This window comes from Schistocerca gregaria, chromosome X (genome assembly GCF_023897955.1).
Source record: "Schistocerca gregaria isolate iqSchGreg1 chromosome X, iqSchGreg1.2, whole genome shotgun sequence".
NCBI lineage: Eukaryota > Metazoa > Arthropoda > Insecta > Orthoptera > Acrididae > Schistocerca > Schistocerca gregaria.
This window is the reverse complement of record NC_064931.1, coordinates 127848386-127920145: the sequence shown is the minus strand read 5'-3', so window position 1 is coordinate 127920145 and position 71760 is coordinate 127848386. Positions and strand designations below refer to the sequence as shown.

Here is a 71760-nt window from a genome sequence, read left to right as displayed (position 1 = left end):
CTGTATAACACTTGAATGATGTAGATAAATAGAGGAGCCTCAAGATCCAACATCGAGTGTGGCATTCCCATACACATCTACATTATGTGATCAAAAGTATCCGGACACCCTAAAAACAAACTTTTTTTCATATAAGGTTCATTGCGCTGCCAAATACTGCCGGGTACTCCATATCAGCGACCTCAATAATCATTAGACATCGTGAGAGAGCAGAACGGGACGCTCCGGAGTACTCACGACTTCGAACGTGATTAGGTGATTGGATGTAACTTGTGTCATACGTCTGTACGCGAGATTTCCACACTCCTAAGCATCCCTAGGTCCACTGTTTCCAATGTGACAGTGAAGTGGAAACATGAAGGGACACGTACAGCAAAAAAGTGTACAGGCCGAACTCGTCTGTTGACTGACAGAGAACGCCGACAGTTGAAGAGGGTCGTAATGTGTGATAGGCTGACATCTATCCAGACTATCATACAGGAATTCCAAACTGGATCAGCATCCCCTACAAGTACTCTGACAGTCACGTGGAAGGTGAGAAAGCTTGGATTTCATGGTCGAGCGGCTGCTCATAAGCCACACATCACGCCGGTAAATGCCAAACAATGCCTCGCTTGGTGTAAGAAGCGTAAGCATTGGACGATTGAACAGTGGAAGAACGTTGTGTGTAGTGACGAATCACGGTACATAATGTCGCGATCAGATGGCAGGGTGTGAGTATGGCGAATTCCTTGTGAACGTCATCAACCAGCGTGTGTAGTGCCAACAGTAAAATTCGGAGGCGATGGTGTTATGGTATGGTCGTGGTTTTCATGGAGGGGGCTTGCACCCCTTGATTCAGGTCAGGACTCTGTGCAGGTCAGTCCATTACAGGGATGTTATAGTCATGTAACCACTCCGCCACAGGCCGTGCATTGTCAACAGGTCATCTACTGTGATGAAAGATGCAATCGCCATTCCCGAATTGCTCTTCAACAGTGGGAAGGCATAAGTGTATGCCTGTGCTGTTATACTAACGCGCAAAACAACAAGAGGTGCAAGTCCCCTCCATGAAAAACACGACCACACCATAATACCACCGCCTGTGAATTTTACTGTTGGCGCTACACACTCTGGTAGATGACGTTCGCCGAGCATTTGCCATACCCACATCCTGCCATCGGAATTCGACATTGTGTACCGTGATTCGTCACTACAGACAGCGTTTTCCCACTGCCCAATCGTCAATGTTTACGCTTCTTACACCAAGCGAGGCATCGTTTGACATTTACCGGCGTGATGTGTGGCTCATGGGCAGCAGGCCGAAATGAAATCCAAGTTTTCTCACCTCCCGCCTAACTGTCATAGTACTTGCAGTGGAGCCTGATGCAGTTTGAAATTCCTGTGTGATCGTCTGGACACCCTCATGACCCTCTTCAACTGTTGGCGGTCTCTGTCGGTCAACAGACGAGGTCGGCCTGTACGCTTTTGTGCTGTACGTGTCCCTTCCCGTTTCCACCTCACTATTATATCGGAAACAGTGGACCTAGGGATATTTAGGAGTGTGGAAGTCTCGCGTACAGGCGTATGACACAAGTGACACCCAATCAACTGACCACGTTCGAAGTCCGTGAGTTCCTCGGAGCGCCGCACTATGCTCTCTCACGATGAGGTCGCTGATAGGGAGTACCTGGCAGTAGGTATCAGCACAATGCACCTAATATGAAAAACGTATGTTTTGGGGGGTGTACGGATACTTTTGATCACATAGTGGAGCTATTGCATCAGCATACTCTGAAAGGATCCTAATTAGTGTACAGTCTGTACCAGAAGACGTGCTTTTATTAAGTGATTTAAGCTGGTTCACTACTCCGAGGACATCTACTTCTAAGCTACTCATGACGGCAGCTGTTCTCGATTCGAATTCTCCGTCTTCTTAGAAGAAGGAATTTCGGAAGACTGTCTTTTAACAACTCTGGTTTGTCAGCACTGTCATCGATAGTATTTCCATTGCTACCAAGAAAGAAGGTAATACCAACAGAATCTCCATGGATTTGTTGTGAGGTTTTGAGACAAAGTTTCGTTGTGGAAACTATTATAAGCAGCTCGTATTGAATTCCGCTTTACATTTCGAGCTCTTGTAAGAGATCGCCAATCTTGGAGATTATACGTTCGTTTAAATTTGTATTCTTTTTTTCATTGTTGCGCAAGAGCCTTCTGACCTATTTTGGTTACCAAGTGCAATCAGCTCCGTCGTTAATTAACTTATTTGGTATAAATCTCTCAACTGCTGCCGATATTATTCCTTTGAATTCAAGCCACATCTAGTCTGCACTTACTGGTACATTGCTAATAAGGAAAGAGTGGAGATTTTCTCTCAGTAAGGCGTCAAGTGAATTTTTAATCTGCTTTTTTAAATAAGTACATTTTTCGTTTCTCGGATCGTAGAGACTCTTTGAATAGCGATGATCGCTTTGCTATACTGAAGCACTGCCTATTCTTCCTGTTCCTATATGCTGATTAATCGAATATCGAATAACCCAGTAAAACAATTTTATCTCGTTGCTGGAAACAAACCAACGCTTTCCATCGCATTGCAGACGGGATGAGCAGTATAACGCTGTGCTGACTGCAGCTGCAAACTGCAGATATGTTCTGAAGCACCTGGCAGAGCTGTGGCCGTGGTGGAGGGAAGCAACACGACTGCCTGCATTAAGCCACAGCGCTGCGGCGGATGCTGACAAGGACACGTGTTGCGGCCGCTATTCCGCTCGTGTGGCATCGGACACACACGTTGGCGCGGAAGCGTGTTCTGCGGTCTGACCTCCGTAAGTCGCTACCTTGCTCAGTCCTACACCTGACGACAGAGGCTAACAGACTATGTGTTCGGTTATGAAACTGTTTTTGAACTGCGATAGTAATATGTAGAATAACTGTCGTAACAACACCCTACATCCTAAGTGTGAATGAAATTGTACCGAAAAAAGCTCATTAAACAATTTAATATGTGTTTGTTTAATGTAATACTGATGGCATACAGAGTGAAAAGTATTTAAACAGAGAAACTCTGGGAGGTTGTAGGGGACATCAAAACAAAATTTTTTCCCTAATGTCATTTTTTCCTATGAGGATTATTTAAAGCGGTAGAGGAAGATTTCTCTGGTGGCAAATTAATTAAACCAACAAGCACTTTTCCATTTTTTATGACCAAGAGACAACACATTAACACAACCCAATTTCAATTACATAGATTGTCAAAAATGCCTAGACTGACACGTAAACAAAGGTTACAACGTCGGATCATGTTCTGTCTGACACGGGCAAAAACCCCAGAAGTGTCCTGAATTGCTCCTGCTGCTGCTACCAACTGGGCAACCACACCTTCTTCTGATGCAACAAGGGTTGCGTAAACTAGGTTGTGTATCTCTCACCACACAAAAAAGTCCAGAGGGGACATATCTGGGGATCGAGCAGGACATGATACAGGACCACTCTCCCAATCCACGTTTCTGGGAACCGTCGGTCCAGGAATCGACCCATACGACGACTGAAATGTGCCGGCGCCCTGTCATGTTGGAACCACATGCGTTGTCTTGTAAGGAACGGGACGTCTTCCAGCAATTCTGGTAATGCTCTGGCGAGAAAATTGTAATAGTGCTTGCCATTTAATGGCCTAGGTAGCAGATACTGCCCAATTAAACAGACACCAACAACACCGACCCACACATTAACGAAACACCGCACTTGATGAGCGCTAGTAACTGTGGCTTGTGGGTTATCCTCACTCCAAACACGCGAATTGTGCATGTTGAAGACTCCATCACGCGCGAACGTTGCTTCATCGGTAAACAATACAGAGGATGGAAATGTAGGATGCATTTCACACTCTTCCAGGTAACACTGCGAAAACTGTGCTCTGGGAGGATAATCTACTGGTTCCAGGTTGTGGACACGCTGTAAGTGAAATTGACGTAACAATTGCTCTCGAAGGACTGTTCTTACATTCATCTGATTGTCCCCATGTTACTTGCAATTTCACGAGTGCTGACTGAAGGATCCCGCTCCACATGCTGCAAGACAGCTTCCTCAAATTGCAGCGTTCTTACCGTGCGACGGCGTCCCTGCCCAAGTAATCTGCTAAATGACCCGGTCTCACGCAGACGTTCGTGTACAGTAGCAAAGGTCGTATGATGCGGGATACGGCGATTAGGATATCGTTGTTGATAAATCCGCCGTGCAGCTCGTCCGTTGTGGGGCGCTACGTAGTACGCACCAACCATATCAGTGGACTCACTCCAGGTGTATCGCTCCATTAGTAAACAGAGATAATGCACTACTACACTGGTGGACAGCATCTGCCTACAACTGAAGAGCGTAATACGCCCTCTAACAACTGAAGATCGTAATACGGCCTCTGACAACTGAAAAGCGTAATACGGCCTCCACCGGTTTAAATAATCTTCATAGGAAAAAATGACATTAGGGAAAAACATTTGTTTTGATGTCCCCTATAATCTCCCAGAGTTTGTCGGTTTAAATACTTTTCACCCTGTATTTTCTCTACATATGATAGCGCTACTATACATATCAAAGAAAGGTTTGCATCACCTCGGTTCCGAGAGTTCCGGAACCTGTGCACCATATTGGAATAGAGATCAATATAAACATCATTCTCGCCCTTTTACCAATCAGCGAGAACCTCAGAGATCCAGATTGCTGCACACACCGGTACCTATAACACCCACTAGCACGTTCTGTTGCACTGATGCATGCCCATATTCGTCGTGGCATACTATCCACAAGTTCATCAAGGGACTGTTGGTCCAGATAGTCCCACTCCTCAACGGTGATTCGGCGTGGATCCCTCAGAGTGGTTGGTGGGCCACGTCGTCCATAAACAGCCGTTTTCACTCAATCGCAGACATGTTCGATAGGGTTTACGTCTGGAAACATGCTGGCCACTCTAGTCGAGCGGTATCGTTATCCTGAAGGAAGTCATTCACAAGATGTACACGATCGGGGCGGGCATTGACGTCCTTCAGGACAAATGCCTCGCCAATGTGCTACCGATATGGTTGTGCTATCGGTCGGTCGGTCAAACATAATGCCAAACCCGAAACAGCAGCGAACCTCCACCTTGCTGCACTCGCTGGACAGTGTTTAAGGCGTTTAGCCTGACCAGGTTGCCTCCAAACACGTCTCCGACGGTTGTCTTGTTGAAAGCTTATGTAACACTCATGGGTGAATATTACGTGATGCCAATACTGAGCGGTCTATTCTGCATGTTGTTGGGCCCATATGTACCGCGATGCATGGTGTCGTGACTGCAAAGATGGACCTCGCCATGGACGTCGGGAGTGAAGTTGCGCATCATTCAGCCTATTGCACACAGTTTTAGTCGTAACACGACATCCTGTGCCTGCACGAAAAGCATTATTCAACATGGTGGCATTGCTATCAGGTTTCTTCCAAGCCATAATCCTTAGGTAGCGGTCGGTCATCCACTGCAGTAGTACCCCTTGGGCGGCCTGAGCGAGGCATGTCATCGACAATTCCTGTCTCTCTGTACCTCCTCCACATCGCTTTGGTTCACTCCGAAACGGCTGGACATTTCCCTTGTTGAGAGCCCTTCCTGGCACTAAGTAACAATGCGAACGCGATCGAAGCGCGGTATTGACCGTCTAGGCACGGTTGAACTATAGACAACACGAGGCGTGCACCTCCTTCCTGGTTGAATGACTAGAACTGATCGGCTGTCGGACCCCCTCCGTCTAATAGGCGCTGCTCATGCATGGTTTTTTACATCTTTGGGCGGGTTTAGTGACATCTCTAAACAGTCAAAGGGAATGTACAGAACATGAGTGCTATTGCCTGTCAGTCTGTGTTAATTTTTTGTAATCATTATAACTGGATTATTGTTTTCGAAATTTCATGCAGACAAGATTACGTCATTGTGATAAAGGATAATAATTCCCCAATGGTGTGCAGAGCCCATATGTAAACCTGGGATAAGATACCAACTGTCAACTATCTGTTTTCCTCAGCCATCTTGTGACGTCATTATCCGCCAAAGTCTACCATTAGTCTGTCACAGTCTCCCCTCGGTCCGACATCTTTTCCTCACCGTAATTTTTCTCGACACCCACAAGTATCAGCCATCTCTCTTTTAAATTGAGGCAGGTGAAATTGCATTATAATTAGGTTACAGTAGAGCGTCGATTATCGGAACGTCGGTCAACAGGTCGACCGCTTAATCGAAATGTTAATTGCTGCACACACCGCCTTCTAACCGCTACAGTCACCCCCTGCCCCTCTCCTCCCCAGACCCCCACACTGGCCAACTCCACCGCAGCATTGCTGAGTTGCTAAAAATAGTTGCCACTTGCACTCTGTTCCGATCACTTGTGTCAACTTTGCCGTGTAAACTTGCGACCTAAAATGATTAAATGTAAAAATGTTGTCCTTTCTACGACAGATAAACACGAAACTAATGAAAGGTTAGAGAAAGTTGAATGTGCAACCAAGTTATCTAATGAGTACGAGTGCAAGGTTGGTAAGTGGACGTCGTAAAACTATGAAGCTTGTCACGAACATGGATCTAGTTGAGGCTTTTTACAAGTTGTTTACACAGAACAGATCACAAGGATAACTTCTGTCTGTTCTATGTAAAAAGGCAGTTCAAGTTTATCTAAATCTTGGAGGGTTGTCGAATTGTAAAACGAGAATCGGCTGGTTGAAACGCTTTAAGTGTATACATAGAATTCTTCAACTACAAATACAAGCAGAAAAACTGTCTATTGATTCTTGAGCAGCTGATTCTCTCAAAATCAAGCTATGGAACGAAGTTGAGGAAAGAAGATTATACTCTCGAAAACAATTACGATGATGATGAAACTGAGCTCAGTCGGGAAGCTTGCCAAGGAAAAGTTCTTCATTTAGGTCGTGAATTACCAGCATCTGGTCTTAAAATAAGTAAGGATGGTATGATATCTTCAGCTTGTGCCAACATACTTGTAGCCACCGACTGCTTATGCTTGTATTTGGTAAGTAAGTACTGCGTTGTTTTATACACGTTAATACGTCTGCGATACGTGTTTTTTAACACCTCATAAAGAGCACCTGGATGGATACTACTATTTCCACGGTATGGTTTAGCGAAGGTTTTATACCCTGTACAAAAGCTCAACGCTTAAAGATTGGCAAAATGATGAAAACATCATTGCTCTTTGCAACGCACCAACTCATCCCTCATGCGATATTTTAAACGAAAAGGACTATTTCATAAAGGTGGCGCTTCTTTCACCTAACGTAACTTCCTTGTTACAGTCCTTTAGTCAAAGCCTTACCGAGATTTTCAAACGGTATTACAGAAAACAGTTGTTACATATCAGGAAGCTGTTGTTAAGAAGAGAAGAGTCGGAGAAGAAAGTCTGTTAAGGAATCATAAAAATAGTGATTTGAAAGATGCGTCGTATTTGATCAGAGAAGCATGGAATGTAAAGGAACAGAATTTAATAAAAACTCGGAATAAAATTTTGGATATGGCAGAAAGAACAGAATGATATGTTCTAAATGCTCAATGTGCTAAAAGAACTCAGTTGCCATGAATATGATGAAGAAGACGTTGAAGACTGGATGAGTGTCGACGCTGCAGATCCAGGGAACCAAATAATGGCAGGATAGGGAAACGGTAAACCTCGTCACTGATAAAACAGCACCTCACAAACTGGTGGTCCGTAAAACGTAGAGAAAATATACCAGCTGCTTCTGAAGCATTTACATGTGTCGATACTGTTTTTCGGTGGTTCGAAGCTCAAGATGAAAGCGATCATTAACAGATAACTGTCCTAAAATGAGTGCGTGACTTAGCTGCTGATAAGTGGGTAGGATTGTAAGACAGGCCAAACATAAGGAATTTTGAAAGCGTTAATTCTAGACATACGTACTGTACATGCAGAATGAATATTTATTAAATACTTTTTGTATATTGGGCTGTACTGCATCCATTGCTAGTGTAGTTGCCTTTGAAATAATAAAAGAGATTCATGTTATCGTAAACATGTAGTTTTTATTGGTAAATTGAAAATTGAAAGTATACAATTCGATTATATAGATAGGCAGATTTGCCAAACACCCATGTCCCCCAGATAATTCGGATGATAAATTTTCTATTGCACTTTGAATTTCTTGCTTCGTAAATGCTCAACCACGAGTAATTTTGCGATAGCTAGGCCTTAAATTGACGTTTAGACATTCTCAAAATCAGAACTCATATTTTGGGAACACACATGATCTGAAACAATTCTGTAAAACTCATTAAATGCTGAACCTGCTTAGAAATATTCTTATTTTTCAGTAATTGGGTTAATAGCCAGCATGACAATGTACACACTAACTTTTTACTTCTAGAACGCATGTAGCGCCTTATTTAGTGATTTTAGCACTGGTGTCTGAGAAGGGGGCTGGGGACATGGTGAGAGAGGTTGGGAAGGGGGTGAAGGTTTGAGGGGGATGTGAAATGGACCTTGGCAGTTTGTTTGTATAAATATGCAAAAATGAAAGTGTTTCAGGACGCCCATAGCTCTACTACTGTTGGGATTGTTTAAAATTTCACGTTTGGTTCTAGTCAGTTAGTTTTGAATTTCGCTTTGTACTTTGGTCCATGTGATCCACGAATGTAAGGTGATTCGATTGATTGGTCTACTGTTGAGTTACGTTGTTATTCCTGTGAGGATGTATATGTAGATCTATTACGATTAAATTATTCAACTGAAGGAAATGTACGATCTATGTACACTACTGGCAATTAAAATTGCTACACCACGAAGATGACGTGATACAGACGCGAAATTTAGCCGACAGGAGGAAGATGCTGTGATATGCAAACGATTAGCTTTTCTGCGCATTCACACAAGGTTGGCGCTGGTGGCTACACCTACAACGTGCTGACATGAGGCAAGTTCCCAACCGATTTCTCATATACAAACAGCAGTTTACCGACGTTGCCTGGTGAAATGCTGTTGTGATGCCTCGTGGAAGGAGGAGAATGCGTACCATCACGTTTCGGACTTTGATTAAGGGGGATTGTAGCCTATCGCGATTGCGGTTTATCGTATCGTGGAATTGCTGCTCGCGTTGGTCGAGATCCAATGACTGTTAGCAGAATATGGAATCAGTGGGTTCAGGAAGGTAATACGGAACGAAGTGATGGATCCCAACCAGCCTCGTATCACTAGCAATCGAGATGACAGGCATCTTATCCGGATGGCCGTAACGGATCGTGCAGCCACGTCTCGATCGCTGAGTCTACAGGTGGGGACGTTTGCAAGACAACAACCATCTCCACGAACAGTTCGACGACGTTTGCAGCAGCATGGACTGTCAGCTCGGAGACAATGGCTGCGGTTACCCTTGACGCTGCATCACAGACAGGAACGCGTGCAATGGTGTACTCATCGACGAACCTGGGTGCACGAATGGCAAAACGTCATTTTTTCGGATGAATCCAGGTTCTGTTAACAGCATCATGATGGTCGCATCGCGGTGAACGCACATTGGAAGCGTGTATTCGTCATCGCCATGCTGGTGTATCACCTGGCGTGATGGTATGGGGTGCCATTGGTTACACGTCTCGGTCACCTCTTGTTCGCATTGACGGCACTTTAAACAGTGGACGTTGCATTTCAGATGTGTTACGACCCGTGGCTCTACCCTTCATTCGATCCCTGCGAAACCCTACATTTCAGCAGGATAATGCACGACCGCATGTAGCGGGTCCTGTACGGTCGTTTCTGAATAGAGAAAATATGCGACTGCTGCCTGGCCAGTACATTCTCCAGATCTCTCACCAATTGAAAACTTTTGGTCAATTGTGGCCGAGCAACTTGCTCTTCACAATACGCCAGTCACTACTCTTGATGAAATGTGGTATCGTATTGAAGCTGCATGGGCAGCTGTACGTGCACACGCCATCCAAGCTCTGTTTGACTCAACGCCCAGGCGTATCAATGCCGTTATTACGGCCAGAGGTGGTTGTTCTGTGTACTGATTTCTCAGGATCTATTCACCCAAATTGCGTGAAAATATAATCACACATTAGTTCAGTGTAATATATTTTTCCAATGACTACCCCTTTTTCATCTGCATTTCTTTTTGGTGTAGCAATTTTAATGGCCAGTAGTGTATATTATGGGTATGGAAACCCCAGGCCTGCAACCGTTGACAGCCTCACGTCCTTCCTTCTGTTATTTCACTGTTCTGTCTCTGTGTGAGTATGGCTTTCTACTGTCTGCATGCTTGTTGACAGATAAGACTAATTGGTTGTAAATTGCGTTGTAGTGAATGAGCGCTAGAGACAGTGGAAGAGTATCCGTGAACACTACAGTAGACAGAGAAAAGAACGAATAGGTATCACAGAATCCGCTGTAAAAAAGAACATACCCCGTTATTGATCAGCCTGAGATTTCTAAAATGTGTGTGAAATGAAAGCAGCGCTTCTCAGATTTTATACCACACTGAAGATATTGACTTGTTACCTATTGTCATTTTGTCATTTGGAGATAGTGAGTGGAGCTGTGGGAGCTAGAAAATGGAATGCCAAGTGTAGAAATCGGAACATTTTCGACATATTCTACTGATTGAGTTCAGTGGAGGGGTGGCAGCAACGGAGGCACCCAGATACATTTGAGCCATGTATGGGGATAATGCCATTGGACAGAGCATGGAAAGAAAATTGTTTTCTTCTTTTAAGGAGGATTATTTGACATTAGTGACTCTGCACGCTCAGAAAAACCTTCAGGGTTTGGTGAATACCGTGTAAACGTATTAATCCACAATGATCAACGTCATGTACCCGAGAACTGACAAATGTGATGGCTTGTTATCATTCCACCATCGTGTGACATCTGCATGCATTGAGGCAGGTTAAAAAAAAAAGGTTCAAATGGGACTGAGCACTATGGGACTTAACATCTGTGGTCATCAGTCCCCTGTAACTAGAACTACTTAAACCTAACTAACCTAAGGACATCACACATATCCATGCCCGAGGCAGGATTCGAACCTGCGACCGTAGCAGTCGCGCGGTTCCGGACTGAGCGCCTAGAACCGCTCGGCCATCGCGGCCGGCGCAGGTTAAAAAATCTGGTATATGCGTACCACATGCTCTAAGCCAAGATCACAAACATCAGCAGCATCTCTGCTTGCTCGTCATCAACTGGCTATTGAACAACACCGACCATTCCTACCCTGTATCGTTACTGCTGACTAGAAATAGTGTCTTTATGCTAACACAAAGAAAGTAAAGGAATGGTTGAGTGCAAACAAAACAGCAACTTCCCGTACAAAGACCTGCATGTATCCACTAAAGATAATGTTATGTATCTGGTGGAACTGTGACAGTGTGGTGTACTACAAATTGCTTCTCCAAGATCTAACCATCACTGCTCACATTTGTTGTCAACAACTGAGATGTGTTGCAGACTCAATCCTAGAACAACGACCAAGAAGAGTGCCTGAAGTGATGCTACTCCAAGATTAAGCCCGTCCACATTCTGTCAGACTCACAGAAAACATTGTACAGGAGTTAGGGCGGGAAGTCATTCCGGACCCACCTTTTTCACCTCGTCTTGTGTCCTCAAATTTTCAACTTTTCTGCTCTCTGTCAAACAACCTTGAAGGATGAAAATGCTCTCCGAACGTGGCTCGGCGAGCTCTTCGTCTCAAAACCACATTACTTCTACAGTCACGGAATCGAAAAGTTACCCCACTGTTGGCGAATTGTTGTAAATAGTGAAGGAGAATATATCATTGCTAGCTAAAGTCTCTGTTACGTATATCTCCTCTGTGTTTATTATACTTATGGAAAAACGCTACAAACTTGTGCACCAACCTAATAGAAGTACCAGTTCCAATGGAAATGTGGAGTCTGGGGTAGCAGCTATAAGTGTGGGCTTTACGAGAGCGACTAAGTGTGGGGATAGCAACATGGGTGATTTACGTGCAGTAGTATCTGCCACATAGGGTGATGAATGTGGTGTTCAGGAAAGAGAACCTGGGCCAGATACACAGGGAAGTGCATGTGCTGGTAATTTTTGCGTGGTGCGGAGTGAAACTGCAGACGATGTTGTTTTTAGGTACTACAGGGAATGGATAAGAAGTTGTTGATAATTTTGTTGGAGACTTTGTGCCAGAAACGGTACAGACACACATATTTCTTCAGAAGCAGAGTTAGTGGAGGAAGATAGAGAGGAGACGAGTTCGTAGAGTGGATGATTAAGTAGATAGGGCTGCATCTGTACAAAAGTGTACGCCAGAGGCTAATAATGTGGTGAGAGTGAGTGCAAGTACTCGGTAACAGCCTTGCAGGGCAAGTAGCTTGAAACGTCCCCTTAGAAAAATTTATACACGACTGTGCTTAAACTGACACACAATATTTTTAGCGCAACGCAATCTGAATTTCAATAATCCCTACAAACGAATGGCCCAGACTAACATTAATCTATACCTTTCACAAATCACTTACCTCAGAAAAATCTTCGTTACTCGCACTACTGCGATACTGCGAGCGCCACTACTGCCAGCTAACTAAAAGAATCAAACTACAGAAGGCACCAACTACTGATAGGTATAGTTAGCAAATGAAAGATTTTAATACAGAACAAACAGTGTATTTACCTTAATAGTCAAAATATATATGGTAGTTCATGACATCCAGTCTTACAAATTACAAAACTCCGCCATTTCTCTCCTCACATCCACCACTGCTGGCGGCTCGCCTCCAACTGCGCAACGCTACGCGCTGTTAGCATCCAGCTGCCGCTGCCCAACACTACAATGGCAGACAACAATGCAAACCAGCCACAGACTGCACACGGCACAGCCAGTGATTTTTATACAGAGCGCTACGTGGCGGCGGCGTTACCAATAAAAAAACCTAAACAGCCTACTTACAAGCTGATGTGCGAAACAAACTGTTTATAGGAGAGCCGAGCTCCGGTATACATGGTGAGTATGAAATGGTTGAAGGCTGCAACGCAAGCCGGAAAATATATGTTCTGACCGAACTTCATGGCAAAGTAAAACTTCGACGATAGAAGGCTGTTCTCAGTGTAGAGCTGTCACGAGGTGCGTCTAGTATACGAGACAAACCACTTAAACCGTGTACCAATCATTAAGGAGTAACTCGCATGGTACCTCGCTACCAGGCATCAGGAATTTGTTTCCAGAGAGCAAGAGCACAGGAAAAGCAAGCAATTCGAGAAGAATTTAATTTGTAAGGAGCGCTGTAGTGGGAGAAATAAATGGGATTAGCTGTTGAATTGTAGTGAATGGCGGTGCTGTACGTCGCTTTTTTGTGAGAATAGTTTTGGTAGTATTTTGTCTTCGGAAACATAAGGAGAACTTTTGTCGCAATTACAAAGTTCCGAAAGTTATTCCAAAGAAAAGGATTAAGAAAAGACTGGATAGACAGATGAGATGTCCCATACTCCACACCTATAAATCCCTCATCCGCCCTATCCTTTGTTACGCCCATCCGGCCTGGATCTCTGCCCCCGCTACCTTTTACAAATCCCTCCAAATCCTTGAACGCCATGCTCTCCACCTCGCCTATCGCATCTGTCTCCCCTCCCCCACGCGGATCCTGTATGATCTCATTCCATTCCCCCACCTCCCCCTTTTCCTTGAGAGGCTACGGATCCAGTACACCTCACGCAAACTCGATCCTCCTCACCCGCTTGTCTCGCACATCCTCTCCCGCCCCCGGCCGCTGCCGCGCCTGTATTCCCACGTCCCACCCGGTCTCCATCTCTCTACCCTTCTTACCCTCTCGCAAGGTGGCTTCCGCCAGCTCCCCCTCCCTGATGATGTCCTCCTTCCCTCTATGTACCCCTCCTACCAACTTTGATCCTCCTTCCCTCTTCCTGTCTCTGTTCCTTTGGGCATCCTCCCTCCCTCATCCCTTTCTCCCCCCTCCTCCCCCGGGCTTCCCCTCCCCTGTCCCTCTACTCCTCCTCCCATGTCCTCAGCCATTGGCGTCTTTGTTCTCCCATCTCCACCCCCCGCCCTTCTTCCCCTCTTGGCAGGTCCCCGGACTCGCACACGCTACATGGACTTTCGCACGCCGGAGATCATCGCCATCAGTGTCTCGTGTGTGCCGTCGTGTTTAGTGTTCAGTGTTCACCGTCGCACTCCTTCATTCACCTGTGCCATCGCCGTCTTCAGTGTTTGTGCGTCGTGTCACCAGTTTTAAGTGTGGACTATCGTCAAGTGTGAACGGCTCCGTGTTTGCCTTTCTGTGTCAACTGTTTTCTTGCCCACCGTTCTATAACCTATGTGTAATCTTTCTGTTTTTTCTCATCTTGTATCCTCTGGCTGAAGAGCAGCATAGAACGCTGCTGACAGCCTGCCTGTTGTACAGGTTTTAAAATTACAATAAAGAAAAAAAAGAAAAGATGAGATGTCAAGCGTAAGAGTTTAATGAAGTCAGGCCTTGTTATGTTGAAATTGATATGTTTAGGATAATTTATTTAGAAAGAAGAGAGAAGTTTTCTGGTTAACGATGGAAAGAGGCCTAGCAATGGAATATGTTTCGTTGTATTTGAATAAATGATCGGGGAAAGGTACCCTTGAGATATGTTGTGTGCTTAAGCACAATGGGTGAGGGATGAAAGACAGGTTTATGGAGTCAGAAATTTATATAGTAATTCGTGTAGTAGCTGAGAGGACCGACTTAGTAAGACGTCCGAGCCAGCTGCTGCCAATGCTGAGTTCCCAATGAGACTTGGCACCACCGCAGTCCGATTCCTGCCAGATGGCAACAGGTCATTTCCCGTGCACAGCTGTCTTTGCGAATCGCCGCAGTGACGAGAGGAGAGTGTGGAGCTGTGTGGCCTACAAAATGCTGAAGAAAGTAGCGTGCTCCGGACGTCGACAGGCATGGCCTCTAAAGCCCCTATTACACAATGCACATAAACTTCATCTACGCAGAAGCGCCCCAAGCGTGTATATCTGTAACTACAGGCTGATTCACGCAGACCTATTACACCATCCATGCGGGATATACCTGGCGCACGTGCGCAGTAGACAATACCAACGCGCGAACAACAGAACTATCTAATCTCTTGTAAAGGCGTTCGTTCTACTGTGCGAAACACAATTGGGGCCATGTGACGTATTGGAACGTCATTTGTTCAAATTACTTATGTGACTCAAGGTTCCTACTTAATAAGGAATTATTTTATCTTTATTTATTAAGTAATTGTTATTCTCTTAGGTAGGTTACCACTGTACTGAATTACATGCTCAATGGTAAATTTTATATTACGACACTTGCTTACACAAGTATATGTATTTATACAGCATTTTACACATACAAGACCCATTTGTTTTTGCAGCTATTGCACTAGCAGTGACAGTTTAAAAAAAATGGTTCAAATGGCTCTGAGCACTATAGGACTCAACTGCTGTGGTCATAAGTCCCCTAGAACTTAGAACTACTTAAACCTAACTAACCTAAGGACATCACACACATCCATGCCCGAGGCAGGATTCGAACCTGCGCCCGTAGCAGTCGCACAGCTCCGAACTGCGCGCCTTGAACCGCGAGACCACCGCGGCCGGCTGCAGTGGCACTTCATCTGCGGAATAGGTCAGAACGACGACGAAAACAAAAAGCCAGACGTTCTTGAGTTCGACCCTGACGTAAAACAAGGGACAAAGGCAGGGGATTATATTCACTATTTAAGAAAGAACTGAGAGTCGAAGGTCCACATGAATTTTGGAGCTTCGAGAAGCTGCTGTCTATGGTAGAAGATGGAGTTAGCAAGTGTGACGCAGTCATGACAGAGGCTGTGTCACATTCTCGAAAGTAAGAATTCAATCATATGTTTATACGTTTTGTGATCACACCAGCCTACATCACGAATAAAATACAACCAAATCCCCTGTTCCGTTCCAGGCTGGTTGTAACATTACATTTCCTGGATCCTGGGGAATCTTTTAAAAGTCTGGCTGTTAGCCACAGAATAGCACAGTCCACCATTTAAAAAGTTGTTGTGGATACATGCACCGCAATTTGCAACACTTTAAAGGACCAATACTTAAAGGTGCAACTTGTGTTATTTTTCCAAGTTTGGACTATAGACTAGGGTTGGAACTTTAATATTGGCACCTTTTTATTTACAGCTCGTACAAAATAGATCCTTGTTTAAAAGTTTTACTGGCCTTCAAAGTAGTCACCAGCATCGTATATAACCCGTTGCCAGCGATGTGGAAGTCGTAGGTTACTCTTAGCAGTGCCAATTGTGTTATCAGTTCGAGGGGCGCGGTCTATTGGCCGACTAATTTGTAGCAGTTCTGAAGCGAATGCTGTGAAGTGTTTCCTTCAGTTTAGAAATCTAGTTGAACTTTACCATACAAATCGAAAGTCACCAATTAACGTTATATGCATATTCTTCAGAAAGAAACACTTGCCAATCTACCTTATTATGACAGCAGGTCTACGTACACCTTTTCTCGCTGTATGCCTGATTTAAGATGCTTAATGCCAATTTGCTCTATTTCATTTCTAGAATATGAAGCAATCAATAGAAAAAAACGCTTTTTCAAACAACTAATATAAAAGTCTGCAACAAAAAAAGTTTATTTCTGTATTTATGAAACCTACTTATTGAAAAAAATGTGGAAAATCCCCTATACGAGAATCTGAAATTAGCCACTAGCCGCCTAACAATAAGCAAACAACAAGCAGAAAGCATTGTGGTACACCTTTCTGCGCATGCACGAGTTATTGCTGCCAACTATGCATGTGTGGATTGACGGCAGTTTAGAACTGCTCTCTATTTTGGTGCACGGATAATGTGTCTGCTGATTTTAGTAGTGTCACCCATTCTAGCGCTAGATGGCTGTCACACTACACCAGTACCATTCGTGTGTTATTATCGTGTAAAGCCCCTATTACATGATGCACGTAACCCGTACACCTATGCACCACCGCCACAAGCGTGCATATCTGTAACTACAGGCTCGTTCACATAGACCTGTTACACGATCCATGCAGGATATATCTGGCACGCTCGCGCACTAGATGGTGATAACGCACGAAACTCAAATTTAACTGTCTGATCTCTTGCATAGTCATTCGTTTTACCGCGCGAAACGCAAGCGGTACCATGTGACATATTGCAACGTCATTTGTTCAAATTATTTATGTGAGCTCAAGGTTCCTATTTAATATTTTTTTTTCATTATTTGTTAAGTAATTGTTATTCTCTTATGTAGGTTACTACTGTTCTGAATTACAGACTCAACAGTTAGTTATATTACTCCACTTGGTTATACAGGTATATGTGTTTATACAGCATTTTGCCTTTGGAGTACAAACTTGTTTTTGTCGCTGTTACCCTGGCAGTGACAGTAAATCTTCGGAATAGGGCAGAACGACGACGAAAACAAAAAGCCAGACGTTGTTGAGTTCGAGCCAGACTGAAAAGAAGGGACAAATGCAGGGGATTATATTTACTGTTTATGAAAGAACTGAGACTTGAACGTCCACATGAATTTCGGAGCTTCGTGAGGATGGACATGGCCACTCTCGAGAAGCCGCTGTCTATGGCGGAGGCTGTCTCACATTCTCGAAAGTAAGAATTACATCACATCTTTATATGTTTTGTGGTCATACCAGCCTATATCACGAATAACATACCGCTAAATGCCCTGTTACGTTCCAGGCAGGTTGTGACATTACATTTCCTGGATACTGGGGAATCTTTTAAGAGTCTGGCTTTTAGCCACAGAATAGCACAGCCCACCATTTCAAAAGTTGTTGTGGATATATGCACCACAATTTGCAACACTTTAAAGGACCAATACTTAAAGGTACAACTAGTGTTATTTTTCCAAGTTTGGACTATATCTGCTACTCAGAGTTTTGGGGTCCTCGTCTGTCGGTCTGGGCCATACTGCATGGACTCTCTACCCTATCGCTGCCAGTTTCTCTTTTCTGGCATGCTGAAATAAAGCAAGAAATTCGGTCAAACCAAACATGAACTTTCTTAAACTAAGGCATTACCATGCAATTCGAAACTGACCGTATAACGTAATATGCATATTCTTCAGAAATAAACCATTTCCGACGTACCTTACAAGGGAACCTCCCAATCGCACCCCCCTCATATTTAGTTATAAGTTGGCACAGTGGATAGGCCTTGAAAAACTGAACACACATAAATAGAGAAAACAGGAAGAAGTTGTGTGGAACTATGAAAAAATGAGGAAAATATATAAACTGAGTAGTCCACGTGAAAGAGAAGCAACATAAAGGAATGTGTGGGCTCAGGAGCGCCGTGGTCCCGTGGTTAGCGTTAGAAGCTGCGCAATGAGAGATCCTTGTTTCAAGTCTTCCCTCGAGTGAAAAGTTTAATTTTTTATTTTCAGTTTATGTGACAAACTATTATGTTTTCAACAGTTTTTTGGGAGTGATTATCACATCCACAACAAAACCTAAATCGGACAAGGTAGAAGAATCTTTTTACCCAAGTGTACAAGTTAGCTGGGTCGACAACAAATTCCTGTCATGTGACGCACATACCATCACCAGTGTCGTATAGAATATATCAGACGTGGTTTTCTGTGGAGGAATCGGTTGACCTATGATCTTGCGATCAAATGTTTTCGGTTCCCATTGGAGAGGCACGTCCTTTCTTCTACTAATCGCACGGTTTTGCGGTGCGGTCGCGAAACACAGACACTAAACTTATTAAGTAAACAGTGACGTCTATGAACGAAAGGACAGATCATTACTATGTGAAAATAAAAAAAAAAATCATTCGAGAGAAGTGCTGAACCACGCACCTCTCGCTCCATAGCAGCTCACGCTAACCACGGGACCACGGTGCCACTGTGCTTGCGCTCTCCGTGATGTTGCCTATGATGGACATGCACTGCTCAGTTTGTATATTTTGCTTATTTTTTCATAATTCCACACAACTTCTTCCTGTTTTCTCGATTGATCTTTGTTCAGTTTTTCAAGGCCTATCCCCTGTGCCAACTTATAACTAAATCTAAGGGGGGGGGGGGGGGGGGTGCGATGAGGATTTTCCCTTGTTAGCATGACCTTTCCTCGCTGTATGCCTGATTTAAGATGCTTAACCCCTGTTTACTCTATTTCATTGCTAGAATACAAAGCAATCAATGGAAAAAACGCTTTCACAAACAGATTGTATAAAAGAGAGTCTACTGGCAAAAAAAAAATTGTTTCTGTATTTATGAAACCTACTAACTGAAACAAAATGAGGAAAATCCGCAACAGAAAGTCCGAAGTTAGCTACTAGCTACCTAACAATAAGCAAATGACAAGCAGAAAGCACTGTGGTATACCGTTCTGCGCATGCGCGAGTTATCGCTGGCTACTGTGCATGCGCGTATTGACGGCAGTTTAGGACTTTTCTCTATTCTGGAGCGCGGATAATGTGTCTGTTAATTTTCGTAGTTTTACCCGTTCTACCGCTGGACAGCCGTCGCTCTAGACCAGTACCGTTCGCAGCGGATTGTCGTGTAATGCCCGCTTAAAACCCACAGGACTATTGGCCTACCAAGGGCCTGCCGTTAGTAACTCAGCGCACCGGTTCAACAGCAAGGACGGAACCTGCCGCCCATACGTCAACTCTGGCCAGGGACTACAGAGAGGCGGGCTTGCCTTCCTACATCATATACTGAAGTCAATAAAAGTCGTTCTTAACTGTCAACAGTATTTCCACTGGGTCCACCAGCCCACCATTCACCACCACCACACCCCTCAATAGTTAGGGTTGTTTATCTATAGCCGGTTATAATTTCTCGTCTCAATGGTCGCTGAAAAATTTGACTTAGTCGCAAGTATGTACAATATTAACATAGCTTCCCTGCTATAACGGAATACACTATTTTTTCTGGATCTTATAATTAAATGTTTCCCTGAGACATTGATGTCTCTTCGTTATCTACGATAATGATCGAAACAGGTCTTCTTGCTTGCTAGGCTGCCTAGCAAGCAAGAAGACCCGGGTTCGACTCCCGGCAGCTGCACAAATTATAATTCATTTCTTCTACTTCGGTCTCTATTTATTCAGGTTGAATGATTAGATAATGGGTTCTGGTACCCGAAACCAGTCATCAATTCAATGAAAAGATCTGAATTTCGTAATTTTGGTTGTTTTCTACATCAAACTGCCTTTGAAACTTATCCTAATTACACTTTAGCTGGCGTTGGTGTGCTACTTACATAGTGTAGGCAATGGTGTGGTTTGTAGTCCCACTGCTGACTTCTCTTTTCACTTACATTTTGGGATGCGCTGACATTCTGTGCATATATTTGGTAAGTATTAGTAGCATTGTGTTTCAGGTGTTTTCGTTTCTCAGTTAATGATACTAGCGCAGTGGTTTCATTGTTCCAGTTACATGTCATTTGTATGCTCCCTCCCAATGACTGTGGTGCAAAAGCATTTGATTAGTGGGTTCTTTCGTAAGCGCAGATAAAGTTTTTAGCCTGCTATTTTCAGCTTTCTGCCTCCCACAAAGTGTCTAATCCTTTTGGTTTTCGGTTTATTTACACTCCGTCATTTCTCTCCGACAATTTTGGGGTAAGCACTCCTTCATCAGGCCACATGTGGCCCACCGGGACCATCCGACCGCCGTATCATCCTCAGATGAGGATGCGGATAGGAGGGGCGTGTGGTCAGCACACCGCTCTCCAGGTCGTTATGATGGTATTCTTGACCGAAGCTGCTACTATTCGGTCGAGTAGCTCCTCAGTTGGCATCACGAGGCTGAGTGCACCCCGAAAAATGGCAACAGCGCATGACGGCCCGGATGGTCACCCATCCAAGTGCCGGCCACGCCCGACGGCGCTTAACTTCGGCGATCTGACGGGAACCGACTATCCCCTGCGGCAAGGCCGTTGCCCAATTTTAGGGTAAGGGTGACTCATTCAGTTACAGTTGCAAGATTCCTGTTGTGCGCGCACATATGGGTATTCAGTCTGATGAATCAAATATGATAGATGTGCTTGCTTGTTAGTTAGCTTTCACATGGACACATTGACCTACAATGTATTGGAATGTTCAGTGGAGATGATATATGTTACTAGAATCACATTTTTGCTTGTGACTTAACCATTCATCACTTCCTTAGGACCACGTATCCCTATAAATCACCACGTGGACTCATACCTGAAGGATTAGAATTTCAAATTCACTTAAAGCGACCCACTTTATATTTTCATATTACTGTTTCTAGTTTTAACTATAAAAAGAAAATAGTTTAAGCGCCGTTGTGCTTATCGTTACGCCAGCCGTTGTGGCCGAGCGGTTTTAGGCGCTACAGTTTGGAACAGCGCGACCGCTACGGTCGCAGATTCGAATCTTGCCTCGGCATGGATGTGTGTGACGTCCTTAGGTTAGTTAGGTTTAAGTAGTTCTAAGTTCTAGGGGACTGATGACCTCAGAAGTTAAGTCCCGTAGTGCATAGTGCTCAGAGCCATTTGAACCATTTTGAGCTTATCGTTACATTCAAAAATGGTTCAAATGGCTCTGAGCACTATGGGACTTAACATCTGTGGTCATCATGTAAGAACGCTGCGCGAGAAAAGGAAGGCCCCAGTTCTCTCCAGACGCTGATTACCAGATCACCTGTGCCGGGAGTCGAGTCGCGTCGGTATCGTTGATATAAACAGCCTCGGATGCAGTAATAAGTTTCTCGGGATACGCGTAACCATGAAATCGTTTTCGATGGAAGTGTTAATTTTGGGATGACGTTAATGATCTATCTTTAGTTTGCGTATGTCGTATTTTCACGTGTCGCCGCAGGACAGACATTCTACCATTATTAGCGTGGCGTTTGATGAACATTATCATCAAATTATGGCGAGCATTCACTTAAACATTTCATTTGAACAGTTATAGTTGCATCAGCGCATTAGACTCTGAACTGCTCTGGTAGTTGGATTGTGTGGATTCTTTTTGGTCTGTGAGTTTCAGAATGTAGTGAACATTTTAGAGAGAATGGTTTTTGATTATGAATCCCAAACAATCTCCTAATTCCTCAGAGCTATAAGCTGTAGGTATAAATGTATTTCTCAGATGAAGTGGGCACTAGGAATTCTAATTACAGGCTTCACGTTTTGCTAATCACTTTCTGGTTGCCAATATTGTAGTTAGAGAGCCTGTACTGAGAACGGCAAACAACAGCATTAAATAAATAATAGGAACATATACAATTATTCCATCCGCCGCCCCACAATCAGTCCCCTAGAACTTAGAACTACTTAAACCTAACTAACCTAAGGCATCACACACATCCATGCCCGAGACGGGATTCGAACCTGCGACCGTAGCGGTCACACGGTTTGAGACTGAAGCGCCTAGAACCGCTCGGTCACACTGGCCGGCGTTACATTCAGTAGCAGGATTGTGATAAGTGAAGAATCTTTCCCTACCTTGGAGAAAATTGACAGGCTGTGGAACCTCACACAGCCAAACGCACTTGGTGCATCTGTCTGGTTTTTGTCGCTAAGCCTGGCCACGCAACCATCACAAGAAAATTAGCTGCGTGTCGTGTCGTGCGCCTGTCACTGCCATATGGCTTCCACCCTCATACAGCCAATTGGGCCTATACGTATTTCTACACTGAACAAAGCTAAATTCTTGTCACATTCTCCACTACAAAATATTCATTGTATTTATGACCGGTGTTCGTAATGCATTTTCCTAATTTTATCGGGCAGTTTATTGTACCGAACTTTGTAACTGAAGTGCGGAGCTGACTAGATGTCCAGATCCACGATAGAGCAATGCTTTAATCATCATTCGAAATAAGATACTGCCTACCTTTCGCACTATTTCAATGCGTTGTGGTTCCAGTCAGCTTCCGCAATAGCTAATTGCCTCAAAGAGACTCGATGATTACTTGCCATGGGAAATCCCCTGAAAATCGAACTATAGCTACGAAGACTGGTTGAGAGCTCTAATGGAACAAATGTTATTCAATTTTTCTGAACGCAAAGTGAATTCAATTTAGTTGATTTATTTTTCTTAAAAAAAAAGAACTTACTCTTATTGAAATTAGAATACCGGCATTTTTCCAACAGACTGTGTATAACTTTTTTATTTTTTATTCTTCACACTGACGATTTCGGCCATTGCCCATTCTCAAGTGTGTCTCTAGGAACATACGTGGCTAAATCGTCGTTTCAAATTTAAAAATCACGTGCCATGTATAACTGTGCAAACCACAGTCGTCAAACGTCCTTATCTAGCAATATTTTCTACGCAACAGACTGTATAGACTCAATCAACGAACTGCCACATTTATTGAGTCTGTAGGGCCCACGCAGAAAAAAATGATCGATTTTACTGAAATGTTTCGTATTTTATGTTATCCTTCTGCAAACTCAAACACTAGATGGATTATCTTGACTGTAATTTAATTGTCGTACACCAGCTACTAATACAAATTTCTATTGTGCAATGTGACAAAAACAGTTGTTTAAGTTAATAGCTACTTTAGAAAAATCAGTCGTGAAAATTTACTTTAACTATATTAAATTCTCAGCGAACGTAAATAAGAAAAACGACCAATGAATTTACAAATTGTTCATTGTTCATTGTTGCCCTGAGAGACCGTTCAGTGTCGTACTCTTACGAAATTCATGACACGAGTATTTGTCGTAATTGCAAACTTCCAAAAAGATCGTTTATGTATTCAAATTATTATGTGAAATTACTTGAATAGTGGAAATAGGAATTTTTAAGGCAAATAACAGTTTAAAATTAACTTATTCTATTTTTTCAAACCTGCATCACATATTTTGAAATACTGACTGAGCTCTGAGACACTTCTGATATTGCTAATAAACGTAAGACTTCCCTTGCCTTGAATATATAGACAGTGAGTTTCTGCTGCTGAGATGATACGGCAGATGAATAACGTCTACACATCTCATTATGGGCGCCTGTTTATGCAACAAGACTTTGAGGTCGTCGCCGCCATTATGCCCTTGGTAGGCGTACCCAACGTTGCTATCGTTATTAGTTCGGTAACTCTTGCACTGAAACTTCCTGGCAGATTAAAACTGTGTGCCCGACCGAGACTCGAACTCGGGACCTTTGCCTTTCGCGGGCAAGTGCTCTACCAACTGAGCTACCGAAGCACGACTCACGTCCGGTACTCACAGCTTTACTTCTGTCAGTATCCGTCTCCTACCTTCCAAACTTTACAGAAGCTCTTCTGCGAACCTTGCAGAACCAGCACTCCTGAAAGAAAGGATAATTGCGGAGACATGGCTTAGCCACAGCCTGGGGGATGTTTCCAGAATGAGATTTTCACTCTGCAGCGGAGTGTGCGCTGATATGAAACTTCCTGGCAGATTAAAACTGTGTGCCCGACCGAGACTCGAACTCGGGACCTTTGCCTTTCGCGGGCAAGTGCTCTACCAACTGAGCTACCGAAGCACGACTCACGTCCGGTACTCACAGCTTTACTTCTGCCAGTATCCGTCTCCTACCTTCCAAACTTTACAGAAGCTCTTCTGCGAACCTTGCAGAACTAGCACTCCTGAAAGAAAGGATAATTGCGGAGACATGGCTTAGCCACAGCCTGGGGGATGTTTCCAGAATGAGATTTTCACTCTGCAGCGGAGTGTGCGCTGATATGAAACTTCCTGGCAGATTAAAACTGTGTGCCCGACCGAGACTCGAACTCGGGACCTTTGCCTTTCGCGGGCAAGTGCTCTACCAACTGAGCTACCGAAGCACGACTCACGTCCGGTACTCACAGCTTTACTTCTGCCAGTATCCGTCTCCTACCTTCCAAACTTTACAGAAGCTCTTCTGCGAACCTTGCAGAACTAGCACTCCTGAAAGAAAGGATAATTGCGGAGACATGGCTTAGCCACAGCCTGGGGGATGTTTCCAGAATGATATTTTCACTCTGCAGCGGAGTGTGCACTGATATGAAACTTCCTGGCAGATTAAAACTGTGTGCCCGACCGAGACTCGAACTCGGGACCTTTGCCTTTCGCGGGCAAGTGCTCTACCAACTGAGCTACCGAAGCACGACTCACGTCCGGTACTCACAGCTTTACTTCTGCCAGTATCCGTCTCCTACCTTCCAAACTTTACAGAAGCTCTTCTGCGAACCTTGCAGAACTAGCACTCCTGAAAGAAAGGATAATTGCGGAGACATGGCTTAGCCACAGCCTGGGGGATGTTTCCAGAATGAGATTTTCACTCTGCAGCGGAGTGTGCGCTGATATGAAACTTCCTGGCAGATTAAAACTGTGTGCCCGACCGAGACTCGAACTCGGGACCTTTGCCTTTCGCGGGCAAGTGCTCTACCAACTGAGCTACCGAAGCACGACTCACGTCCGGTACTCACAGCTTTACTTCTGCCAGTATCCGTCTCCTACCTTCCAAACTTTACAGAAGCTCTTCTGCGAACCTTGCAGAACCAGCACTCCTGAAAGAAAGGATAATTGCGGAGACATGGCTTAGCCACAGCCTGGGGGATGTTTCCAGAATGAGATTTTCACTCTGCAGCGGAGTGTGCGCTGATATGAAACTTCCTAGCAGATTAAAACTGTGTGCCCGACCGAGACTCGAACTCGGGACCTTTGCCTTTCGCGGGCAAGTGCTCTACCAACTGAGCTACCGAAGCACGACTCACGTCCGGTACTCACAGCTTTACTTCTGCCAGTATCCGTCTCCTACCTTCCAAAGTTTACAGAAGCTCTTCTGCGAACCTTGCAGAACTAGCACTCCTGAAAGAAAGGATAATTGCGGAGACATGGCTTAGCCACAGCCTGGGGGATGTTTCCAGAATGAGATTTTCACTCTGCAGCGGAGTGTGCGCTGATATGAAACTTCCTGGCAGATTAAAACTGTGTGCCCGACCGAGACTCGAACTCGGGACCTTTGCCTTTCGCGGGCAAGTGCTCTACCAACTGAGCTACCGAAGCACGACTCACGTCCGGTACTCACAGCTTTACTTCTGCCAGTATCCGTCTCCTACCTTCCAAACTTTACAGAAGCTCTTCTGCGAACCTTGCAGAACTAGCACTCCTGAAAGAAAGGATAATTGCGGAGACATGGCTTAGCCACAGCCTGGGGGATGTTTCCAGAATGAGATTTTCACTCTGCAGCGGAGTGTGCGCTGATATGAAACTTCCTGGCAGATTAAAACTGTGTGCCCGACCGAGACTCGAACTCGGGACCTTTGCCTTTCGCGGGCAAGTGCTCTACCAACTGAGCTACCGAAGCACGACTCACGTCCGGTACTCACAGCTTTACTTCTGCCAGTATCCGTCTCCTACCTTCCAAACTTTACAGAAGCTCTTCTGCGAACCTTGCAGAACTAGCACTCCTGAAAGAAAGGATAATTGCGGAGACATGGCTTAGCCACAGCCTGGGGGATGTTTCCAGAATGAGATTTTCACTCTGCAGCGGAGTGTGCGCTGATATGAAACTTCCTGGCAGATTAAAACTGTGTGCCCGACCGAGACTCGAACTCGGGACCTTTGCCTTTCGCGGGCAAGTGCTCTACCAAGTTTTTTTTTTGTTTTTTTTTCTTTTTTTCTTTTTTGGGCCTCCCTTCTCCCCACACAGCCCATCCATTCGCTCTCCTTTTATGCCTTCTTCGGCGAGCTTCTATGCTATATCGACTGATTTTTTTTCAAATTTACTGTGACAGTTAGGGAAATGAAATGATGTTTGGCTTCTTCGCCATGTGAGGCTTCTCCTCCGTAGAACTGAAAATTGAAAAATTAAGGCTTCTTGGGAATTAATAAATTGTCACTCTTGCTTCATACTGAAAAAAATTAAACAAAAATAGAAAGATTGTAACTGAGGAACACGTGCAAGAAGCTTCCACTGCATTGTGTGCAACGAAACCACCTTCCGATATTACCGAGATCCTGGAAAATCATCATAGATGAAAGTAGTTGCTGGAGATATGGGGTTCATCCAGCAGTAAGTGTGAAGCCGCAGTGCCGTTTCGGGGTTCTGTCCGAGGCCTTCACGGCTACCGTAGCGGCCCTGGGGCACACGAAGTCCCCACCGTCCCTCAACAGCGATCCCCTACTTTGGCCTGTGACTACATTTTTCGTAGACGAGGGCTATTAAGATGTTTATCCAATCCCTTGTCTCTGAAACAGAATGTGTAACATGTTACCAAAAGTTTTTTTGTGGTCCCTGCGCGTACATATCTGATAATATTTTGCTCGTTCGTATAATTCGTATTCTAAAACACGGTCATTGCCGTGTTCAGATATAACGTAATGTACATAATTGCCAAACAACCACAACACAGCATTGGTTTTCTGGACAGGGAAGAAAACACCATCGGGGAAGAGTAATTTTTCAACATTGATCTCAGTACTAACAGTTCTGGTTATAAAGGCTACCCGCCGTTGGAGTCCCCTCCATATTTCGGCGTATCCGCCACAGAGAAAGCGGTGGATCAATGTGTCAACTGCGTCACATCGGGTGCACACAATCGTGTCACTAAGACCAATGGAGTGCAACTTTTCGTTAGTGGAAACTACGTTATTAACAACTCGGTACCAGGTTGCCTGAATGTCGGAAGACAGTTCACGATTACTAATATTTTTCCAAATTCTTTTCCAGTCTTTGTCGGGATATCTGCACTCCATTTTGTTGACATGTTCTTTCGTTGTTAAGAGTTCCATTAATTTCCTGCAATTCCTTGATTGTGGATTCGTGACAATACTGTCCATGTAGCTAATCTCTAAAAAGAACTGGCGAATATATTTCAATTTATAATTAATTCCGCCTATATTTATGGGTGGACGTAAATTTTCTGGCTGTAGGAGTCGATACAGCCTGGCTGTAATACTATGTGGATGTTTTTCTATAATTTGTAGGGTCCTCTTTATATATAACGCCGTAGTCTTCCGCCATATATCTGTTAAACCTAGGCCACCTTCAGCGGAAGGTAACGTAACTGTACCGACTGCTACTCTAAAAATATTCCCTGTCCATATATATCGGCAAATGATACTCATTATACTTTTGGCAATGGGTTTCGAAACTGGCAATATTTGAACTATATATATAGCTTTTGATAAAATGGACCAATTAATTATTCTGATTCGTTGTTTAATGTTCAGATGTCTGGTCTGATTGAGTATTGTGGCTCCTCTGATTGTATCCAGTACTTTCTTCCAATTGTAGGTCATGGTCTGAAGCGGACATCGGTAAAAGGTGACACCCAGAGCGGTGTGACGATCGACGGAGCGTGCCCATCCCAAACGGACATCTTGAAGACCTTTAAGATTTAAAAACGAACTCTTCACCTCGTTAACCCGAGCGCCTGTAGCTTCACAAAAGATCTGAATATTCGTAGTTAATTTCTCTAAATCTTCGTTACTACGAATAACCACTCCAACGTCATCAGCATATGCATTGGTGACGTTGTTAACGCCAGATATCGTGATGCCCTCAAGATCGACATCGAGTCTCCTTAGTAAAGGCTCCAGTGCAACAACATACAGGAGCATTGACAAAGGACTTCCCTGCGGGACGCCGTTGCGAATTTCAATGGGTGGAGTGAAATGCCCATTTACAGACACTTGTGTTTGGATGCCTTCAACAATGTTAATTAAAACTTGCACAAAATGTTGACTAAAACCCACATAGGTCAACGTTCTGAACAAAAATAAGTGGTTGACCCTGTCAAAAGCCTTTGAGAAGTCGATAAAGGCAAGGCCTCCTGGTGAGGATGACGTTGCAAAAATTGCAGAGACATCCCTATATTCACAAACAGTTTTAAAAATATTCCGCCCCGAGAGACAGGTTTGGTGGTCACCTATGATCTTCTCCATTAGAGGTCTCAGTCTTTCCTTCAGTACACGTGAAATTATTTTATAATCCGAGTTCATCAAACATATTGGTCTCAATTGATTGAGATCTTTAACTGTCGCGTTCCTTCCCTTTGGTATTAGCACAGTTACGCTTTCTTTGAACTCGCGTGGAACAGTAACACCTTGCAACACTTCATTTATCACTTCTGTGAATTGATTACCGATGAGAGGCCAAAATTTACAATAAAACTCTACAGGCAAGCCATCAGGCCCTGGGGACTTACGGGTAGGCGAATATTTAAGTATATCAAACACCTCCTCACATGTGATCGCAGTGGTAAGGGACACATTGTCCTCGTCATTGATAACGTTGTCGATACCTGTAGTTCGTAGCAAATCGTTCGCACAGTCTAGATTATACCGGGTATCAGTATATAACGTACGATAAAATCCATAAACTGCATTTAAAATGTCAGAGTGTTCCGTCAGCACCCGGTTATCGCCCACTCTAAGACAAGCAATAAACGCTCGTCTTCTATTTCTTTCATGTTCGAGTAAGTGGTACAGCGATGCGTTTTCGTCCTCCACCGTTGTCGGGACACGAGATTTAATTTTTAAACCCTCCAGCTGTTGTCGCTTGAGACTTATGAGGTGAGCCTTGATCTTCTTTATTTCAATGAAAACCTCATCAGTCATCTGCTGAGCTGATAGTTCCCTTAAGCATGTATAGTAAAATTCAACGGTATTGCGAGACCACATCGCTCGCTCCCTCCCGTAAGCTATTAGGGATGATCTCAATTTCTTTTTAGCACATGAGGTCCACCACGCAAGGCGAGAGCTGTATTTATGGCGCATACGTAGAGCAGCCTGCCATACCTCCGCTACTGTTCTTGATAGGGCACCCTCGAACAACATATGGGTATTCAGCTTCCATAAGGGGCGACCCCAATACGTTCCTTGCTTCTGAAACCGAATGCTGCATTTCACTGCGAGATGGTCCGAAAAGGTAGTGGGAATTACTTCGATACTACTGATTTTATTTTCCAGGTTTGCTGTGACGTATATTCTGTCTATTCTGCTTTGCGAGCGACTACTGATGTACGTAAATTTGACTAACGTGGGGTATTTGCTTTCCCACACGTCTGTCCACTTCATGTTTGTCACCAAAGCCGCCAGTTCCCTGGAGAAGTTAAAATTTGGTCGCTGATCCTTTTTGTGAAGTACACAATTAAAGTCACCACCGGTTAAAGCTTCCGCCGGATTCCCCTTAAGTAAATAGACCATATCGTTCTTAAAAAAATTAGCCCTATCATCTCTAGCGTTGTTACCAGAGGGGACATATACATTTAAAACAGTAGTAGTAAAAATTTTACAACTGATGCCCCTCCCATTTTCTAACAGACAGATATCCTTCACATCAATACCATCTTTGACAAGGATCGCAGTCCCACATGTGGCTTCCGGTGCAATATTTAAAATCTCTTGAAAACCTGGGACATAAAAGTTGTGGACATTAAATTCCTGTAGGAGGGCTATATCAGTATCCGACTGGTAAAGGAAATCTTTTAAAGAAGCGACTTTCGTTTCACTGCGAATCCGATTTATATTGATCGTGGTCACATTATATGTCAGTTCCGTTGGCATAGGTGCAGGTAAAAGAAATTGGCTAATGAAGTATACCCCATGCAGAGTCACGTCTGTACCATTCCATTCTGTCTGTCAGAAAGAAAAATAGACATTAAAAAAAAAATTAAATGCCACTAGCATGTGTCAGGTCCATCTCCATTCCGTGGTCGGTGCGATCTTCTTGGGCATCGGCCCAATCAAGTCCTTTTCCTGAGACAGTTCGGTCTAAATCCATAGTAGTGCCGGTCTGCAAAACTGCGACGCCAAGCGGCGCGCGAGGTTGTTGTTGAAAATCATCTGCATCGGCACGACTCATCTCCGCTTCAGTACACTCGTTAACTCGTGCTACTGGGCATTGTTCTCGTAGTCGTTCATTATCCCTTAAATGTTTTAACTTTTCCCGCAATGCAGGAGCTAAACTCTCTGCTGCTTTGTGTGCCAATCTCCTCTTCTTGCCTTTCTTCGAAGATCTCTTCGGCGATCTAGCAGGAGATGAAGTTTGCGACCTGTCAGGAGAAGTACCGGATGATACGTCTGACGTCGCCTGTTCCTTTTTTCGGACAAAAGTCCGCGTATCGCATTCCACAACGGCAGAAGGAGGCGCATCTTTTTCCATGGCTCCCACTGGTAGCAACCCAGTCTCCAATTCTACACTATCGCTCGTTGTGGTTTCCTTGACGCAAGTGTCTTCTGTGGGCGCCAACGTGAAACCAATGTCCAGATTGCTATCTTCGTTCATAGTTCCCGCAGAGTGGATGCCTGGAGCGTCCACTCCTCGGAAGCTAGTGGCAATATCCTCACGTTGGTGGGAATCCTGACGACGCAAGGAAACCTCCGTTGCGGGTATTTGGGGATCTTCGGCCGAGTCCGCGGAAGAACGAGCAACCACAGTGGGAGAGTTGGAAAAAGTTGGCGTCGGCATAGATTCGAAGGGCGCGGAGCTGATCGGCAGACCATCCGCAAATCTAGAGCTTGAAGCCGGAGTATCATCGACAACCGCCCGCGAGGCAGCAGGCTCCCCGCGCACAGGCGGCACCGACTCGCCTCGGCTGCGGAAGTCAGCAGCGGCAGCGTATGACAACTTCATACCAACAACAGGGCCGGAACTCGGCATCTCGTCACGCGGTAACTGCGGGACACGCCTCCGTGAACATTCTGCACGAATATGTTCCGTGGAATTGCATAAAGCGCAAGTCCGCGGTTGCCCATCATAGATAATCAAAGCACGATACCCACAAATATTAAGATAAGAGGGGACATGCTTCTGTAATTCAATCTTAATTTGCCTTACGCCGTTCAAGACAGGAAACATATGAGCTTCAGACCACCTTTCTGCCACATTGGAAATAATTCTGCCATAAGGCCGAAGGGCAACATTAAGTTCTTCGGGCGGAATTTCAAAAGGGAGCTCAAACACTCTGATCGTACGAATCCCGTACCCAGCATGACTAACAGCAACGTCACTCACATTCCCATCAGAATGATTAAACTTCACGCTACCTCCGCAACGATCCACAATGGAACTACATAATTCTGGACTTTTCATCTTCAGATACACAGCATTTGTCACAAACGAGAGATAAACTCCGACAACATCATCACCGTTAATCAATACTTTTTCGATAAACCATGCTTTAATTTCAAATGCTTTAGGTCGAACGAAATTTCGATCGAAAGTAAACATGATTGTGTCTTTCCTCAAATAATTCGACCTATTCATTCTAGAACTTCATGAATACAAGTGCAACACGAATAGCGGCTTAGCAGCACCACTAACCTCAAACGCAGCGACTCAGCCTGTGTTTACTACAGCCAGACGTCCAGCTCCGCCACACGTCCGTCCCGCTCGGCGGCTGACTCGCAACACCAACTGAGCTACCGAAGCACGACTCACGTCCGGCACTCACAGCTTTACTTCTGCCAGTATCCGTCTCCTACCTTCCAAACTTTACAGAAGCTCTTCTGCGAACCTTGCAGAACTAGCACTCCTGAAAGAAAGGATAATTGCGGAGACATGGCTTAGCCACAGCCTGGGGGATGTTTCCAGAATGAGATTTTCACTCTGCAGCGGAGTGTGCGCTGATATGAAACTTCCTGGCAGATTAAAACTGTGTGCCCGACCGAGACTCGAACTCGGGACCTTTGCCTTTCGCGGGCAAGTGCTCTACCAACTGAGCTACCGAAGCACGACTCACGTCCGGTACTCACAGCTTTACTTCTGCCAGTATCCGTCTCCTACCTTCCAAACTTTACAGAAGCTCTTCTGCGAACCTTGCAGAACTAGCACTCCTGAAAGAAAGGATAATTGCGGAGACATGGCTTAGCCACAGCCTGGGGGATGTTTCCAGAATGAGATTTTCACTCTGCAGCGGAGTGTGCGCTGATATGAAACTTCCTGGCAGATTAAAACTGTGTGCCCGACCGAGACTCGAACTCGGGACCTTTGCCTTTCGCGGGCAAGTGCTCTACCAACTGAGCTACCGAAGCACGACTCACGTCCGGTACTCACAGCTTTACTTCTGCCAGTATCCGTCTCCTACCTTCCAAACTTTACAGAAGCTCTTCTGCGAACCTTGCAGAACTAGCACTCCTGAAAGAAAGGATAATTGCGGAGACATGGCTTAGCCACAGCCTGGGGGATGTTTCCAGAATGAGATTTTCACTCTGCAGCGGAGTGTGCGCTGATATGAAACTTCCTGGCAGATTAAAACTGTGTGCCCGACCGAGACTCGAACTCGGGACCTTTGCCTTTCGCGGGCAAGTGCTCTACCAACTGAGCTACCGAAGCACGACTCACGTCCGGTACTCACAGCTTTACTTCTGCCAGTATCCGTCTCCTACCTTCCAAACTTTACAGAAGCTCTTCTGCGAACCTTGCAGAACTAGCACTCCTGAAAGAAAGGATAATTGCGGAGACATGGCTTAGCCACAGCCTGGGGGATGTTTCCAGAATGAGATTTTCACTCTGCAGCGGAGTGTGCGCTGATATGAAACTTCCTGGCAGATTAAAACTGTGTGCCCGACCGAGACTCGAACTCGGGACCTTTGCCTTTCGCGGGCAAGTGCTCTACCAACTGAGCTACCGAAGCACGACTCACGTCTGGTACTCACAGCTTTACTTCTGCCAGTATCCGTCTCCTACCTTCCAAACTTTACAGAAGCTCTTCTGCGAACCTTGCAGAACTAGCACTCCTGAAAGAAAGGATAATTGCGGAGACATGGCTTAGCCACAGCCTGGGGGATGTTTCCAGAATGAGATTTTCACTCTGCAGCGGAGTGTGCGCTGATATGAAACTTCCTGGCAGATTAAAACTGTGTGCCCGACCTAGACTCGAACTCGGGACCTTTGCCTTTCGCGGGCAAGTGCTCTACCAACTGAGCTACCGAAGCACGACTCACGTCCGGTACTCACAGCTTTACTTCTGCCAGTATCCGTCTCCTACCTTCCAAACTTTACAGAAGCTCTTCTGCGAACCTTGCAGAACTAGCACTCCTGAAAGAAAGGATAATTGCGGAGACATGGCTTAGCCACAGCCTGGGGGATGTTTCCAGAATGAGATTTTCACTCTGCAGCGGAGTGTGCGCTGATATGAAACTTCCTGGCAGATTAAAACTGTGTGCCCGACCGAGACTCGAACTCGGGACCTTTGCCTTTCGCGGGCAAGTGCTCTACCATCTGAGCTACCGAAGCACGACTCACGTCCGGTACTCACAGCTTTACTTCTGCCAGTATCCGTCTCCTACCTTCCAAACTTTACAGAAGCTCTTCTGCGAACCTTGCAGAACTAGCACTCCTGAAAGAAAGGATAATTGCGGAGACATGGCTTAGCCACAGCCTGGGGGATGTTTCCAGAATGAGATTTTCACTCTGCAGCGGAGTGTGCGCTGATATGAAACTTCCTGGCAGATTAAAACTGTGTGCCCGACCGAGACTCGAACTCGGGATCTTTGCCTTTCGCGGGCAAGTGCTCTACCAACTGAGCTACCGAAGCACGACTCACGTCCGGTACTCACAGCTTTACTTCTGCCAGTATCCGTCTCCTACCTTCCAAACTTTACAGAAGCTCTTCTGCGAACCTTGCAGAACTAGCACTCCTGAAAGAAAGGATAATTGCGGAGACATGGCTTAGCCACAGCCTGGGGGATGTTTCCAGAATGAGATTTTCACTCTGCAGCGGAGTGTGCGCTGATATGAAACTTCCTGGCAGATTAAAACTGTTTGCCCGACCGAGACTCGAACTCGGGACCTTTGCCTTTCGCGGGCAAGTGCTCTACCAACTGAGCTACCGAAGCACGACTCACATCCGGTACTCACAGCTTTACTTCTGCCAGTATCCGTCTCCTACCTTCCAAACTTTACAGAAGCTCTTCTGCGAACCTTGCAGAACCAGCACTCCTGAAAGAAAGGATAATTGCGGAGACATGGCTTAGCCACAGCCTGGGGGATGTTTCCAGAATGAGATTTTCACTCTGCAGCGGAGTGTGCGCTGATATGAAACTTCCTGGCAGATTAAAACTGTGTGCCCGACCGAGACTCGAACTCGGGACCTTTGCCTTTCGCGGGCAAGTGCTCTACCAACTGAGCTACCGAAGCACGACTCACGTCCGGTACTCACAGCTTTACTTCTGCCAGTATCCGTCTCCTACCTTCCAAACTTTACAGAAGCTCTTCTGCGAACCTTGCAGAACTAGCACTCCTGAAAGAAATGATAATTTCGGAGACATGGCTTAGCCACAGCCTGGGGGATGTTTCCAGAATGAGATTTTCACTCTGCAGCGGAGTGTGCGCTGATATGAAACTTCCTGGCAGATTAAAACTGTGTGCCCGACTGAGACTCGAACTCGGGACCTTTGCCTTTCGCGGGCAAGTGCTCTACCAACTGAGCTACCGAAGCACGACTCACGTCCGGTACTCACAGCTTTACTTCTGCCAGTATCCGTCTCCTACCTTCCAAACTTTACAGAAGCTCTTCTGCGAACCTTGCAGAACCAGCACTCCTGAAAGAAAGGATAATTGCGGAGACATGGCTTAGCCACAGCCTGGGGGATGTTTCCAGAATGAGATTTTCACTCTGCACCGGAGTGTGCGCTGATATGAAACTTCCTGGCAGATTAAAACTGTGTGCCCGACCGAGACTCGAACTCGGGACCTTTGCCTTTCGCGGGCAAGTGCTCTACCAACTGAGCTACCGAAGCACGACTCACGTCCGGTACTCACAGCTTTACTTCTGCCAGTATCCGTCTCCTACCTTCCAAACTTTACAGAAGCTCTTCTGCGAACCTTGCAGAACTAGCACTCCTGAAATAAAGGATAATTGCGGAGACATGGCTTAGCCACAGCCTGGGGGATGTTTCCAGAATGAGATTTTCACTCTGCAGCGGAGTGTGCGCTGATATGAAACTTCCTGGCAGATTAAAACTGTGTGCCCGACCGAGACTCGAACTCGGGACCTTTGCCTTTCGCGGGCAAGTGCTCTACCAACTGAGCTACCGAAGCACGACTCATGTCCGGTACTCACAGCTTTACTTCTGCCAGTATCCGTCTCCCAGGCTGTGGCTAAGCCATGTCTCCGCAATTATCCATTCTTTCAGGAGTGCTAGTTCTGCAAGGTTCGCAGAAGTGCTTCTGTAAAGTTTGGAAGGTAGGAGACGGATACTGGCAGAAGTAAAGCTGTGAGTACCGGACGTGAGTCGTGCTTCGGTAGCTCAGTTGGTAGAGCACTTGCCCGCGAAAGGCAAAGGTCCCGAGTTCGAGTCTCGGTCGGGCACACAGTTTTAATCTGCCAGGAAGTTTCATATCAGCGCACACTCCGGTGCAGAGTGAAAATCTCATTCTGGAAACATCCCCCAGGCTGTGGCTAAGCCATGTCTCCGCAATTATCCTTTCTTTCAGGAGTGCTAGTTCTGCAAGGTTCGCAGAAGAGCTTCTGTAAAGTTTGGAAGGTAGGAGACGGATACTGGCAGAAGTAAAGCTGTGAGTACCGGACGTGAGTCGTGCTTCGGTAGCTCAGTTGGTAGAGCACTTGCCCGCGAAAGGCAAAGGTCCCGAGTTTGAGTCTCGGTCGGGCACACAGTTTTAATCTGCCAGGAAGTTTCATATCAGCGCACACTCCGCTGCAGAGTGAAAATCTCATTCTGGAAACATCCCCCAGGCTGTGGCTAAGCCATGTCTCCGCAATTATCCTTTCTTTCAGGAGTGCTAGTTCTGCAAGGTTCGCAGAAGAGCTTCTGTAAAGTTTGGAAGGTAGGAGACGGATACTGGCAGAAGTAAAGCTGTGAGTACCGGACGTGAGTCGTGCTTCGGTAGATCAGTTGGTAGAGCACTTGCCCGCGAAAGGCAAAGGTCCCGAGTTCGAGTCTCGGTCGGGCACACAGTTTTAATCTGCCAGGAAGTTTCATATCAGCGCACACTCCGCTGCAGAGTGAAAATCTCATTCTGGAAACATCCCCCAGGCTGTGGCCAAGCCATGTCTCCGCAATTATCCTTTCTTTCAGGAGTGCTAGTTCTGCAAGGTTCGCAGAAGAGCTTCTGTAAAGTTTGGAAGGTAGGAGACGGATACTGGCAGAAGTAAAGCTGTGAGTACCGGACGTGAGTCGTGCTTCGGTAGCTCAGTTGGTAGAGCACTTGCCCGCGAAAGGCAAAGGTCCCGAGTTCGAGTCTCGGTCGGGCACACAGTTTTAATCTGCCAGGAAGTTTCATATCAGCGCACACTCCGCTGCAGAGTGAAAATCTCATTCTGGAAACATCCCCCAGGCTGTGGCTAAGCCATGTCTCCGCAATTATCCTTTCTTTCAGGAGTGCTAGTTCTGCAAGGTTCGCAGAAGAGCTTCTGTAAAGTTTGGAAGGTAGGAGACGGATACTGGCAGAAGTAAAGCTGTGAGTACCGGACGTGAGTCGTGCTTCGGTAGCTCAGTTGGTAGAGCACTAGCCCGCGAAAGGCAAAGGTCCCGAGTTCGAGTCTCGGTCGGGCACACAGTTTTAATCTGCCAGGAAGTTTCATATCAGCGCACACTCCGCTGCAGAGTGAAAATCTCATTCTGGAAACATCCCCCAGGCTGTGGCTAAGCCATGTCTCCGCAATTATCCTTTCTTTCAGGAGTGCTAGTTCTGCAAGGTTCGCAGAAGAGCTTCTGTAAAGTTTGGAAGGTAGGAGACGGATACTGGCAGAAGTAAAACTGTGAGTACCGGACGTGAGTCGTGCTTCGGTAGCTCAGTTGGTAGAGCACTTGCCCGCGAAAGGCAAAGATCCCGAGTTCGAGTCTCGGTCGGGCACACAGTTTTAATCTGCCAGGAAGTTTCATATCAGCGCACACTCCGCTGCAGAGTGAAAATCTCATTCTGGAAACATCCCCCAGGCTGTGGCTAAGCCATGTCTCCGCAATTATCCTTTCTTTCAGGAGTGCTAGTTCTGCAAGGTTCGCAGAAGAGCTTCTGTAAAGTTTGGAAGGTAGGAGACGGATACTGGCAGAAGTAAAGCTGTGAGTACCGGACGTGAGTCGTGCTTCGGTAGCTCAGTTGGTAGAGCACTTGCCCGCGAAAGGCAAAGATCCCGAGTTCGAGTCTCGGTCGGGCACACAGTTTTAATCTGCCAGGAAGTTTCATATCAGCGCACACTCCGCTGCAGAGTGAAAATCTCATTCTGGAAACATCCCCCAGGCTGTGGCTAAGCCATGTCTCCGCAATTATCCTTTCTTTCAGGAGTGCTAGTTCTGCAAGGTTCGCAGAAGAGCTTCTGTAAAGTTTGGAAGGTAGGAGACGGATACTGGCAGAAGTAAAGCTGTGAGTACCGGACGTGAGTCGTGCTTCGGTAGCTCAGTTGGTAGAGCGCTTGCCCGCGAAAGGCAAAGGTCCCGAGTTCGAGTCTCGGTCGGGCACACAGTTTTAATCTGCCAGGAAGTTTCATATCAGCGCACACTCCGCTGCAGAGTGAAAATCTCATTCTGGAAACATCCCCCAGGCTGTCTCTAAGCCATGTCTCCGCAATTATCCTTTCTTTCAGGAGTGCTAGTTCTGCAAGGTTCGCAGAAGAGCTTCTGTAAAGTTTGGAAGGTAGGAGACGGATACTGGCAGAAGTAAAGCTGTGAGTACCGGACGTGAGTCGTGCTTCGGTAGCTCAGTTGGTAGAGCACTTGCACGCGAAAGGCAAAGGTCCCGAGTTCGATTCTCGGTCGGGCACATAGTTTTAATCTGCCAGGAAGTTTCATATCAGCGCACACTCCGCTGCAGAGTGAAAATCTCATTCTGGAAACATCCCCCAGGCTGTGGCTAAGCCATGTCTCCGCAATTATCCTTTCTTTCAGGAGTGCTAGTTCTGCAAGGTTCGCAGAAGAGCTTCTGTAAAGTTTGGAAGGTAGGAGACGGATACTGGCAGAAGTAAAGCTGTGAGTACCGGACGTGAGTCGTGCTTCGGTAGCTCAGTTGGTAGAGCACTTGCCCGCGAAAGGCAAAGGTCCCGAGTTCGAGTCTCGGTCGGGCACACAGTTTTAATCTGCCAGGAAGTTTCATATCAGCGCACACTCCGCTGCAGAGTGAAAATCTCATTCTGGAAACATCCCCCAGGCGGTGGCTAAGCCATGTCTCCGCAATTATCCTTTCTTTCAGGAGTGCTAGTTCTGCAAGGTTCGCAGAAGAGCTTCTGTAAAGTTTGGAAGGTAGGAGACGGATACTGGCAGAAGTAAAGCTGTGAGTACCGGACGTGAGTCGTGCTTCGGTAGCTCAGATGGTAGAGCACTTGCCCGCGAAAGGCAAAGGTCCCGAGTTCGAGTCTCGGTCGGGCACACAGTTTTAATCTGCCAGGAAGTTTCATATCAGCGCACACTTCGCTGCAGAGTGAAAATCTCATTCTGGAAACATCCCCCAGGCTGTGGCCAAGCCATGTCTCCGCAATTATCCTTTCTTTCAGGAGTGCTAGTTCTGCAAGGTTCGCAGAAAAGCTTCTGTAAAGTTTGGAAGGTAGGAGACGGATACTGGCAGAAGTAAAGCTGTGAGTACCGGACGTGAGTCGTGCTTCGGTAGCTCAGTTGGTAGAGCACTTGCCCGCGAAAGGCAAAGGTCCCGAGTTCGAGTCTCGGTCGGGCACACAGTTTTAATCTGCCAGGAAGTTTCATATCAGCGCACACTCCGCTGCAGAGTGAAAATCTCATTCTGGAAACATCCCCCAGGCTGTGGCTAAGCCATGTCTCCGCAATTATCCTTTCTTTCAGGAGTGCTAGTTCTGCAAGGTTCGCAGAAGAGCTTCTGTAAAGTTTGGAAGGTAGGAGACGGATACTGGCAGAAGTAAAGGTGTGAGTACCGGACGTGAGTCGTGCTTCGGTAGCTCAGTTGGTAGAGCACTTGCCCGCGAAAGGCAAAGGTCCCGAGTTCGAGTCTCGGTTGGGCACACAGTTTTAATCTGCCAGGAAGTTTCATATCAGCGCACACTCCGCTGCAGAGTGAAAATCTCATTCTGGAAACATCCCCCAGGCTGTGGCTAAGCCATGTCTCCGCAATTATCCTTTCTTTCAGGAGTGCTAGTTCTGCAAGGTTCGCAGAAGAGCTTCTGTAAAGTTTGGAAGGTAGGAGACGGATACTGGCAGAAGTAAAGCTGTGAGTACCGGATGTGAGTCGTGCTTCGGTAGCTCAGTTGGTAGAGCGCTTGCCCGCGAAAGGCAAAGGTCCCGAGTTCGAGTCTCGGTCGGGCACACAGTTTTAATCTGCCAGGAAGTTTCATATCAGCGCACACTCCACTGCAGAGTGAAAATCTCATTCTGGAAACATCCCCCAGGCTGTGGCTAAGCCATGTCTCCGCAATTATCCTTTCTTTCAGGAGTGCTAGTTCTGCAAGGTTCGCAGAAGAGCTTCTGTAAAGTTTGGAAGGTAGGAGACGGATACTGGCAGAAGTAAAGCTGTGAGTACCGGACGTGAGTCGTGCTTCGGTAGCTCAGTTGGTAGAGCACTTGCCCGCGAAAGGCAAAGGTCCCGAGTTCGAGTCTAGGTCGGGCACACAGTTTTAATCTGCCAGGAAGTTTCATATCAGCGCACACTCCGCTGCAGAGTGAAAATCTCATTCTGGAAACATCCCCCAGGCTGTGGCTAAGCCATGTCTCCGCAATTATCCTTTCTTTCAGGAGTGCTAGTTCTGCAAGGTTCGCAGAAGAGCTTCTGTAAAGTTTGGAAGGTAGGAGACGGATACTGGCAGAAGTAAAGCTGTGAGTACCGGACGTGAGTCGTGCTTCGGTAGCTCAGTTGGTAGAGCACTTGCCCGCGAAAGGCAAAGGTCCCGAGTTCGAGTCTCGGTCGGGCACACAGTTTTAATCTGCCAGGAAGTTTCATATCAGCGCACACTCCGCTGCAGAGTGAAAATCTCATTCTGGAAACATCCCCCAGGCTGTGGCTAAGCCATGTCTCCGCAATTATCCTTTCTTTCAGGAGTGCTAGTTCTGCAAGGTTCGCAGAAGAGCTTCTGTAAAGTTTGGAAGGTAGGAGACGGATACTGGCAGAAGTAAAGCTGTGAGTACCGGACGTGAGTCGTGCTTCGGTAGCTCAGTTGGTAGAGCACTTGCCCGCGAAAGGCAAAGGTCCCGAGTTCGAGTCTCGGTCGGGCACACAGTTTTAATCTGCCAGGAAGTTTCATATCAGCGCACACTCCGCTGCAGAGTGAAAATCTCATTCTGGAAACATCCCCCAGGCTGTGGCTAAGCCATGTCTCCGCAATTATCCTTTCTTTCAGGAGTGCTAGTTCTGCAAGGTTCGCAGAAGAGCTTCTGTAAAGTTTGGAAGGTAGGAGACGGATACTGGCAGAAGTAAAGCTGTGAGTACCGGACGTGAGTCGTGCTTCGGTAGCTCAGTTGGTAGAGCGCTTGCCCGCGAAAGGCAAAGGTCCCGAGTTCGAGTCTCAGTCGGGCACACAGTTTTAATCTGCCAGGAAGTTTCATATCAGCGCACACTCCGCTGCAGAGTGAAAATCTCATTCTGGAAACATCCCCCAGGCTGTCTCTAAGCCATGTCTCCGCAATTATCCTTTCTTTCAGGAGTGCTAGTTCTGCAAGGTTCGCAGAAGAGCTTCTGTAAAGTTTGGAAGGTAGGAGACGGATACTGGCAGAAGTAAAGCTGTGAGTACCGGACGTGAGTCGTGCTTCGGTAGATCAGTTGGTAGAGCACTTGCCCGCGAAAGGCAAAGGTCCCGAGTTCGAGTCTCGGTCGGGCACATAGTTTTAATCTGCCAGGAAGTTTCATATCAGCGCACACTCCGCTGCAGAGTGAAAATCTCATTCTGGAAACATCCCCCAGGCTGTGGCTAAGCCATGTCTCCGCAATTATCCTTTCTTTCAGGAGTGCTAGTTCTGCAAGGTTCGCAGAAGAGCTTCTGTAAAGTTTGGAAGGTAGGAGACGGATACTGGCAGAAGTAAAGCTGTGAGTACCGGACGTGAGTCGTGCTTCGGTAGCTCAGTTGGTAGAGCACTTGCCCGCGAAAGGCAAAGGTCCCGAGTTCGAGTCTCGGTCGGGCACACAGTTTTAATCTGCCAGGAAGTTTCATATCAGCGCACACTCCGCTGCAGAGTGAAAATCTCATTCTGGAAACATCCCCCAGGCTGTGGCTAAGCCATGTCTCCGCAATTATCCTTTCTTTCAGGAGTGCTAGTTCTGCAAGGTTCGCAGAAGAGCTTCTGTAAAGTTTGGAAGGTAGGAGACGGATACTGGCAGAAGTAAAGCTGTGAGTACCGGACGTGAGTCGTGCTTCGGTAGCTCAGTTGGTAGAGCACTTGCCCGCGAAAGGCAAAGGTCCCGAGTTCGAGTCTCGGTCGGGCACACAGTTTTAATCTGCCAGGAAGTTTCATATCAGCGCACACTCCGCTGCAGAGTGAAAATCTCATTCTGGAAACATCCCCCAGGCTGTGGCCAAGCCATGTCTCCGCAATTATCCTTTCTTTCAGGAGTGCTAGTTCTGCAAGGTTCGCAGAAGAGCTTCTGTAAAGTTTGGAAGGTAGGAGACGGATACTGGCAGAAGTAAAGCTGTGAGTACCGGACGTGAGTCGTGCTTCGGTAGCTCAGTTGGTAGAGCACTTGCCCGCGAAAGGCAAAGGTCCCGAGTTCGAGTCTCGGTCGGGCACACAGTTTTAATCTGCCAGGAAGTTTCATATCAGCGCACACTCCGCTGCAGAGTGAAAATCTCATTCTGGAAACATCCCCCAGGCTGTGGCTAAGCCATGTCTCCGCAATTATCCTTTCTTTCAGGAGTGCTAGTTCTGCAAAGTTCGCAGAAGAGCTTCTGTAAAGTTTGGAAGGTAGGAGACGGATACTGGCTGAAGTAAAGGTGTGAGTACCGGACGTGAGTCGTGCTTCCGTAGCTCAGTTGGTAGAGCACTTGCCCGCGAAAGGCAAAGGTCCCGAGTTCGAGTCTCGGTCGGGCACACAGTTTTAATCTGCCAGGAAGTTTCATATCAGCGCACACTCCGCTGCAGAGTGAAAATCTCATTCTGGAAACATCCCCCAGGCTGTGGCTAAGCCATGTCTCCGCAATTATCCTTTCTTTCAGGAGTGCTAGTTCTGCAAGGTTCGCAGAAGAGCTTCTGTAAAGTTTGGAAGGTAGGAGACGGATACTGGCAGAAGTAAAGGTGTGAGTACCGGACGTGAGTCGTGCTTCGGTAGCTCAGTTGGTAGAGCACTTGCCCGCGAAAGGCAAAGGTCCCGAGTTCGAGTCTCGGTCGGGCACACAGTTTTAATCTGCCAGGAAGTTTCATATCAGCGCACACTCCGCTGCAGAGTGAAAATCTCATTCTGGAAACATCCCCCAGGCTGTGGCTAAGCCATGTCTCCGCAATTATCCTTTCTTTCAGGAGTGCTAGTTCTGCAAGGTTCGCAGAAGAGCTTCTGTAAAGTTTGGAAGGTAGGAGACGGATACTGGCAGAAGTAAAGCTGTGAGTACCGGACGTGAGTCGTGCTTCGGTAGCTCAGTTGGTAAAGCACTTGCCCGCGAAAGGCAAAGGTCCCGAGTTCGAGTCTCGGTCGGGCACACAGTTTTAATCTGCCAGGAAGTTTCATATCAGCGCACACTCCGCTGCAGAGTGAAAATCTCATTCTGGAAACATCCCCCAGGCTGTGGCTAAGCCATGTCTCCGCAATTATCCTTTCTTTCAGGAGTGCTAGTTCTGCAAGGTTCGCAGAAGAGTTTCTGTAAAGTTTGGAAGGTAGGAGACGGATACTGGCAGAAGTAAAGGTGTGAGTACCGGACGTGAGTCGTGCTTCGGTAGCTCAGTTGGTAGAGCACTTGCCCGCGAAAGGCAAAGGTCCCGAGTTCGAGTCTCGGTCGGGCACACAGTTTTAATCTGCCAGGAAGTTTCATATCAGCGCACACTCCGCTGCAGAGTGAAAATCTCATTCTGGAAACATCCCCCAGGCTGTGGCTAAGCCATGTCTCCGCAATTATCCTTTCTTTCAGGAGTGCTAGTTCTGCAAGGTTCGCAGAAGAGCTTCTGTAAAGTTTGGAAGGTAGGAGACGGATACTGGCAGAATTAAAGCTGTGAGTACCGGACGTGAGTCGTGCTTCGGTAGCTCAGTTGGTAGAGCACTTGCCCGCGAAAGGCAAAGGTCCCGAGTTCGAGTCTCGGTCGGGCACACAGTTTTAATCTGCCAGGAAGTTTCATATCAGCGCACACTCCGCTGCAGAGTGAAAATCTCATTCTGGAAACTCTTGCATTCCTCAACTTAAGCAACAAAGACGACTTTCCCCCCATCAACTGTTGCTGCCACTTCCGAATATTAGCCCTGCCCGCACTATTCACAATTCTGAAAATCACTAAAAATACAAAACGCGATTTGAATCCGCACCCTCTGCCATTCTGTCAGCAACTATCTTTTTACCCACTTTTGCACACAGCTCAGTCGCGCAAGTTCATCTTGTCAGACGAAAGGAAAACCCAAAGTGGATCACCTTCATAATTGTATTTACTTTATTCTGCTGATTGAAAACTATTATAGCTGAGATATCGTACGTCAGTTTCTTTCACTAAATGACAATTTATAATCAGTTTAAAACTACCTACGTTTAGTGCATATCATACAGGGTGACAATTATGAAATAAAATCGTCATAATTTCTGAACAGTTTGCGTTACGACTTTCAAAATGCACGGTTGGACACGGGGAATTAGTATGGGCATGCATGGTTTGGATTAGCGAGAAAGCTCACTTTCATTTGGACGGGTTTGTCGATAAGGAAAACTGGCGCGTTTAGCGGACTGACAATCTGCATTTCAGGATTGAGAAGTCTCTTGACCCTCAACTGGTGACTATTTGGGACGCATTGTCCAGTCACGGAATAATCAGTGCGATATTTGTTGATGGCGCTGTGACTGTCGAACGGTACTTGAAGGATTTGGAAGATGATTTCATCCCCATTGTCCAAAGTGACACTGAGTTCGACAAGATGTGGTTCATGCAAGACGGACCTCGACCTCATCGAAGCTGGACAGTTTTTGATGTCCTGGAGGAGCCCTTTGCTGACCGCATTTTGGCTCTGGGCTACCTAGAGTCCACTGACATGGACATCGATTTACGCCGTGTTCTCTGGATCTGAAGACATGCAACTCCTTTTTGTGGGGCTATATTAAAGATAAGGTGTACAGCAATAACCCTAAAAACATTGCTGAGCTGAAAACAGCCATTCAGGAGATCATCGACTCCATAGATATTCCGACACTTCAGCGGGTCATTCAGAATTTCGCTATTCGTCTGCGCCACATAATCGTCACTGATGCCAGACATATCGAACATGTTGTTGTTGTTGTTGTTGTTGTTGTGGTCTTCAGTCCAGAGACTGGTTTGACGCAGCTCTCCATGCTCTCCAGCTTCTTCATCTCCTAGTACCTACTGCAACCTTCATCCTTCTAAATCTTCTTAGTGTATTCCTCTCTTGGTCTCCCTCTACGATTTTTAGCCTCCACGCTGCCCTCCAGTACTAAACTGGTGATCCCTTGATGCCTCAGAACATGTCCTACCAACCGATCCCTTCTTCTGGTCAAGTTGTTCCTCAAATTTCTCTTCTCTCCAATTCTATTCAACACCTCCTCATTAGTTACGTGATCTACTCATCTAATCTTCAGAATTCTGCTGTGGCAACACATTTAAAATGCTTCTATTCTCTTCTTGTCTAAACTATTTATCGTCCACGTTTCACTTCCGTACATGGCTACACTCCATACAAATACTGTCAGAGACGACTTCCTGACACTCTATACTCGATGTTAACAAATTTCTCTTCTTCAGAGACGCTTTTCGTGCCATAGCTAGTCTACATTTTATATCTTCTGTACTTCCACCATCATCAGATATTTTTCTCCCTAAATAGCATTTACTACTCATTTACTACTTTAAATGTCTCATTCTTTAATCTAATTTCATCAGCATCACCCGATTTAATTCGACTACATTCCATTATCCTCGTTTTGCTTTTGTTGATGTTCATCTTATATCCTCCTTTCAAGACACAGTCCATTCCGTTCAACTGCTCTTCCAGGTCCTATGCTGTCTCTAACAGAATTACAAGATCATCAGCGAACCTCAAAGTTTTTATTCCTTCTTCGTGGATTTTAATTCGTACTCCGAATTTTTGTTTTGTTTCCTTTATTGCTTTCTCAATATACAGATTGAATAACATCGGGGATATGCTACAACCCTGTCTCACTCCCTGCCCAACCATTGCTTCCCTTTCATGCCCCTCGACTCTTATAATTGCCATCTGGTTTCTGTACAAATTGCCGAAAAACTAAGGCGACTCTTCCACTCCAATGATATGAGTTTAACACCGCTGGACCCAACTAATCACACGCCACACAGCCACACACTCATAGATATAATAGCAACAAAGCGACCAGATAAAATAATCCGCGCCAATCAGACATCCGCTCCGGGACTCTCTGCTCATGACGTGATATTCTTAAATTACTCAATGCATACTACCAGAGAAAAATCACACCTGGTAACCTACAGAAACTTAAAAAATGTTAACCATGACGCTCTTTAAAAGGATTGCTCACTTGGCATGATATAAGCAATGAACCGACTTTAGACGGAAAAATTCGGCGATTATGTCGCAAAATTATTGCACTGTATAATAAACATGCTCCTCAACGCACTGTCAAGGTAAAGAGAGCTCTTGTTCCGTGGCTCACCACTTCATTACGCCAGTTAATGAATAAACGTGATGCTGCACATAGGGCCTTCAAGCGTAACCCAACTCCCGAGGCGTAAGAAGCTTATAGGAAACTCCGAAACAGAACCAAGCAAAGCGTGAGGAATGCCAAAATCAGACATGCCCGCTCTGTCGTATGCGGCATATCAAAACCTGCTGCACTGTGGAAAAACCTGCGCAGTTTCGGTATAGGGAAGCGAAGACCTGACGCTGTTTATCAAGCGTCTGCAGAAGAATTAAACGATTTCTTCTCAACAGCTGTAAACTGCCACGCAGCGACAAATTACCAGCCCCAAGATATCAATCTCTCGAGAGACAAGTTTTTCCTAAAACATGTCACTACCGACACAGTAGACAAGGCAATTATGAGAATCTCTTCCGAGGCAGTAGGAAATGATGGAGTGAGCATTGGCATGATTAAGAACGTCGTAGACACTATTATTCCAGTTATCACAGACATCTTCAACCTGTCTCTTGTCAGTAGTACATATCCTACTGAGTGGAAGCAAAGTTTTATTCAGCCTGTACACAAGACTAACAACCCTAAGTCGGCAGGTGACTACAGGCCGATCAGCATACTACCTGCAATATCTAAAGCCCTAGAATACATCGTCCATGAACAGCTGACGGATTACCTCAAAACTCATAACATCCATGACGAATATCAGTCAGGCTTTCGAAAGCACCATAGTACAGCAACTGCATTAATCAAAGTAACTGATGACATTAAACATGCTATGGACAGACGTGAAGCTACTATCCTAACACTGCTTGACTTTAGCAAGGCTTTTGACACAGTTGACTTCGATATATTACTAATTAAAATGAATCAGCTGAATTTCTCAAACAGCGCAATACACTGGTTCGACAGCTACCTCAAAAACAGAAGTCAACAAGTCATTTGTGGGTCGGAAAAGTCATGGAAAAGCGTGCGCTCAGGAGTTCCCCAAGGTTCCGTCCTTGGTCCACTACTCTTCTCACTGTACATTAATGATATTTCTTCAGTGATTCACTCCTGCAACTACCATCTTTATGCCGACGACATCCAACTGTACATAAGTGCAAGCCCCAAAAACATTGCTGGCGCAGTAGCGAGTATGAACGCAGATGTCTGCTCTGTTTCTCGGTGGGCACAGAACCTAGGTCTGAAACTAAACCCCAAGAAATCCCAGGTCATACTTATATCTCATCCAAAGTTAATCAGCCGGTACTTTCGCGAAACAGTCCCTAAAATACTCCAAAATGGTACCCAACTACCATACCAAAAAACAGTAAAAGACCTTGGAATAATCTTGGATGAACACCTAAACGGGGAAGAACAAACAGTCACAGCTTGCCGGAAATCGCTCTCCTCCCTACATGCAATTCAAAAATTTAGAAAAATATTTCCAACCCATGTTAAACAAAAATTAGTCCAAACACTAGTCTTGCCTAATCTTTACTACTGCGATGTAGTTCAACACGGCTCAAATAGTGAAAATTCTAGATGCCTCGAGCTAGTGATGAATGCTTGCGTTAGATAAGTGTGCAATATTCGGTTGTGTGATCATATCAGTCCTTCATACTCCCAGCTAGGTTGGATACGCCCACATAAGGCACGCGATCTCCACACGATGTGCTTACTTCATCGATTTCTTAGCCACTGGTGCCCCCAATATTTATCTTCTCACATTAAACACCTATCATCATTCCACAATCGCAATACCAGATCGGATACGTCTATCATCTTGGCTGTACCTTTGTTGTGCCCCTCCCATCTCTTTCTTTCTCCTCTCCATCACAGCTTCGAATTTTACCATTCTATTTCTCTTCCTCTAACCTATCTACCTCTTATATATCTCTTTCCCCCCATTCTATCGTCTTATGTCTCTGCTCGATGAGAATAACTCACAAGCTGCAAGAACATAACGAGAAAATTCCCAACTAACAATGAGACTGACATCACAAAAGAAAAGTATGTTTACTTTCATATACATAGTCATTATTATTATTATTATTATTATTATTATTATTATTATTATTATTATTATTATTATTCTTGATTGTTATAATTATTTTTATTGTTGTAATTATCGTTGTACTACTGTTAGAATATCTACACTCCTGGAAATGGAAAAAAGAACACATTGACACCGGTGTGTCAGAACCACCATACTTGCTCCGGACACTGCGAGAGGGCTGTACAAGTTATGATCACACGCATGGCACAGCGGACACACCAGGAACCGCGGTGTTGGCCGTCGAATGGCGCTAGCTTCGCAACATTTGTGCACCGCCGCCGTCAGTGTCAGCCAGTTTGCCGTGGCATACGAAGCTCCATCGCAGTCTTCAACACTGGTAGCATGCCGCGACAGCGTGGACGTGAACCGTATGTGCAGTTGACGGACTTTGAGCGAGGCGTATAGTGGGCATGCGGGAGGCCGGGTGGACGTACCGCCGAATTGCTCCACACGTGGGGCGTGAGGTCTCCACAGTACATCGATGTTGTCGCCAGTGGTCGGCGGAAGGTGCACGTGACCGTCGACCTGGGACCGGACCGCAGCGACGCACGGATGCACGCCAAGACCGTAGGATCCTACGCAGTGCCGTAGGGGACCGCACCGCCACTTCCCAGCAAATTAGGGACACTGTTGCTCCTGGGGTATCGGCGAGGACCATTCGCAACCGTCTCCATGAAGCTGGGCTACGGTCCCGCACACCGTTAGGCCGTCTTCTGCTCACGCCCCAACATCGTGCAGCCCGCCTCCAGTGGTGTCGCGACAGGCGTGAATGGAGGGACGAATGGAGACGTGTCGTCTTCAGCGATGAGAGTCGCTTCTGCCTTGGTGCCAATGATGGTCGTATGCGTGTTTGGCGCCGTGCAGGTGAGCGCCACAATCAGGACTGCATACGACCGAGGCACACAGGGCCAACCCCCGGCATCATGGTGTGGGGAGCGATCTCCTACACTGGCCGTACACCTCTGGTGATCGTCGAGGGGACACTGAATAGTGCACGGTACATCCAAACCGTCATCGAACCCATCGTTCTACCATTCCTAGACCGGCAAGGGAACTTGCTGTTCCAACAGGACAATGCACGTCCGCATGTATCCCGTGCCACCCAAAGTGCTCTAGAAGCTGTAAGTCAACTACCCTGGCCAGCAAGATCTCCGGATCTGTCCCCCATTGAGCATGTTTGGTACTGGATGAAGTGTCGTCTCACGCGGTGTGCACGTCCAGCACGAACGCTGGTCCAACTGAGGCGCCAGGTGGAAATGGCATGGCAAGCCGTTCCACAGGACTACATCCAGCATCTCTACGATCGTCTCCATGGGAGAATAGCAGCCTGCATTGCTGCGAAAGGTGGATATACACTGTACTAGTGCCGACATTGTGCATGCTCTGTTGCCTGTGTCTATGTGCCTGTGGTTCTGTCAGTGTGATCATGTGATGTATCTGACCCCAGGAATGTGTCAATAAAGTTTCCCCTTCCTGGGACAATGAATTTACGGTGTTCTTATTTCTCCATGGGAGAATAGCAGCCTGCATTGCTGCGAAAGGTGGATATACACTGTACTAGTGCCGACATTGTGCATGCTCTGTTGCCTGTGTCTATGTGCCTGTGGTTCTGTCAGTGTGATCATGTGATGTATCTGACCCCAGGAATGTGTCAATAAAGTTTCCCCTTCCTGGGACAATGAATTTACGGTGTTCTTATTTCAATTTCCAGGAGTGTATTTTTTCTTTAACATCAGTACTGCATAATACGTTATATGTCCTTAATGTTATGTAGAAACTGTAACTCGTTCAATCTGAGTATGCCTGGTTAGGTGTAAGAGAGGGCCTGAAGGCCCTAATCTTGCCAGGTAAAATAAATGCATAAATAAATAAATAAATAGCCTTTCGCTCCCTGTATTTTACCCCTGCCACCTTCAGAATTTGAAAGAGAGTATTCCAGTCAACATTGTCAAAAGCTTTCTCTAAGTCTACAAATGCTAGAAACGTAGGTTTACCTTTCATTAATCTGTTTTCTAAGGTAAGTCGTAGGATCAGTATTGCCTCTCGTGTTCCAACATTTCTACGGAATCTAAACTGATCTTCCCCGAGATCAACTTCTACCAGTTTTTCCATTCGTCTGTAAGGAATTCGTGTTAGTATCTTGCAGCCCTGACTTACTAAACTGATAGTTCGGTAATTATCACATCTGTCAACACCTGCTTTCTTTGGGATTGGAACTATTATATTATTTTTGAAGTCTGAGGGAATTTCACCTGTCTCATGCATCTTGCTCAGCAGATGATAGAATTTTGCCAGGGATGGCTCTCCCAAGGCTATCAGTAGTTCTAATGGGATTTTGTCTACTCATGACGCCTTGGTTCGACTTAGGTCTTTCAGAGCTCTGTCAAACTCTTCACGCATCTTCATCTACATCCTCTTCCATTTCCATAATATTGCTCTGAAGTACATCGCCCTTGTATAGACCCTCTATATACTCCTTCCACATTCTTTGCTTAGAACTGGGTTTCCATCTAAGCTCTTGATATTCATACAGGTAGTTCTCTTTTCTCCAAAGGACTCTTTCATTTTCCTGTAGGCAGTATCAATCTTACCTCTAGTGATATATGCTTCTACATCCTTACATTTGCAATCTAGCCATCCCTGCTTAACCATTTTGCACTTCCTAACGATCTCATTCTTGAAACGTTTGTATTTCTTTCTGCCTGCTTCATTTACTGCATTTTTATATTTCCTCCTTTCATCAATTAAATTCAGTATATCTTCCGTTACCCAAGGATTTCTACCAGCCCTCGTCTTTTTATCTACTTGATCCTCTGCTGTCTTCACTATTTCTTCTATCAAAGCTACACATTCTACTTCTACTGTATTTCTTTCCCCCATTCTTTTCAATCGTTCCCTAATGCTCTCCCTGAAACTCTCTACAACCTCTGGGTCTGTCAGTTCATCCAGGTCCCATATCCTTTAATTCCCACCTTTTTGCAGTTTCTTCAGTTTTAATCTACAGTTCATAACCAAGAGATTGTGGTCAGAGTCCACATCGGCCCCTGGAAACGTCTTACAGTTTAAAACCTGGTTTCTAAATCTCTGTCTCACCATTGTATAATCCATATGAAACCTTCGAGTATCTCCAGGCTTCTTCCATGTATACAACCTTCTTTCAGGGTTCTTGAACCAAGTGTTATCTATGATTAAGTTACGATCTGTGCAAAATTCTACCAGGCGGCTTCTTCTTTCATTCCTTACCCCCATTCCATATTCACCTACTACGTTACCGTCTCTTCCTTTTCCTACTATCGAATTCCAGTCACCTATGATTATTAAATTTTCGTCTCGATTTACTATCTGAATAATTTCTTTTATCTCACCATACATTTCTTCGATCTCTTCGTCATCTGCGGAGCTAGTTGGCATAGAATCTTGTACTACTGTGTTAGGCGTGGGCTTCGTATCTATCTTGGCTGCAATAATGCGGTCACTATGCTGTTTGTAGTAGCTTACTCTCATTCCTATTTTTTATTCATTATTCTCATTTGAAATCTTCTAACCTACCTGCCCAATTAAGGGATCTGACATTCCACGCTCCGATCCGTAAAACGCCAGTTTTCTTTCTCGTGATAACGACGTCCTCCTGAGTAGTCACCACCCGGAGATCCGAATGCTGGACTATTTTACCTCCGGAATATTTTACCCAAGAGGACGCCATCAACATTTAACTATACAGTAAAGCTGCATGCCCCCGGGAAAAATTACGGCTGTAGTTTCCCCTTGCTTTCAGCCGATCGCAGTACCAGCACAGCAAGGCCGTTTTGGTTAGTGTTACAAGGCCAGATCAGTCAATCATCGAGACTGTTGCCCCAGCAACTACTGAAAAGGCTGCTGCCCCTCTTCAGGAACCACACGTTTGGCCTCTCAACAGATACCCCTCCATTGTGATTGCACCTACGGTACGGCTATCTGTATCGCTGAGGCAAGCAAGTCTCCCCACCAACGGTAAGGTCCAAGGTTCATTGGGGGGGGGGGTTTGGGGAGGGGATATCGAACATGTCATAACCTATATCCGAATATCTGTAGTGACCTTTATATGTTGAATAAAGTGTGGGAACCCCGTAATTTGTAACTAATTTGTTTTTTTCATATAGTTTAATAATTGTCACCCTATAAGTTCATTTCAGTATGTTGCAAGACTTCACTTTCTAGGTATCACGGCAGTCTCCGATACAGGTTTATTGCTGGATATGAGAAATTTCTCTCGAAAAGTGTAAAAAACGTTAAACTCGAATTTACGTTACGTTAAACGCTGTTACTATTACCTGATTTATGATTTCGCAGTTTAGAGATATTGTTTTATTGTAACTGACATAGACACCTTAGACGGGGGCTCAGTCCCTGAAACATGGTAGTGGGAAGACTTCACTAATTAAATAACAACTGCAGTGGATGTTTTAATCACGAAAAGGTATGGACTGCTTAGGTAAGAAATAGTTAAGTTTTAGCTTTCTAATAAAATTTAGGGACTTGGATATTTACCTTCTTTTTTAAGCGGAGTAGTGGAATGTATGTGGTAATATCAATGTTAACAGAGATCTTGTCGGATTAGTATGGGAGATGTCACAATAAATGTCATGTTTCAGCAACTATCACACGTCCAAATTCATGGCACAGGCAAGGAATAATGTCTTGAGGGAGAAGATACTCCAAACTAATTGGAAGCAGATGTGGAGAAATGCGAAGTATAAAGCATGGAAACAACAACAAAATGAAAGCAATGTAGAGGGTGTCATTCCAAGACAGAGGAATCTTGAAGATTGTCTATACCACAGACACATGGAGTAATTTAAAGGGCGTACTCGGCAAGTTTGAGGTATATCCCAAAATTATTGTGGTGATATTGTTACAGTAGTGTGTCTTCTTTTCTTTTTCTGAGCATGTACAGGAAGTTGCAAATGTCTTTAGCAAGAGCATGCGGCATGAGGGTGAGTAGTATAACACGGGAACGGTGGAGCACATTGATTGCTAATATTTTACTGTTATCCTTCAAATAACGTAGTATCCTCACCACCATGAGTATTTATTTATGCATATAATACATAAGGATTTTAAGACTACTAGCTCCCTTTTACATTATGTACATACACTGTCGGAAAAAAATGTAGTACACCCCTTGAGGGCTTCCAATTCATTCAAGATTTATTGTTGCAACAGTGGATAAGGAGTACATGAAGTGACTCCATTTACGGATCAACATGCAGTTATGAAGTACCAGGTATCGATCCATGCTGGAACACCCAATAGTGCGTAGTATAGCCTATACGGGCGGTAATGCATGAGCTGACTCTAGCATCCAGTCGATCGTACAGATAGCGAATACTGTCCTAGGATACGTTATCCCGTGCCTGCTCCACCTCTTCATGTAGTTTTGTAAGATTTGTTGGTTAACGAGTCGACAACTCACTTTTCCTTCTGTCATACCCCACACGTCCTTGATTGCAGATAAGTCCGGAGATCGTGCTGGCCAGGGAAGTTCCTACACGTCTTCCACAGCACGTTGCGTTTCACGGGCAGTGTGTCGGCGAGCATTATCCTGTTGAAACAACACATCACCTTCCTGTTACAAGAACGGCAGAAGAATGGATCTAACAACAATCTGGAAGTACCTATCGCTGGTTAGCGTCCCCTCCAGATGTACGAGATGTACGAGAGTTGCAGGTTATTGCACCCCAGACCCTAAGGCCTAGGTTGCGTCCTGTGTGTCTTGGACGAATGTCGTACGCGTGAACGAACATCACTCTCGTGCAGGTAGAATCTGCTTTCATCGTTGAAGTTGACGGCGACCCATTCTATCATCCAAGTAATCCTCTGACGGCACCAGTTGAGGTCGCACACCGGCCGCTGTGGCCGAGCGGTTCTAGGCGCATCAGTTCGGAACCGCGCTGCTGCTACGATAGCTGGTTCGAATCCTGCCTCGGGCATGGATGTGTGTGATGTCATTAGGTTAGTTAGGTTTAAGTAGTTCTAAGTCAAGGGTACTGATGACCTTAGATGTTAAGTCCCATAGTGCTCAGAGCCAGTTGAACCATTTTTGAGCCCTGCACTTCCGGGATAGCCACGCGTGTTAGCAAGTCACTAACTGGATTGTTGCAGGTGCTCTGTTCCTGATCGAATCCGCCCAGCGTATTAATGAAGACGACCAGTGTGCTGATCAGCCTGGATGTTTTTAGGTGGTTTCTCACATGGGTGAATACCGGGCTGGTACCCATGGCCCACATCATTTAAACGATTAGCAAACATTTAGAAAATGTTCGCGCACTTTCTCATAAATAACACTACATGCAGACAGTTGTGGTACACAAATTCCGCCCCACGAGGCAAAGGGGTCGCCAAGCAGGTACGATATAAAGGCAAACGAGAAAGAAATTTACATTAAATGTTGCTGCACAGAAACAAATGTCGGAATCCATTCTCGTTGCAACAACGACAAAGGAATGAATCTAGCAACCTTCTGCATGTACCGATCGCTGGTTAGCTTCCCCTCTAGAAAAACCAAAGGTGAACAAGAGTCGTAGCTTATCGCACTCCAGACCATGATACCTGGGATGCGACCAGTGTGTTTTGGACGAATGCATTCTACGAGACAGCGCTCACCACAACTATGTCGTACGCGCAAACGACCCTCACCTGCCTGCAGGGAGAATATGCTTTCCGGGTTTACTAATTTTTTCCTGTAGGCTATTTTTTTAATTTGGTGTAGATTTCTTAAAAGGTAATCTAACAAAATTTATTATTGAAAATTTTGTAACAGGTCTCATAATTATCAGCACAGTATGCTACTGTGAGTAACTGTAAAGTTTCTTAGTTGGTGGACCAGTTAATAACACGTGCCTTTCATTATGGATGGTTCCTAAAACGCTGATTATTATATAAGGTTTTTATTGCCATGAGCCCAAGAACCCTTGTAAATATTTTATGTAACCATGTGAAGTTAGTGTCTTTGGATATCCTTGCAAACTTTTGTGCAGAAAAGCACATGAGCAATGGGCGATATACTGACAGGGTGTCAGAAACAGGACAGAGGACTAGAGGACTGCTGTGACATTTTGCCAGAAGCAAACACCGACTGCACTCAATGGAGGACGGGACAAAGAGAGTGAATGAATGGGCGTCGCAGCCACGCCGCCAGAGCGAACGGAACACAGTGCAGAGCGACAAATCACACCTTCCTTTATAGCTACCACCAGCTAGGGGTATAAACTGTCTCCTACTCGACCACAGAGTGTGGTCCATGAAGGACTAGAAGAACTCTTGCCTTCAATGAGAGCCATGAGGCCTCCTAACTTGAGCTGTTTAGTTACAAAAGAAGGGGACAGCAGCTGCCTGGATCTTGCCACGCCACCGCAGAAAATGAGCCCGGGTGATTTGCCTGTAAGGACCGTCGTTGGTGTGCGTGTGTGACACAGTGACGGATTTTGACACCCAGGTCAATTATGGAGTATGGAGACTATTTCCCCTCAGGAAAAGAGATACAAACCTTAATCCTGTCGTTTAACTCTTCTTTTCAGAGTATGCTGATGCAATAGCTCCACACTTATCAATCGTAAACAACCGCTTGCACTCGACCGAAGGTCTGTGCCCAAAGACTGGAAAGTGGCACAGGTCACACCAATATTACGGCGGAGGTTCGAGTCCTCCCTCGGGCATGGGTGTGTTTGTTCTTAGAATAATTTAGGTTAAGTAGTGTGTGCGCTTAGTGACTGATGACCTCAGCAGTTAAGTCCCATAAGATTTCACACACATTTGAACATTTGAACATTCAATAAAGGCAGTAGGATAAATCCACTAAATTACAGGCCCATATCATTAACGTCGATATGCAGCAGGATTTTGGAACCTACTGTGTCCAAAATTAAAGCAACAAACGGAACTTTTTCAAGGTTGCGTTTAAATCGCTACAAAACAGTATAAACAGGTAGCAAAGTAGAAACAATGCAAAGAATACAGAAAGTAAACATGCATAACAGTAGACGAAAATGTGCTTCGTTTTTACCAACGTAACAGATTTGCATACACATTCCGACAACTGGCTAATGTGCTCACTATGGAGTGAGATCACCTCTGGTAGTAATACATGCCTGACAGCGACGGAGCATGCTGTGAATACCGTCATCATTGTCATGTTGAGGCAATAACGCTCATTCTTCTCGCGGAGCTGCTCGCAAGTCTTAGACAGTGGTTTGTGGATGTTGAGGTAATGCAACCCGTCTCCCTAGTGCATCCCTAGTGCATCCCAGACATGCTCTATGGGATTCAAAGAGGAGGAGTGGCAGGCCACGTCCTGCGTGCAGTATATTCCGTTTCCAAGAAAACATTGACCACTCGTGCTGCATGAGTTCGAGCATTACCGTCCACCAATACGACGTCTGGGCGCATTGTACATCACAACAACCCTACATGACGTCCCAAGATCTCGTCACGATACCTGACAGGAATTAAACCACACCATTAAGAATCCTCCTCGATATCGGTCTCTTTCAACAATCTTCGGGTCTCGAAATCGTGATGCACATTCCCTTCAGGTGCGAATCCGTCTAGAATCACTCTCCAGACCAAATCGGGACTCATCTGTTAAAAGAACATTGGCCCACTGTTCGACTGTCGAGGTGGTAAGTTGACGGCTCCACTGTAGACGTTCCCTTCTATGAAGACGCGTCAGAGGCACACATACAGGAGGTCTCCGACAGTAAAGGCCACTCTAACGAGGTCGTCTCTACGCCGTTTGTCTCGATACAACACGTCCAGTGGATGCTGCGAGGTCAGATGCCAGTTACTGCGGAATACTAAGGCGGCAACGTCGTGCCCTTACAACCAAATAACGGTACTTTCTTTTTTATGTCCCAGGGGTCGGCACTACCCTGGTCTTGGGCATACAGTTTCGGTCTCTATAAACTGTCGCCACATCTGAGAAACAACAGAACGATTCACGTTAAGCCATCGGGCCGCATGAGTTCGCGACGGACCTGCTCCCATACTTCCTATGGCCTTCCACCGCAGAGTCCGGCAGCCCTCTTCTCTGTGCCATACTGCACCGTCTGTGACTGTGTACACAGCAATTGTGGATTTGGAAATACCCAGAAGACACTAGTCCATTTGGTAGGTGCCCTGATGTCATCGTTGGCGTAGTTTCCCGTTGACCGAAATGCCAGCTTCCGTGCAGAACACGATCATACAAACATCTGTTGGCAGTTTTTATAACTGTATCGTGAAACAGACACAGGAAGGGAAAATAGCGGTTTGTTGCTTCAGTTTTGGACACCAGTGTATACTGGTTTAGAACATTAGGAATTACCTTTAAGAGAACATTCTACAGATACACAGTCAACACGGATTTAGAAAACATCGTGCTTGTGAAACACAACTAGCTCTTCACTCACACGAAGTGTTGAGTGCTATTGATAAGGGATTTGAGATTGATTCCGTATTTATAGATTTCCACAAGGCTTTTGACACTGTACCATACAATCGGCTTTTTGTGTTATTGCCTCCTTATGGAATATTGTCTCAAATATGTGACTGGATTCGTGATTTCCTGTCAGAGAGGTCACATTTCGTAGTAACTGACAGAAAGTCGTCACGTAAAACAGAAGCGATTTCTGGCGTTCCACATGGTAGTGTTATAGGTCCTCTGCTGTAACTTATCAATATAAATGATTTAGGAGACAATCTGAGCAGCTGTCTTAGGTTGTTTGCAGATGATGCTGTCGTTTATCGTCTAGCAAAGTCATCAGAAGATCAAAACAAATTCCAAAACGATTTAGAAAAGACATCTGTATGGTGCAAAAATTGGCAATTGACTCTGAATGATGAAAAGTTTGAGGTAATCCAAATGAGTGCTAAAAGGAATCCGTTAGACTTCAGTTACACGATAAATCGGTCAAATCTATAAGCCGTAAATGCAACTAAAGACCCAAGAATTACAACTACGAACAACTTAAATTGGTAAGAACACACAGAAAATGTTGTTGGGGAGGCGAATCCTAGACTGCGTTTTATTGGCAGAACACTTAGAAGATGCAACAGATCGACTAAAGAGACTGCCTACACTACGTTTCTCCTTCCACTTTTGGAGTATTGCTGCCCGACGTGGGATACTTACTAGATGGTACTAAAGGGTTACATCGAACAAGTTCAAAGAAAAACAGCACGTTTTGTATTGTCGAGAAATAGAGGAGAGGGTGTCACTGACATGATACAGGGTTTGGGGTGAATATCATTTAAAAAAGGCGTTTTTCGTTGATCCAGGAACTTCTAACGAACTTTCAATCACAAATTTTCTCCGCCGAATGCGAAATCATTTCTTTGATGCCCACCTACATAGGGAGAAACGATCATCATAATAAAATAAGAGGAATCATAGTTCGCACGGGATGATATAGATGTTGGTTTTTTTCTGAGCTTTGTTTGAGATTGAAATAATAGAAAATTATTGTGAAGGTGGTTCCATGAACCCTCTGCCATACACTGTGACTTGCAGAGTATCATGTAGATGCGGATGTACTGCAACCACCGGGCGAGTGACTCATGTGTCGAACCCTATGACTGCACGTTTCTTTATGTTTGTGCCTCTGTGTAGCTTACTGGGCAATTACTTTAATATTATTATACCAATTTTTTTCATGCCATCTGTTCCTGTGCGGCTATAGAAGCATGCCTCTCTCCATCTCCCACGCAGAAAATTTCTCACTCGTCACTATAATAATGGTTCCATGACCCATGGTAGTTTTCTTCATTTCAATGAAAAAACGACCCAAATGTCACAATTCTTGTTAGCGTTTTTCTGTAACTATGAATTTACGCGCCGTCTTAGTCCCGTTGGAATATAATTTAGCAACAAACACTTGTTGCGTATAATATGTAGAACTGCGTTTTTTAGCATGAAGATTACCATATTTTAGTTATACCTTTTGTGTAGGTGTAAATATTGCGACCACACTTCTGTTGCTTCTGATAGTGTTTCTAATTATTTTTGTACTGTATATACCTCTAGGACTGATGAAGTACGGTGATTATGCGATTACTCAAACATATTTTGCAGACACTTTTTTTAAAAAAATCGCGATGTTTTTGGAACACGTTCTTTTTTTCGTAACATGTCTATCGTTTTAGCATTGTTTCTAATTTTGTTGTGCGTCTACGATTCATGAAATACACTCATCAAAAAAAAAAGTTTTGCGTCACATCGGTTCCGAGAGTTCCGGAACCCGTACAGAAAATTGGAATAGATGTCAGCATAAACATCATTTCCGCCCTTTTTATTGCTCATGAAAACCACACATTGCATATTGTACCATCACACAGAGAGACCTTCAGAGGTGGTGGTCCAGATTGCTGTACACACCGGTACCTCTAATACCCAGTAGTACGTCCTATTGAATTGATGTATGCCTGTATTCGTAGTGACATACTATCCTCAAGTTCATCAGGGCACTGTTGGTCCAGATTGTCCCACTCCTCAATGGCGATTCGGCCTCGATGCCTCAGAGAGGTTGGTGGGTCACATCGTCCATTAACAGCCGTTTTCAATCAATCTCAGGCATGTTCGGTAGGGTTCACGTCTGGAAAACATGCTTGCCACTCTAGTCGAGAGATGTCGTTATCCTGAAGGATGTTATTCACTAGATGTACACGATGGGGACACGATTTGTCGTCCATGAAGACGAATGCCTCGCCAATATGCTGCCGATATGGTTGCACTATCGGTCGGAGGATGGCATTCACGTATCCCACAGCCGTTACCCCCCTTTCCATGACCACCAGCGAGGTATGTCGGCACCACATAATGCCACCCCAAAACACCTGGGAACGTCCACCTTCCTGCACTCGCTGGACAGTGTGTCTAAGGCGTTCAGCCTGACCGGGTTGCCTCCAAACACGTCTCCGACGATTGTCTGGTTGAAGGCATATGCGACACTCATCGGTGAAGAGAATGTGATGCTAATACTGAGCGGTCCATTCGGCATATAGTTGGGCCCGTCTGTACCGCGCTGCATGGTGTCGTGACTGCAAAGATCGACCTCACTGTGGACGTCGGGAGTGAAGTTGTGCATCATGCAGCGTATTGCGCACAGTTTGAATCAGCCACTGCAGTAGTAACCCTTGGGTGGCCTGAGCGAGGCATGTCATCGACAGTTCCTGTTTCTCTGTATCTTCTCCATGTTCGAACAACATCGCTTTGGTTCACTCCGAGGTGCCTGGACACTTTCCTTGTTGAGAGCCCGTCCTGACACAAAGTAAAAATGCGGACGCTATCGAACCACGGTATTGACCGTCTAGGCACGGTTGAACTTCAGACAACACGAACTGTATAGCTCCTTCCTGGTGGTATGTTTGGAACTGATCGGCTGTCGGACCCGCTCCGCCTAATAGGGGCTGCTCATGCATGGTTGTTTACGTCTTTGGGCGGATTTAATGACATCTCTGAACAGTCAAAGGGACTGTGTCTGTGATACAATATCCACAGTCAACGTCTACCTTCAAAGGCTCTGTGAACCTGGGTGAAGCAAAACTTTTTTTATGTGTGTATGTTTCAATATGTATTTAGGCCATTATTATGAAATGTGGTTTAACAAACACATTTTGCAAACCCATTCTTTTGAAAATTTCGATGTCTTTGGATCACGTATTATTCTTTTTATGACAATATTATTTTTGTCATTGTTCGTGTGTACTAGTACTGATTTGAGGTCGTAAGGCCGACAGTATTTTGCCTTATGTATGTAATACTATTATTTATTTAGTATGCACTATGCTATGTAATTAATCCGTGAAGAGTATATAATCCAAACTTTATGTGACTTGACATGGATTGTTTTATGAATGGATTAATACTGAAACATGTTAAAATCAAAACGTGAATAAGTTTGATTTTCTGTATGGGTGTTTTACTTGTAATGTAGTCACTGCAACACTTCAATTAAAGATGTGTGAATCAACATATTGTAACACCCCACCCGTCACTTATCTGGTTTCGGTGTGTGTTCACCCCAGGTAATTGACTAACAGATCAACAGAGAGTGAAAAACTGCCGCAATGTCGGATAACGCCAAGAAAGTAATAAGACCCTGTGACTCCTGATTGAACTGCTTGGCAGTGTTGACATTAATTGATTCAGAATTGATCCCTTTTAATTAAAAAGGGGTGGACATTGATGTTATATTCAGCTATTGAACACCAGATGCAAATGTTGAACATAAAATTAATTAAGGAAGTGACTTGGGATTTCAACTACTTGATTGAAAACAGATGTAGTCGATTAGCACAGATTTATTTTAACTCACGACCTTCAATCGTCACATTATATGACCCTCCTAACAGGCAGTGGTAATAAGTTGCGTTTGCGTGGAGTAAAGCGCGATAAATCAAAAATAATTCCTATCGACTGACCCAGGCGTAATGCAAAGTGCGAGAAGAATTCTACAATACACGGCCCATGAAACCCTCGTGGAAACTTTGCCGACGTGATCCAACAAATTAATCAGTGGCCGGAGCAGGCACAATATCACCGAAATCAGCGTAGCGGAGCGGCGTTGTTGTGTGGATGTCGGCCGACCTCGTGGTGCTGCAAGGCTGCGCTCATCTATTCAAATGGTTCAAATGGCTCTGAGCACTGTGGGACTTAACATCAGTGGTCATCAGTCCCCTAGAACTTAGAACTACTTAAACCTAACTAACCTAAGGACATCACACACATCCATGCCCGAGGCAGGATTCGAACCTGCGACCGTAGCAGTCACGCGGTTCCGGACTGAGCGCCTTAACCGCGAGACCACCGCGGCCGGCTCATCTATTCACTCCTAGCTATCTTGCTCAGTACATAGCTGAACCAAAACTTTCTAAGTCCAAGCTCAATCGTTCCCTTTTCTAAGTCCTAAACTGCAAAGATCCTCACTCTTTCTCAGGCAAGCTGGGTCAAGAACGCCACGTCCGCACTCTAGGCAAGCTGGGAACTGAAGACCTCTACTGAGACTTCTACCAGTTCGCTCTTCGCCTCGGTTTCCCCTCCAGCAAAATCACTTACGCCAATTGCAGCGCAAGTCGCGTTAATTATGCGTCGCTTACCAGCGCCGACCAATGCCTGCTCTGGGAAGTGAACAAATTCCCACAAAATTTCCCTTCCTCTCAACTTCTTCTATTTAGCTCCCCCCAGGACACCCATCAAGGTTAGCGTCTGCACAAACACCAAGTTTTCCGGAATTCTGACCCCCTGGAGAGTACTTCAAATTCCTTGGTCCTACGTTCCCATCAGAGGCCTGCGTATTTCATGCTGTCGCTCTTCACCTGATTTTCTTCAGGCTCTGCGGACCGTGAATCCGCCGTGAAGTTGCTATAGTCACGAACACGCATATTTTGATCTCTGTTGACTGCTCCACCGTAGCTTTGCGCGGCTTTCTCTCATGTTTCACAGAAAACGGGGTGACAGACATTTATCAACAGACGTAAAGTTCTCCGTCTGTTTCCCGGTACACCAGCATGGAGTTGGGGTCACCCACCCACTCACTGTCACTCATCTGAGGTCGGCTGGTGACCATGCCACGTTACCGCTTTCTCAGAGCTTGAGCCACCCTAAGCTGCCTATTGTCGCTTCCCTTAGCCGCTTCCCCGGCTGCCACAGCCAATTCTGAGTACTTCCCTGGGGTAAACTAGCCTTCAGTAAATCGATGCATTTCCACAAAGTTTTCATTTCGTGTGAATTACTTTAAAACCATCACCCGACATTAATTATTCCAATACGTCCATACTATACCCTCTACAAGATGCATTGTGCCCTGTCAGTCATTTTTTGTTTAGCCCTACTGTTCGCTCAACGTGAGTTAGGTGACCTTTCATGACTTCATGTAAGGGGCATAGTTCTTGCCATCATACAATATGTATACGGCCAAGGAATGACTACTGAGCGAGGTGGCGCAGTGGTTAGCACATTGGACTCGCATTCGGGAAGACGACGGTTCAATCCCGTCTCCAGCCATCCTGATTTAGGTTTTCCGTGAAGGTTAACTGAAACCTCCTGTCAATGTTCCTACTGTGGTCAATCACTGGAGCTGGATCGGCATCCTCACTTGTGCAAAACTTCTTTACAAGGAATTGAACCAGCCATGGCCTAACTCAAGGCTGAAGCCAATAATCCAGAGATGTCTATACTATGCGATCAAAAGTATCTGGACACCTGACTGAAAATGACTTACAAGTTCGTGGCACCCTCCATCTGTAATTCTAGAATTCAATATGGTATTGGCCCACCCCTAACCTTGATGACAGCTTACAATCTCACAGGCATGAGTTCAGTCAGGTGCTGGAAGGTTTCTTGGGGAATGGCAGCCCATTCTTCACGGAGTGCTGAACTGAGGAGAGGTACCGATGTCGGTCGGTGAGGCCTGGCAGGAAGTCGACGTTCCAAATCGTCCCAAAGGTATTCTATAGGATTCAGGTCAAGACTATCTGGAGGCCAGTCCATTTCAGGGATGGTTCCAATGGCTCTGAGCACTATGGGACTTAACATCTATGGTCATCAGTACCCTTGAACTTAGAACTACTTAAACCTAACTAACCTAAGGACATCACACAACACCCAGTCATCACGAGGCAGAGAAAATCCCTGACCCCGCCGGGAATCGAACCCGGGAACCCGGGCGTTCGAAGCGAGAACGCTACCGCACGACCGCGAGCTGCAGACATTACAGGGATGTTATTGTCGAGTAACCACTCCGCCACAGCCGTGCGTTATGAATAGGTGCTCGATCGTGTTGAAGGATGCAGTCTCCATCCCCGAATTGCTCTTCAACAGTGGGAAACAAGAAGGTCCTTAAAACATCAACGTAGGCCTGTGATGTGATAGTAGCACGCAAAACAACAACGGGTGCAAGCCACCTCTATGAAAAACACGACCCGTTCTAAGGCGCTGCAGTCATGGACTGTGCTGCTGGTCCCGGCGGAGGTTCGAGTCCTCCCTCGGGCATGGGTATGTCTGTTTGCCCTTAGGATAATTTAGGTTAAGAAGTGTGTAAGCTTAGGGACTGATGACCTTAGCAGTTAAGTCCCATAAGATTTCACACACATTAAAAGAAACACGACCACACCATAACACCATGGCCTCCGAATTTTACTGTTGGCAGTACAAACGCTAGCAGATGACGTTCACCCGGCATTCGCCATACCCACAGCCTGCCATCGGATCGCCACACTGTGTACCGTGATTCGTCACTCCACATAACGTTTTCGCTCTTTTCAGTCGTCCAATTTTTAAGCTCCTTACACCAAGTGAGGCGTCGTTGGCATTTACCATCGTGATGTGTGGCTTATGAGCAGTCGCTCGAATATGAAAACCAAGTTTTCTCACCTCCCGCCTAACTGCCATAGTACTTGCAGTGGATCCTAATGCAGTTTGAAATTCCTATGTGATGCTCTGGATAGATGTCTGCCTATCACATATTACGACCCTTTCAACTGTCGGCGGTCGCTGTCAGTCAACAGAAGAGGTCAGCCTGTACAGTTTTGTGCTGTACGCGTCCCTTCACGTTTCCACTTCACCATCACATTGGAAACAGGGGACATAGGGATGTTTAGGAGTGTAGAAATCACGGGTACAGACTTATGACACAAGTGGCACCCAATCACCTGAGCACGTTCGAAGTCCGTGAGTTCCGCGGAGGGCCCCATTTTGCTCTCTCACGACGTCTAACGACTACTGATGTCGCTGATATGGAGCAACTGGCAGTAGGTGGCAGCACAATGCATCTTATATGAAAAACGTATGTATTTGGGGGTGTCCGGATACTTTTGATCACATAGCGTACGTCACATCTACCAGTTTCCGTCCAATTCATATATTCCCTTCGTATTGCGTCCTTTTGCCTGTCTTTGAGTGTACATCGAAGTGAAGCAACAATTATACAATGGCAAACTATGGCCACACTCTAAATTTTATCAAATATGTGTAATAAAAGCTGTACTTTACAAAAGCATCCCTAGGACGCTGTCAAAGATTTTGCGTCAGTCTTTTACAAAAGGGCTTTGTCAAAGAATTTTACAGTGTACTAAGGGCCTTTCAGTGATATGAGTTAAGTCGGCGTTGGCATGTGGAGCAACGGAGCCAGGTTTTATCAAGTGATCAATTATTGTGTGTAATATTTTATTCAAATGTCTGCAAACTTGGTGAATAGCTGGCAATAGTCTGCCCAGCCAACGACGTCCGACACCTGTAATGAGGGATGGCCGCCCAAACCCACGATGTCTGGACATGTGTTGAAGGTACTCACAAGTCGTGCAGTTTCTGACATGCACATGCTGAGCCTCTGAGCCATCACAACCCGCCCTCGGTCAAACTCAGGTAGATCGCGCGCCTTCCCCATTCTACATACGGACGCACACTCACCAAGGTTATTCACGGTCACTGATATTGCATTCACCGTATGTGTGTCTGACTAGCTGTCTTTCTTTCCGTGTGATGCTGTTATTGCCTGGACGGGTTTATATCGATAGTAGATCGGTGGTCATAATATTCTGGCTGATCAGTGTATATCTGCACGTAAATCGTAGTATGTGAACTGGAAATGTGCATGGATTTCAGATCTTCCTGTAACATGATGTAACAAGTTTGAAAGAAATTAATTGTTGGGAGCTCATCAGATGTGCGTAGACAGTTTGGTGTCTGTGGACCAGAATAAAAGGACTCCTTATTAGCCACTCGTATAATTTACCAGAATTATTGGCTTTGGTGGACATTCCGGTTAAAACTAATCTCCGTATAATACAGATTTCTTTCGTTTTTCCCCGTTACATAGATAGCTGGTAGTGTTGTCTTAAATACTTTAAGTTACATTAGTGCTTAGTATAAAGTAGTTGATAAAAACAGTAACTGAATAGTGTAAGAGAAAGAGCAGCGACTTTGTTTCAAATAAATCTATCAGCAATTCCGGTAGTTATAAATGTGGCGCTAGACATAACTGGCTATAAGTAGCTTTACCATAACAGCCGGCAGTAGCTGTTCCACATTTCTGAAAGCTCTCCTTGGTTATGGGATTTACGGAAGAGTTTTTTGGTGAAAGGCTGAATGAAACAAAAACGACGAAAAATATCAGGGTGACAGTAATGCATTAAAATAAATTCTTCGTGTACAATATACCGCAAGAAGTTGTAAAAAAGGTAAATCAGTCACGTAAGTAGAGAGTGTTTGAAAATTCCCGTTACCGACTTCTATGACAGACGGGAATCAGTATATAATATTTTGAATAGTAACCCATGTCCGGAAACGTACCGTTTGATGTCACTTGACGTCTGTTCTACTCTGGTTCGAGCCTCATTTATGCATCTGTGAGTGTTACAGCAACGTTTTTGGGTACAAGTTTGCAGAATACGTCGTCATGATACTTCTGAATAAGGAAGCTGATGGTGATGGAAGAGCTGCTTGTAGTCTTAATCAAGATCATTCTCCATAACGTCCGACACCATCGCATACCCGTTTTGCCGCAATTTCGCAACAACTTCGAGAAAGTGTACCTTCAACGTCAGCAGGCGTGACTGTGGTGCTCCAACGAGATGCCACACAGCCGAATTGATAAAGCCCGTACTGCATCGCATTGAAGAGAACTCATAAACGAGTACACGAGCAATTTCTTTGGCTATTAATGAGTGAAAATGTAAAACAAATGATGTACTGGGTTATACCTATTCAGTTACTTGTAAAAGTGGTCGCGTTACCAAAATGTTTTCAAATGGTTCTAGCACGGAAACGGTACGTTTCCGAACATGGGTCCCAATTCAAAATATTATCTACTCATTGCCCTCCACAAGTTCTAGAAGTTTGTAACGGGGATTTTCGAACACCCTGTATAAAGAAACTTTACATGAGAAGATTCTGTAGGAATCATTGTCTTGACAATGTTGAACATGCGTTGCCTTTCAAACGATTACACTTTTTCGCAAGACAAGTAGCAAATACTGACTACAAAAGCACGATTTATTTTATGGAACATTATCTACTCATTGCCCTCCACAAGTTCTAGAAGTTTGTAACGGGGATTTCCGAACACGCTGTATAAAGAAACTTTACATGAGAAGATTCTGTAGGAATCATTGTCTTGACAATGTTGAACATGCGTTGCCTTTCAAACGATTACACTTTTTCGCTAAACAAGTAGCAAATACTGACTACAAAAGCACGATTTATTTTATGGAACACTGGATGCGAGTGGTTTCCCTGGTGCAGTCGTTGTAGCGCATTAGCTTTAAGGTTAGCATGGGTCCATGCACGGCAAGCCGACAGAAGATTGAATCCTTTGGACAAACCAAATTTGCGGCGATTTATGTCTGTGCGCTCAATGGTGCTAACAAACGTTAACGTGTAGTTGCGTTTTAGTGGTAGGCCGCTGTCCATAATTCAGGACCTTTGCGTCTAAACTTCCCAAGCTTGCCTGGTGAAATATCATCCCTGAAATCCAATGATCATCTTTGGGGTGAACTAGAGCACTGATTACCTGACAACAATTCGTCTAAAATCCGGCATCTTTGCTTCAGCTGAAATGGACACAAGTTCCCCACCCATTCAACCAGAATTCATTGTTAAGTCTCCCTCGAAATTTAAACGCTGTAGCACTAGCAAAAGGCAATCATATGAGCTATTTGTTATATGGGTAATCAGTAGCGCATGCTCGGAGCCCTTCTTTTGGATCTTTGCAGATACATGACAGTCTATAGCGAAAATCAAGCGAGAGCTCATCGGAGCTGCAACCAAGGGCTCATCTAGAAGTAAAAAAAAAAATTGTGACAATGGAAAGGTTGTCATGTGTCAGCGTACGCAGTCCAGTAATGTCCGATTTGAAATCCAAATACGTAAGCAGATGCCTTGTCAGCAGATAGTTATGATGTGAAGTATAAAGCTTCATAAATGGCAGTTATCTCATCTTAGCAGCGTTGTGGTTGGGTATTTATCTAGACTGGCACAGCCACTTTCATGGACCTGTTGCCATTCCGCCGGACGCGAGCCTGCAAAATTTGATACGCGTCCATTGTCTATGTTTGCAGCAAGCCCGTATTAATATCATGGTCCGGCGCGGACGTATCTTTCTGCCTCCTAGTGTATTTAAAAACAATATTCGATTGCAAATTACAGAAAAAATTTGAACCAGAAAATATCTTCACATATTGAAACATCCTCAAATATGAACAAATATCTGTGTCAAAATCTTTCAGAACTGCTCCTCCATAGACAGATTCTTTGAGGAGATTCACTTATGCTTTCTTTAACATCAATACTGCATAATAGGCTATATGTCCTTAATGTTAAGTAGAATCTGTAACTCGTTCAATCTGAGTATGCCAGGTTAGGTGTAAGAGAGGGCCTGAAGGCCCTAATCTTGCCAGGTAAAATAAATGCATAAATAAATAAATAAATAAATAAATATGCTATACTAGGACAAGGTGAATATTTCTCATCCTGGCAAACAAAGTGAGTGTTTCAAGATCAAAATGCAATTACTTTTTTACATAATGATCTTTCAGGATGGTACATTTTGTCCAGCGTTATTCACTGGGTGACCTTGAAAGTCTAAAATATCCACCGTCGGCTTCTTTTACTTCCATCTTAACTTTCGTAGCAACAAGATTTTTAAAAAATATAGAATCAGGTGGATATCACATTGAGGTAATAAAAGTCATGGGATACCTCCTAATATTGTGTCAGACCTCCTTTTGCCGGCGTGTTACAGCAACTTGATTTTGTATTGATTCAGCAAGTCGTTGGAAGTTCATTGCACAAACATTGAGTTACGCTGCCTCTATATCCTTCCATAACAGCGAAAGTGTTGCCGGTGCAGGATGTTGTGCACGAACTTATCTCTCTATAATGTCCCATAAATGTTCGTTGGGTTCCATGTCGACCGATCTGAGTGACTAAATTATTCGCTCGAATTCTCCAGACTGTTCTTCAGACCAATCGCGAACAACTGTGACCCAGTGACATATCATTGTTTGGAAAACTTGAAGTCCACGAATGGCTGAAAATGGTCTCCAAGTAGCCGAATGTAACAATTTCCAGTCAATGATCGGTTCACTTGGGGCAGAGAACCCAGTCCTTTCCATTTAAACGCAGCACACACCAGTACGAAACCACCAGCAGCACTCGTATCCTGTCATCAGCTCTTACCAACTGAAATGGGGACTCATCTGACCAAGTCATGGTTTTCCAGTCGTCTGGGATCCAAACGTTATGGTCACGAGCCCAGGAGAGGCGCTGCAGGCGATAACGGACTATTAACTAAGACACTATCCTCGGTCGTCTGCAGCCATAGTCTCACTGTCTCAACCAGCCACTGTCTCAACTAAGACGTTCGTCGTACGTCTCACACTGATTTCTGCGGTTATTTCACGGAGTGTTGCTTATCTGTTAGCACTGACAACTCTACGCAACGCCGTTGCTCTCGGTCGTTAAGTGAAGGCCGTAGGCCACTGCGTTGTCCGTGGTGAGAGGCAATGCCTGAAATTTGGTGTTCTCGGCACACTCTTGACACTGTAGATCTCGAAATATTGAATTACCTAACGACTTCCGAAATGGTATGTCCCATGCGTCTAGCTCCAACTACTATTCCGCGTTCAGAGTTTGTTAATTCCCGTCGTGCGACCATTATCACGTCGTAAACCTTGTCACATGAATCACTTGAGTACAAATGAGAGTACCGCTAATGCACAGCCCCTTTTATACCTTATGTACGCGATACTACCGCCTTCTCTATGTGTGCATATGGCTTTCTCATGACTTTGCCACCTCAATGTAGAGGTTGCCAAATCTGGTGAATAGTGAGGCTGTTGCAAAATTCTTAATCAAGTCTCTGAGTTTTCACATAACCAAGGTACTTTAGTAGTCAGGTGCATTGTCTTGTTCCAATAATTTTTCTCTCTCTTCTGAAATCCAGGCCTCTTAACGCATACTTGTTCACCTAGTTCGTCCAGAAAGTACACAATATTTGCAAGTTTCTTTTTCATTTTAATATCATCAATAGAAATCCCCGTGGATCCCAAAAGCTCTGGCAATATTCTTTCCAACACACGAAACTGACTTCGGCTTTTTGGCACCGAGCCCCAGATTTTTACCCACTAGTTTTATTCCTGTTTCGTTTCTGGTTTTAAGTGGTAGACCCACATTTCACACACGGCTGTAAAATGGCACGCAAAATCTGTCGGATTATTTTTGAAACGGTACGAACATTGCTGAGAAATTTGTTTTATGGTTTGCTTATTCCGTAATACATTAAGTATCAATATAAAAAACTGTCATTGATATCTGCGACATCCGTGTAGAGACTGAGATACTTGCACTGTGTCCTATTACGCTCTTAAATTTAATTTTTAAAATGAAGCTACTATTTGGACTGACTGACAAATCTATACTCATAGAGGAACATTACTGATTACCTATTCATATAACAATACACTGCTAGACAAAAAGAAAGTGAAGCACCCAGAAGTGCTGTAGGAAACATAATGAAACTTCACATGTTGAAAGGATATGTAATGTTATCGTAGTGATTACAAAATCAGAGTTAAATTTTCAATGGCCTTCGCAGTATAAGCCCACTAATAAATGTGACGTTGCGCGGCCTCCGGCATTGATGCATGCACTGATTCGGTTGGGAAAGGTGTCATGAATCTGTTGTATCCTCTCCTGAGGTAATCTGTCCCACAACTGCTGCAACTGGTCCTCGATATACTGGATAGTGGCACTGGGACGAAGTTGACACACGCGCTTATTCAACAAATGTTCTATCAGGAGCAGTTTTGAGGACCTTTCTGCCACGCAGACAGTTTGTAGACACACGTGCCATATGTGGACGACCATTATCCGGTTGAAGAATGGCACCTTTACCTTGTCGCATGAGAAGTAAACACACGAGGAGGCGGAGCGTCCGTGACGTACTTTAGTGCCAGAGTTCCATCTGTCACTACCAACTGTGACCTCAAGTCATACCGGATGGATCCCCACACCATGTCACCAGGAGTAACACTCCTGTATCTCTCCAAAACATTGGAAGAAAGGGGCTTCTCCCCAATTCGTCGCCATAAACGTCGACGATGGTCATACGGGGTACTGCTGAACT

General features: G+C 45.2%; 15 non-coding genes across 15 annotated transcripts; 14 read left to right on the top strand and 1 right to left on the bottom strand.

The window, feature by feature from the left end:
- Positions 1-34676: 34676 nt before the first annotated feature.
- Positions 34677-34751, bottom strand: Trnas-cga (transfer RNA serine (anticodon CGA)). The gene has a single exon. It is a non-coding gene; the product is annotated as a tRNA-Ser (tRNA).
- A 1400-nt stretch (positions 34752-36151) lies between these two features.
- Trnas-cga (transfer RNA serine (anticodon CGA)) lies at positions 36152-36226 on the top strand. Its single transcript has one exon. It is a non-coding gene; the product is annotated as a tRNA-Ser (tRNA).
- An 828-nt stretch (positions 36227-37054) lies between these two features.
- On the top strand, positions 37055-37129 carry Trnas-cga (transfer RNA serine (anticodon CGA)). The gene has a single exon. It is a non-coding gene; the product is annotated as a tRNA-Ser (tRNA).
- Positions 37130-38258: 1129 nt separating this feature from the next.
- Trnas-cga (transfer RNA serine (anticodon CGA)) lies at positions 38259-38333 on the top strand. Its single transcript has one exon. It is a non-coding gene; the product is annotated as a tRNA-Ser (tRNA).
- A 527-nt stretch (positions 38334-38860) lies between these two features.
- On the top strand, positions 38861-38935 carry Trnas-cga (transfer RNA serine (anticodon CGA)). The gene has a single exon. It is a non-coding gene; the product is annotated as a tRNA-Ser (tRNA).
- Positions 38936-39462: 527 nt separating this feature from the next.
- On the top strand, positions 39463-39537 carry Trnas-cga (transfer RNA serine (anticodon CGA)). Its single transcript has one exon. It is a non-coding gene; the product is annotated as a tRNA-Ser (tRNA).
- A 527-nt stretch (positions 39538-40064) lies between these two features.
- On the top strand, positions 40065-40139 carry Trnas-cga (transfer RNA serine (anticodon CGA)). The gene has a single exon. It is a non-coding gene; the product is annotated as a tRNA-Ser (tRNA).
- A 527-nt stretch (positions 40140-40666) lies between these two features.
- Positions 40667-40741, top strand: Trnas-cga (transfer RNA serine (anticodon CGA)). The gene has a single exon. It is a non-coding gene; the product is annotated as a tRNA-Ser (tRNA).
- Positions 40742-40967: 226 nt separating this feature from the next.
- Positions 40968-41042, top strand: Trnas-cga (transfer RNA serine (anticodon CGA)). The gene has a single exon. It is a non-coding gene; the product is annotated as a tRNA-Ser (tRNA).
- Positions 41043-41870: 828 nt separating this feature from the next.
- Positions 41871-41945, top strand: Trnas-cga (transfer RNA serine (anticodon CGA)). Its single transcript has one exon. It is a non-coding gene; the product is annotated as a tRNA-Ser (tRNA).
- Positions 41946-42171: 226 nt separating this feature from the next.
- Trnas-cga (transfer RNA serine (anticodon CGA)) lies at positions 42172-42246 on the top strand. Its single transcript has one exon. It is a non-coding gene; the product is annotated as a tRNA-Ser (tRNA).
- A 226-nt stretch (positions 42247-42472) lies between these two features.
- Positions 42473-42547, top strand: Trnas-cga (transfer RNA serine (anticodon CGA)). The gene has a single exon. It is a non-coding gene; the product is annotated as a tRNA-Ser (tRNA).
- A 527-nt stretch (positions 42548-43074) lies between these two features.
- Positions 43075-43149, top strand: Trnas-cga (transfer RNA serine (anticodon CGA)). The gene has a single exon. It is a non-coding gene; the product is annotated as a tRNA-Ser (tRNA).
- A 527-nt stretch (positions 43150-43676) lies between these two features.
- Trnas-cga (transfer RNA serine (anticodon CGA)) lies at positions 43677-43751 on the top strand. Its single transcript has one exon. It is a non-coding gene; the product is annotated as a tRNA-Ser (tRNA).
- A 226-nt stretch (positions 43752-43977) lies between these two features.
- On the top strand, positions 43978-44052 carry Trnas-cga (transfer RNA serine (anticodon CGA)). The gene has a single exon. It is a non-coding gene; the product is annotated as a tRNA-Ser (tRNA).
- Positions 44053-71760: the final 27708 nt, after the last annotated feature.